Raw genomic sequence first — 68,374 nt, forward strand, 5'->3', positions numbered from 1 at the left:
ATAACAAGGGGCACTACAAAATGAGTTCAGGCTATAAGATCATGAGTATGACTGAGCCACAAAACTCTAACTAGCCATAGAGACAAATTTGGAAAGTTAAGATACCTCTTAAGGTTGCATGCTTTACATGGTTGCTAGCCAAAGAAGCTGTTTCGACACATGAAAACCTGAGAAAGAGAAGGATTATCTTAGTTTCAAATTGTTGCTTATGTGAGGAAGCAGCGGAGACAGTCGGGCATCTGTCTTTACATTGCAGAATTACTGACCAGCTATGGAAGGTTTTTATCAATCTCAGAGGCATATCTTGGACAATGCCTAGCAAGATTGTTGACACCAATGTTATCAAAGGCGCGCTTAAGGTCTGAAGCGAGGCTTAAAACATGTTGAGCGCTTCGCCTCGCTTTATGTGTGCTTCATTGTCGTCATCAAGGCTCTAAAACATACTTTTTCTTGCCAATGAGCCTCTCTTGAGGAGGTGACACTAGATGATTGATATTTCACTTTATCGTAATATTTTTACAATTTCTTTGTCCATATATTTGTTATTCATGCTTATTATTATTAATCTTGGACTAAACACACACACACACACACACACACACACACACACACACACATATATATATATATATTTGTATTTTTGCACCATTGTGTTTTTTTTTCTTTTCCATTAAAGCTCACACTTTATTTGCGCTTTGCGCTTAAAGCCCCAGCTGACCTTAGAGCTTTTTTGCGCTTTTCGCTTTTGATAACACCGGTTGACACTCTTTCTAGCCGGGAGGAGGCTGGGATTGGGGCAAGGAATAGAAGCTACTGAAGGATCATTCCAGCTTGCATATGGTGGACAATCTGGAAAGAAAGGAACTCCAGATGTGTTGAGGATAGAAGTAGCACTCTACAGAAGATCAAGCAAGACTGTATGTTGCTATTTTGTTTTTGGTGTACAAAGAATATGCAGAATCAATCCTAGAAGTTCTTGACTCATGTTAGGATTTTACTTTCTTAGCTTCTTAGTTTTCTTTTTCTTTTGTAAAGGGGTTTTCAGTACTACCTAAGTACTGGTCTATAATACAAAGTTGTTACCTGTTCAAAAAAAAAAAAAAAAAATTATCTTTTCTTTTTTAACAGGATGATGGCACTCCTGTCTCAATATTTGCGCTTACGGGGAGTAATGCAAACGATGGACATTTAGCTGCTGGTCGAAATGGTGTCAAGCGACTTCGCACTGTAAGCTGATTATTGGTTGTAAATTGGGAGCATAATGCGACTTTGCATTGTCTTGTATTTGGAGTACTCTTTTCTCCTTTTCATCGGAGTTCTTCTAAATGCCAGTTGTTTTTCTTTTCAGGTTAGACATCCAAACATTTTGTCATTTCTTTACAGCACCGAAGCAGAAACTTTTGATGGTTCTACTACTAAGGTTACCATCTATATTGTTACTGAACCTGTCATGCCACTCTCGGAGAAGCTCAAGGAATTAGGATTAAAAGGTACCCAGAGGTATGAATGCACTTTATTTCTTTTCATTCTACAATTCAGATGCTTGAGAGCTTCACTCTCGGTGTTTCAATGATAGGGGGACATATGGTAGTTCCATGACAGCAATTTATCCGAATATATGATGCTACATGCTTATTGCCTATAAATGGAACCTATAATCTTTCATTTGGCATCTAGCTCAGATTCATGAGGAATGTAGACCGACGATCACGTATCTAGTGATAATTTCCTGAAAAGTTGTTGCTTCTTCTCTTTGAGCAAGGTTACATTTTCCATGCAAAAGAACGGTTTAGATGTAGACCCACAGGAAAAAAAAAATTGTTGAGATGTCGACCCACTGTATTGTTTATCAAACAATTTTAAAAGTGCTAAAAGTTCTGATTTCCTGGATTTCTTAGGAGGGCTGCAGGTGTGTTTGTTTGTTCTGGGATGTTTTCTTTGTACTTTCCTGTACCATCTTAGTACCTTATTTATAAACTTTTACCTTTTCAAAAAAGAAAAAGGGGGTGCTAAAAGTTCCTTTTGTTTTGGTGTTTAAAAATATCGTACTGGATTTTTATTCGATTTAAGGATGCTAGTGAGTGGGATGGGGTAAGATTTGGGTTCACAAAATTAACTCATTTATGCGAAAGCCGAAAGGAAAGGGAAAGAAGTAGTTTGTCACTTTTTTAACTTGAAAGAGTTGGTTTAAGTGAATTAGGTATCTTCAGACTAAAATGCACAATTGGAAGAAGAAATGCACAAGAAGACTGGTGGCAAGCCATTCCAGCTTGTATTTGGTGGACAATATGGAAGGAGAGAGACTCAAGACAATTTGATGACAAAGAAAATTCTATTCAGATAGTTAAAACAAAATGTATTAGTCTCTTGTATTTTTGGTGTGAACAAGATATGGTGGGGGAGATAGGAGATTTGGTAGGTTTTCTAGGCAATATGTAAATTGTAATTTGACTTTTACCCCCAGGCCACTGCTTGTGGCTTTACTTGTAAAGTACCTTGTGCAGCAGTTGATATGCTGATACTTTTGGATGAAATACAAATGTTACCTTATTCAAAAAAGGTATCTTTAGCCTAAAAAAAGGGTATCTTCCCCAGGGCGTTGGTCTAGTGGTAAGAGGACAAAAGGTGATGCGTCGGTTAAGCGCGCCTCACGGGTTCGAACCTTCTTAGACAAAGAGCTTGGTATTTAAGTGGAGAAGGGTAGAGGGGTAGACTCATTATCCTCCAAGTTTCGGACCTTGCACCATTGGCTCTAGGGAATTTCTTGGTTATAAAAAGTAAACGTATCGGACAAGTTACTTTCTCTTTAATGTGCTTTTGGTTTGAGTTCTTGTAGTTTTGGTGGATTGAGGTTAAATGTTGTTAAACAAATCAATTTTGAAGCATTCATCTCAATGGATATTATTAATCACCATGGTACTGTGGCACTTTTTGTTGGAGTAGCTGTAAGAGACACAATCTATTGATTGGTTGGCTGTTTAGTTGTGTGCTTGTGTGTGCTTATGCCGTCATATTTTGATCTTGGAAATAAGTTGGCGTCTAAGATATCATTTTAATTCCGATGTCTCGTCAACATGCTATTTACTTTTGACAACATCTGTTTAATGCATCATCTTATGTGGCAGAGATGAATATTACGCATGGGGATTGCATCGAATAGCCAAAGCTGTGAGCTTCTTGAATAATGACTGTAAACTTGTAAGTGAATATCTAATGGAATTGATTTTCTTATCATGTTGAAGGATCACACTTAGCTAGGTTGTGTGGAAGGGATTTGGAAGTTTTGACTATTTGGCTAAATAAGATATTGCTCCATAAACGTTTATTGATGCATCTGAAAATTGCAATGATTGAACTGCTGAGCTTTGTGTATAAGATGTTTGGATGCATATGTTGTATCCTTGAGCTTCATAATTTAGTTCTTGGACATGGCAGAACTTGGATTTTGGGAAAGGAAACTTTACAGGAAAATTTTTGGGAGCTAGATTTTTTTTTTTCCAAGGAAAGTTGTAAAAAATGTAGACTTTAGACCACATGTGAAAAGCTGGGTGAGCCATCATCATCCTAATCTCCACCCTTGGTCCTTGGTGTCTCCTGTCTCCAAGAGCCTGTCATCTCCTCTGCCTCCCCCACCCCCCACCCACCCCCCCACCCACACACACACACACACCAAAACCCAAATTCCCCCAACTATAGCAAACTCTACCTGATTACTCTTGTGTTTGGTGGATTGTTGGAATTGTGCTTTACTGTTGCAGGTTCATGGCAATGTTTGCCTGGCTAGTGTTGTCATTACTCAAACTCTAGACTGGAAGTTGCATGCCTTTGATGTTCTTTCTGAGTTTGATGGGAATATTGAGTCTTCTGTCGGACCAATGCTGGTAAACTCTGATTCTGGATTGGATTAGTGGACAATAGTTCGTTTTAGGTTTTCGAACCATAATATGTCAATTTAAATTCTGAATGAATAAAAGGGATCTTTCTAGCTGCTGCCACTTGTTAGCTACTTGCTCTCTTCTGTTCAAGTGAAGTACATAATGATAGTTATCCTTAAATGACTTGAAGTACATAATGATAGTTATCCTTAAATGTGAATATCTTTTTCTATTTTCCTCTTAGCCGAAGAATTGTAATTTCTTTTTATTTTGCAGTTTTCTCCTGTTACATTGATTTTATTGATCAAATTGTGCTGTAACATTGAGTTGTTTTTTTTTTTTTTTGGTCTTATCTATATTTAGTGTTTAAAAAATAGTTGAGTTGTTCTTCTCGAACTGTTACTTAGCCACTGGCCCTCGGGGATTTCATTTTCTTTATGGGTAAAGTAAGTATTTTATAGATGTAAAGCAAAGAAAAAACCAGCATTAAGGAAATGCTGGTGGAGAACTACATCCAAAAGAGAACTTTACTATGTGCGTAAGGAACTGAGGAAGTCAACTGGCCCTCAGAGATTTCTCAGTTATAAACAAAATATATAGCTGGGTTGTTCTTTTCTTCTTCTATTGTTTCGTTTTTGTTGTGTGAACTACATTACTGTCTCATACAATTTGTCACAGGATCATCTATTTTGCAGTGTCTTGGTCACTACCCAGTGTAATCCCACAATAGTGGGGTCTGGGGAGGGTAAGATGTACGCAGCCTTACCCCTACCTGGGTAGGGAGGCTGTTTCCGATTGACCCTCGGCAACCCTCCTCCTTTATCCGGGCTTGGGACCGGCAATGTGAGCGAGCTCACACAGTTTGCAGTGTCTGATAAGTTATTGCTGTTCCCTCTCCTGTTTGCGAGTTCAGCTCCGCGATTGGCCTTTATTTATTTATCTATTATTTACTTACTTTTTATCTTTTGTCTTCAGCAATGTGATTGGCTTATTGGTGCACAGTACAAACCCACGGAGCTGCTCAAATCTGACTGGACGTCAATCAGAAAATCTCCACCTTGGGCCATAGATTCTTGGGGTTTGGGTTAGTTTTTTTATCTGTGGTTTCAGATAGTGCAAGTTGGATATCTTTTTAATTCAATAATGATATCATCATAAGAATAAAACTTTTTTATGTTTCTATATTAGGTTTCACATTTGGGCATCTGAACATTGTTTGTTCTGGTGGCCTTGTCAATGGGCCTTCTCATTTTGTTTGTGTAGACCTAAGTTACTCGGACTCCGCAGTTTGGGCTCTGTACCCGTGTCGACACGACACTGACACGGTTAAGGGTATGGGATCTGTGTCGGATCTGGTCAAACGAGATCGGGTGTGTTGACCAAAATTTTGGGGAAAAAATGAGATTTGATTTCCCAAAGTTAAGATTTGGGGAAGAAGTTTCAGACAGAACGATGGGGAAGAAGTTTTGGGGAAGAAGCTTTGGGGAAGAAGTTTCAGACGGAACGATGGGGAAGAAGTTTCAGACAGAACGACGAAGACGACGACGCAAGAAAGAACGAAGAGGAAGAAGACGCAGAGACCTAAATAGGAATTGACCAATTTGTGAATTAACCCTTTGCTAATATGCTGCCACGTTGGCTTATGAGATAAACATTACGTGTACTATCTCTTCAAGAGTTTTAAGTTTATAAAAAATAGAGTCTTAATTGTACCAATAATAATTAGACATTAATTTTAATTGCCCAATAATAATTAGAGTTTTAATCTAAATAATAAATAATTTTTTAATTGTAAATTAAATATAACTGTATATGCTTTGAAGGCACACATTTTTCATTTAAATAAACTTCACATATATTACAAATAAGTATATGCTCTAAGTAAACAAATTTTATTAATTAACCTAATTATGCTATATACAAAAGTTTTCTTTCTCATAGAAAAGAGGGATAATATCTAAATTAATTATTAACATCTCATAATATCTCATAATTATTTCGACATAATATCTCATAATTATGCATAATCTTATAGCTATATTTTTAGATTTTTAATTTATTTTTTCCGAATCCCTGCACCCGTACCCGTACCTAGATCCGTATCCCCAAATTCTAAAATTTTGACCATGAAGGATCCGACCTTGGGATCCATACCCGTGTCGGACACCCGCACCCGAGTCCGAGTAACTTAGGTGTAGACAACCTAGAAAGCATTCACAATATCAACATTTCGTTAGCTAATGACTAAATTCCATACCCAGTTTAGATCATTGTTGTGATGCGTTTTGAGTTTGTCTTTTTTCTTCTTTCTTTGGGGTTTTGTTGGTGGGGGGGGGGGGGGGGGTGTCACAATATTTGGATGTCAGAGCTTGTTTGGCAAGTATTTGTAATGCTGCATGGGTTCTTAAATTGTCTTCTTCCACCAATAACTAATCTTTTGCTCCTGGGGTATTGTTAGGCTGTCTTATCTACGAACTCTTTTCTTGTACAAAATTGAGCAAAACAGAGGAGGTGCGCAATACTGCTTCCATTCCAAAGGTATTGCTGCTAAGTTTCTGGTGTTTATTTGCTTTCTTTTGACTCTTCTAGTAATATTCTTGTATCCGGTCACAATTGGCTTATGTTCCTGTCTCACAGTCTCTACTTCCAGATTATCAACGTCTCATAAGTGCTACACCTGCTCGCAGATTGAATTCATCAAAACTTCTGGAGAATGGTGGTATTTATCCCTATTTTGATTTGAGTTTGTTGTTTAAATTTCATTCTCTAGCTTTCTGAACTGATTACATGGTATCTTTATTAACTTTTACTTGCTATATTGTCAACTTATTTTTCCAATGAATGTGATGATTGCTAGTGCATCGATATATGTACATGCAATATAATTGCTGTGCTGGTCTGGATTAAGTCTTTTTAACTGTAGATGTTAGCTCTAGATATGTCCGGTACTTTGTTTGGTTTTGCTTCTGAGTTGATGCTATCCATTTAGAGACTCAGAAGTGGGTTTGTTCGTCCTAGAAATGGGCAAATAGCTAGTGATCACTTATCTTTGATCAGTCAATCAAAGTTTTCAGGAGGTGGAATGTAGTATTTGCAGTCTCTTGTGATTTTTTATTTCTTCCTGCCTTCCACTACTTCTTATGAAGAATAGGTCAACTTATTTCCCATAGCTCCCATGAAACCGCCATATTTTTTCATGGGCGCATCTAGGCTGATGGAAGGGGGTCCATCTGGACCCCCTCCGCGGGAAAATTACGCTGTTTATATAGGATCAAATTTTTGTTTTATGTGTATATATTAGATGTTGAATCCCCTTTAACACAAGCCAAAAGCTCAGCTCATTGGTAAAGGAGGTTCAAATTTTTCTGAGAGGACATCAATCCCACTAACCACAGTTTCTAATCTTTTTAGCTTTAGGCATTTTTTTTATTTTTTTGAATCCCCTTGGCAAAGATCCTACCTCCACCACTGTATTTGTTGTGTTGATTTCATGGTTAAAGAGTGGTTTTGGAGATTTTAAGATATGGTAATCATGGTATGCTCCTAACCTTTAATTGATGTCAATCATGAACAAAGTTAATCATATCAACTAATCTTTTTTTTTGCCTCATCAATTTTGGTTTAGCGTATTGACCTTCTCACAGAGTTTTTCATTGTAAAATTTTATAGGCAGTGGATATAGCTAAATGAAAGTGGAATTTCAACTTACACATTTGCATACATATATATCTCTCCTGGTCTGTGTGTACAACTTACCTTCTAAGTATTCTCTATTCCTCCTCGTATTTTTATCTCTTCTCTGAACCCTACTTATTCTCTTTTAGATAATTCTCTGAACTCTATTGTATTTCTTTCTGTACTTCAGTCTAGCTGAATCAGATTAGTTTTATTTTGACTTGTCTTACCTAAGTTCAGCTTATGGTGCTTATGCCTGTGCGATACATCTTAATCAGCTGGTGCTTCAGTTGTTCATTCATCATGTGAACAATATTTTCTATGCCTATTTGGTTATCAAAGAAAAATATTTGCTATGCCTATGTATGCCTCTTAATTTGCTGGTTCTTCAGTTGTTCGTTCAGCAAGTGAACAATATTTGCTTTTGCTCATCTTGTATGCTTTTGTATTTATCCCTCTGGGTTTATCTCAAGTCTTGTTTCTTTTTTTTATTTGTATCTTGCTTGAAGTATTATCATTACTCCTCTCTCTCTAATGTGTCATTCACATGCTGAAATGGATCTTCTCTAAAGTTGTTAATCATTCATTGGCAGAATATTTCCAAAATAAGTTATTGGAGACCATACAGTTCATGGAAATTCTTAATCTCAAAGACAGTGTTGAAAAGGACACTTTCTTCCGTAAGCTTCCAAATCTAGCGGAGCAACTTCCTCGTGAAATTGTGCTAAAGAAGATATTCCGAATTTTTTCTAGCAGGATACATTTCAGTTCAATGCGACTTATGTCTGAAATCAAAGCAAATTAAACAATGTTTGTTGCAGGTGCTTCCTTTGCTAGCTTCTGCATTAGAATTTGGTTCAGCTGCTGCACCTGCTTTAACGGCGTTGTTAAAAATGGGTTCTTGGCTTTCAAATGAAGAGTTTAGTGTCAAGGTTGAACACTTTTCATCTCTCCTATTTCTTCCTGATATGAAGTAATTTATTCTTCCAGCTAAATGATCACATCTTCTATCGGGTTTTCATTAACTTACATATCAATGCTATGCTTCTAATATAGGTGCTGCCAACCATTGTAAAACTCTTTGCCTCCAATGATCGCGCTATCCGAGTCAGTCTACTGCAGCACATTGATCAGTACGGGGAGTCGTTATCTTCACAGATTGTCGATGAGCAGGTATGGGGCTAATGAATGCATCTTTGCCGCTACATTTCGAGCACACAATTACTTTTCTCAAAGCACTTTTCCAAGAACTGAAAAGCCTCTTGGCACTTGGATTGTGGAATGACTGATAATACTTTTGATCAGGTGTATGCTCATGTGGCTACTGGGTTCTCTGACACATCTGCATTTCTTCGGGAGTTGACGCTTAGATCCATGCTTGTATTAGCTCCTAAGGTATATGCATTCTCTAATTAGGTCCTGCACTTACTATTATTTTAAATTGGCAGTATCTTTTCAACTTGTGGGATAAGTTTTACACATGGGTCAGAATTAAATGGTTAACATATAACTGGGTACCTGAACTGAAGCATTTATTTACTTGATAACTTGACCCTTTCATGGAAGTTTGATCCGGGCAATCTGTAATTCTTGATTCTGGCATTCTAAATATCTTTATTTCCTTAATTGGTCATCTAACAGCATTATCTATGCCCCTGGGGATTTGATCTAATGGTGAGAGCTCATCACGTGTGTGTGGGTTAGGCGCATCTCACGGGTTCGAACCTCGGTGCTGCCTAGACAAGCCTGGTATTGTAGTGGAGAAGGGTAAAGGGGTGGATCCATTATCCACCGAGTTTCGTACCGTGCGCCACTGGACCCCGGGGATTTCTTGATTATTAATAAAAAGCACTACCTTTCTGGAGTACCGCAAATAAAACAAGATTTGATGGTCTTGAGAATGCTTATTGGACTGTGTACTACAATTAGTTCTGAATAAAAAAATGAATTCTGGTAATAGATGTGATCTCGGCTTATAACATGGATGTTGCATAATAAAAGATCAACATTGCATTACACACTTCTTCAATCTTTTATCATTGCTTCTTTCTTCTCTAAATTTGTATCCATCTTTTAGAAAACTAAACTTATCACGTACCGAGTCGTCCTTGCATTGAAGAAAAAGTCATTTGTAAAGACAAGCTAATGACAGTAACAACATAAACATATTGGAAGTTGGTCAATGTGTTTCTGGAACATGTCCAACACCTGATCTGTCAGATGGTATCTGACACGGATATATTGGTGTTCTTGAAATCTTCATGCTTTACCAGTTAAGCAGCTGCATCTTATGTCATATCCTAGGATCTTGCGGACTCATGTTGTTCCTTCCAATTTTCATTGCAGCTGTCACATCGCACTATATCTGGGTCTCTGTTGAATTATCTCTCCAAGCTACAGGTATGCATTGAGGTGCAAAATTACTAATTTTTCTTGTGCTAGTCTAATTTCTGTGCTTCACGGTTTTTTGCGCTGCTATTTGTTGTTCATCTAGGTTGATGAAGAATCAGCAATTAGAACGAACACTACCATGTTGCTTGGAAACATTGCCAGTTACCTCAATGAGGGGGTAAGAAGTTGCTCCTCCGATTCTCATACAAGTGCAGAATTCATATAAGTGAATAAACTTTTTCAAATACCTAAGGGCCTTTCTTCATACTGGTAACACTTCTTATATATGTGAAAATGGACAGATTTTATTATAGTTCCTTTGTAATGTTTTTCTGAGGCCTCTTTTCTGTAGAGATGGCAATTGATGGATCTTTTTGTATGTAGACAAGGAAAAGAGTTCTAATAAATGCGTTCACTGTTCGTGCCTTGCATGATACATATCCACTTGCTAGAGGAGCAGGTAGTTGCATATGTTTTCTGCATTTGACTTCATACTGATTAGTTGAATGAATCTTCTTGATTTGATATTTTCCGATAAGAACATTTGTTGGTATTGTGGCGAACTTCTTTAACCGTGATTGCCTTTTCTATTTTTCGTTTTCCTCTCTTCATACTAATGGATGTGAATACTCTTTGTGGCAGGTGTAAAGGCGCTGACCGCTGAGTGCTACCAGTTCTTATTATGACATGACTGAGATTGCAACTAGAATTTTACCTAATATTGTCGTACTTACCATTGATCCAGACAGGTATTATTCTGTTTTAGTAGTTACATTTAGTGTGTTCTTAATCCTCGCCCTTTGCAAAGGAACAGGAAATTTGTGTTTTCATCAGCAATCTGTTTATTGTACAATACTTGAGAACTTCTCTTCCAGATTATTTTAGCACGTATCATTAAGGAAAAATACTTATGAAGAAGCTCTTCCCTTTATCCTGATGGTAGATTTGTTTTTCTGGGTCCAAGTATGATTTCTTCTTTCTTTTAAAAGATGTCAGAGGTTGCTCTCATATATCAAAACATAATTATGCTTAAAAGCAGTTAAATACAACAACTACAACCATATACCCCGTGTAATCTTATAAGTGGGGCCTGGGAGGGTGGTGTGTACGCAGACTTACCTCTACCTTGTGAAAGTAGAGAGGCTGTTTCCTCTAGACCCTCGGCTCAAGTAACGGATATAAAAAATCAAGTATGCAAATAAACTACAGTAGTGAAGAAGCCATACTGAAACAATGGAGAAGAGAACAGTAGCAATAACAAATAATATGATAACTGAAGCAAAGGAAACAACAGGTAATACTAAAACCGACGAATAAGATAGTAGGAGAGTAATAATAAAAATACTGATATACAACTTGCAAGTTATAATATTTACTTTGTGGTGCTGCTTAAGAATATTTGGTTAATGCTTAAAACTTTTTAGGAATGTAAGCTAGCTAGCAGTTTAAAATGGCAATGATACCTGGCTGTCTTCTCTATTGGCATTACTTGCTATAATTAGTGATTTTAATGCTAAAAGTTACTATATATGCCTAAGCTTGAACTCCGTGGATGTGTTTCTGTGGTTTGTGTTCAGTTTTGGTATGTGCTCGTGGAAGTCCTTCGTTTCGGCTTGTTGGTATTGGATTGCTGTAATTGCTTGTATCCTTTTGTGGATGCTTAAGCTTTAGGCTGATTTTGTCAGTTCTCCAATCTAAATTAGTGGCACGATTATGTGCTCCTTGGCTGTCTAGACGTTGTTGTATTGGTAAAATGTTAAGAAAATTAGACATTTGCAGTTAGAGGAGCCGGTATATTATCCACCAAGTTCTGAAGCTGGAAGCGTGGGACAATGGTTTTGTGGTTATCAGAGGGGAAGTTTAGATTTGTTTAGTTTGTGAAACGTCTAGCTTGTGCTACTGTGCTAGTGCCACCAAAGCAAAACTGAATCTGGAGCAACTTCCAATGTGGTACTCCAAAAAATCTTCCATTTTCTCTACTCCCTCTGTTCCATTAGTTTTGACTTCTGTATTATATTAGTGGTAAGTAAAGGCTATTAGGATAATGATTGAAAAGTTAATTTGATCGAGAAAACATTACATTTGAAGGTAACTAGTTCAAGAGTTAAATTAATTTGAATTCTAAAAAGAATTTACTCGATGGAATGCTGTCAACATTTTTGGAATATCCCAGAATCGTAAGTGTTTATAAATTGAGAGGAGGTAGTATTTGTGTGGAATATTTATTTGACTGCCCAGATGGCATGGAAGATTATTTGATGTTTATTTACTTGATCTTACTTTCTGAACTTTTGTTGTGTTTGAGCGAATCACTTATTCTGAACATTTGGACAACTGTTTCTGTGTATGTCTGCACATATACTCCTGTTTTCACTGCTCCCTTTTCCATGAAACAGCGATGTTCGGTCAGAAGCATTCCAAGTGGTTGACCAATTTTTGCAAATAGTCAAGGAGCACCATGATAAGGTATATATTCTTCTTGATTTTTGTTTATGCGCACATGTTTTCCTAACGATAATCTTGAGTTTAAAAGCTTTCTTTCCCTGAAGCTCTGATGAGAGATCAATAGATGGTATTGCCTTGGGGGGTAACTTTTGCATAACCACATAAAGAGCCAAAAAAGGGTCTTTTCCCCCTTTGAAGCCCTGAACTGCTAAGCAGGCATAGATTCCCCTTGTTTTTATCTGTAAGAGCAACAATTTCTTCTTGTTGTTAATCCATGCGATCATAAACTGCTCAGGGGGAAGTATAGTTCTGCCATTTATGGGAGCTTTTCCGGGTTTACCTGGATAAACTTTGAATTTAAGCTGCCTTCAGCTTGAACATTTTCCGAGTTTGTTCACTTGCGTTCAACTTAGGTGTTCATGTTAGTTTATTTCTCTTGAACTCTGACCTTTTACCACATCAGTAGGCATTTCGGCTAAAATCCAACATATATTTCTGCTGTTAAGTTGTATCATGAACTATATTACTTGCTTACATGACTTCTATATATGTATGAATTTTGTTCTTTTCGTGGTAGTCATTTTCTCCTCCTATCAGTGCCCCGTCACTGATTCTGTGTTGCATTTTCGCTTATATGTGAATCTCTTTCTCTTCCTCTCTTCCTCTCTTCCACTGAGCATGCAATTTTTTTGTTTTGGCCATATACAGACAAGCACCAGAGATACCAGCAATACAAGCATGGGAAGTTCATCAGTTCCTGGAAATGTGGGTCTGCTTGGGTATACTTCTGGTCTTATGAGTTATTTTGCTGCTATTTCAACGTTTAACCACCATAACTGATTTGGCAAGTAGCAGAAAGATTCTCATAACTTGTATTTCCGGTATTTTCCTGAGATTATGGCAATTTGCAGGGCATTGATTTTGTGCATCAGAGTTTTTTTTAATTGAGGAATTAATACTGGAATGACAATATAATGAAATTTTATTGAAGCATGTTCAATGTGATGGTTACATAGCTGTGCGGTTTTCCTTTTCCACTAGACAGTTTGCAAATTTCTTTCTTCTTCAATAGTATGCTTTATTGCTTTGATGCAGTTGGGCTATGAGCTCCCTGACTCTTAAAGGAGGCAAATCCTCTGAACCGAGTTCCCATACTCCAGTTATTTCTAGTGTGCTTCTTGCTTCTGCAGTCTCCGGTGCTAGCTCAAGTATGCCTCTTACCAATTTGTTTCCTCTGCATTATGTTACCGCCCTTAGTGGATAACAGAGATTATTGTCACATTGCTTTTTCCAAAAATGAGTTTAATGCTTATGAGGATGCTTTTGTCTCTGGATTTGCTATTGATATTGGTTTCTTCAAATCACGTAGTTGCAGATAGTTCGAGTATAACACCGGTCCATATGAGTTCTGGAGGAGCAGATGTTGCAGATCATCCAGTACCAGTATCCCCAACGTCAACTGATGGCTGGGGAGAACTTGAAAATGGAATTCATGAGGGTCATGACAGTGACAAAGATGGTTGGGATGACATAGAAGAGCCAAAACGATCTCCTTCTCTGGCAAATATTCAAGCCGCTCAAAGACGTCCTGTCTCTCAACCAAAACCACAAGGTAGAATGCCTGGTAAATTCGAGTGTAAGCAAAAGCTCCCATCTAATATATACATCTCTAGGGAAATTGCAATTCATTCGTTCGTGTATAACGAAAGGCAAGTGCATGCATGCACACATATAGTGAGAATCCAAAATCCATGGGATTTCGCTGGTATGACGGGGAGGATTTCAACTGCTGCAATTCGTCGTTGTATGTTGTGTCTGAATGCTCGTGGGAAGCTTACGTTTAACTGATTCTGGCGATGCTCTCCCCTTCCATCCTCTCTTTTCCAACCCCCCCCCCCCCCCCCCGCCCGCGGGGCCCCACCTCCCTCTCCCTGGAAAAGGAGGAGGAGGGAGAAAACATAATGATGGAACTAGAGAAGGAAATAAAAGACAAGAACTGGAAGCAGTCAGGTCAATTTAATTGCTTTTCTGTAATGTATTTTTCAGGTACAGTATTGCGGGGTAAAACCACTCCTAAGATGAGTAAAGATGATGATGAAGATTTGTGGGGCTTTGTAGCTGTTCCTGCTCCAAGAGCAACTTCTCAGCCATCAAGCTCGAGAGCAAACAGAAAGGTTGATGATGACGACCCTTGGCAGCCCCAGCTCCTTCGGCAAAACCTTTGAATGTGAAAAGAAGTGCCCTGGGCTGCTATTGCAGCTCCTGTGCCAAGTACCACATCGAGACCTTCAATTGGGCGAGGCCGAGGAACCAAACCCGCGGCTCCTAGACTGGGTGCGCAAAGAGTTAACCGGACATCATCTGGAATGTAAGTTACAAAAGAAAAACTAGGCTCAGCAGCAAATCTGAGGTAATCATGTACATTTTTTTTTTGCACCCCCAGGCGGCTACAGTTCCAACTAAAATATATAATTGAAAGTTCTATAGATGTGTTGTATTATTAGATTCCTCAAGGACAACGGGATGTGTAGCACTAATTGCTTCCCCTAGTCAAAGCACTCAAAATTTCACCCTGTAAGAAAAGTAATCAATTCTTTGTAGATGATAGATCCCATTGCTTTTCAGCATAAATGTAGAGAGTGGTGGCTTTCTCTTGCCGCTGGCGGCTAAATCTATGTCTCGCTTGTTCGTCATTGTGAAAGCTCTTCAGTATCTTTGTCTTGTTTTTCCTATAAGCTTTATTTTTCAATTTTACCAGTCGCTCAGAAACGACTCACATTATGAAGATTCATTCTTGGCCGGAATGTCATTTCATTACTTCCAATTTCAAGTAAAGGCAGAATGCAATAGATGGCTGACCTTTTTGCCGCGACACGAGTTTTGCTTTTAACTTGTCAATATAATTGTACAAGTCATGAAACTATTATTTGCAAATTGAAGTAAGCGAATTTGTCCACTGTAACAGAAAAATCTAAATTTTACCCACAATATTAGTAAAGCCGCTAAATTTTACCCACAATAATAGGATCTCTAAATAGTTTTTGTCACATTAAAGTAATTTAAGTTTACTTTAAGTTTACCCATTATGACAGTAAAATTACTAAATTTTACTTGCTATAATGACGAAGCCTTTTCATCAAAGGACTTTGTTGTTATAATGAGTAAAATAGTGACTTATATTGTTATAGTGGGTAAATTTAAGTTATTTTACATAAAAATGAAGTTGTGACTGATTAAACAAATAACATATTAGAAATTTAGTTACTCATTTTCACCAGATTATCTGATCGGTGTGCATGTTTTCTTGAGTTAGCATATTTTCCCTCATCCGTCTTATATTTACTTCTATAATGGTTGTGTCTTGATTAATTTGCACGTATCTTGACTATTTCATCGAATATCAGCTATTTGCTCCGCAACGGTCAATATAAAACGAATCAAGAGGGAAAAATCAAACTAAAATGAACATATTTCAGTTCAGTTTGTCTATTTTATTATTCCTTTTCATCGCAAAAGGTTGTGAACTAAAACCCTGAAACAAACTGACCAAACCGACCAAATGCACCTTTATTCAGTCACTGTGGCCAGTGAGATGTTTACATAAGGTTCAAGTTAGAGACCGTGGTGCACCTTCAAATTCTAGATCCCTCCGCCTAGGACAATGATTCTTGTTAAATGAATTACCCTTGAAGATTAATATTAATGTATTGCGTAGTGTAAGCTTGATTAGCCGTCTTGACCATTCAACATGGTTAGTCAACACCGCGAGAGTGAATTTTGAAAATGCATGTTCCCCTCCTATAGCCATGCTGTCAGCATAGACATGTTCATTAACTAGGTATAGGAAAGAGCTAATGGTAAAAAATACACTTGAAATATAATTTTTTTGCGAGTTTCATACCCTAACTATCAACTGTTCCCTTCCCTTTTCCTACCTGAACTATTACCCTCTATGTAGTAAAACACACCTCGAAGCTGATTTAACTATCACCATCTACTCAACTAGATATGTTTTAATACATAGATGGTGATAGTTCAGGTAGGGAAATGTAATAGCAAATAGTTGAAGTGTGCAACTCGCAAAACAGTGATAATTCGGGTGCTTTTTGACCATTATCTCTAAAGGAAAACAGTTCCTGTTCTCATCTCATATTGCCTGAGTCTCATAATCTCCTCCCTTTTTCATAATACTTCTGAGACTTTGGAGTGTCTCATAGATCTCAATTGTCTTGGAGGAGGATGAATCACTTGAGAAGAAAACCTCAAGTTTATTTTTTACCTCAATCCAACTACATCCAGGGTTTTTCTTCAAACCTTTCTTCTTCATCATAGCCCTCAAACTCGCTGCTTCTTCTCTCATCCCAGCTTCTACATAGAGATTCAAAAGTTGAACGTAATTGCTGCCTCTGTTTGGTTCCAACTTCAGAAGTTTATTGGCAGCTATTTCTCCAAGCTTTACGTTTTGATGGACCCGACAGGCTGACAAAAGACATAGCCAGACCCCCCTGTCAGGTTCCACTTCCAAATTTTCTATGAAATTATAAGCATCATTCAAGCGTCCAGCACGACCTAGAAGGTCCACCACATTTATGTAGTGGTCCATTTGAGGTTTGATTCCATACTGTTCCATTAAGTGAAATAGTTTAAAACCTTCATCGACTAAACCAGCATGGTTGCAAGAGGAAATCAAGGAAAGGAAAGTTACACCATCAGGCGTCACTCCAGATTTCCTCATTTCATTGAGAAAGTTGATAGCTTTCGTACACTCACTGTGAGATCCATACCCTGCAATCATCGTATTCCATGTTACTAAGTTCCTTTTGGACATGTACTGGAAGACATACTCTGCGTACTTTAAGCATCCACTTTTTATGTACATATCAATAAGAGCATTTTCCACTTGGCTGTCTTCAAGAATTTGATGCCTTATTTGGTAACAATGAATTGCCTTTCCTTTAATCAGTATCGCTAAGGATGAAACAGCAGCAAGGGCACTAGTAAGCGTAACAGCATCTGGATATAACCCTTGTTGCACAAGTTGAGGAAGAAGATTTAAAGAGAGCTCTGGTAAGTCATTTTTTGAATAACAAGAGATAAGGCAATTCCAAACCACCAAATTCTTATAGGGAACACCCGAGAAAACCTTTTCAGCCATTTCTGGCTGGCCACAATTAGAATACATATCTACGAGAGAACTGCTCACTGAACTATCTAATTCTTCCCCGCTCTTAACAGTGATTCCATGGATACTGCAACCCAATTCTAAGCATTCTAGTCCTGCACTAGCATTTATCACCATTACCATTATATCAGCGTCCGGATTAACATTATGAGTCTCCATTTCCTTATATATTTCCAGCACCAAATTGAATTTCTTATTTTGGCAGAGACCTGAGATCATTGAGCCCCATGCCACCACATCCTTCTCCTCCATTCTACTGAAAACCTCAAGAGCATCCTTTAACATTCCAGATTTCGAGTACATAGTCAGTAGAGCACTCCACAACGCGATGTTATTCTGTATTGGTTTCTTAATTAGTTCACCATGAATTGCCCTACCTAAATCATAAGATTCAGTCATGCAACACGATATAAGAATATTTGACAAGGTGAAAGAATCAGAAGGAATGCCTCTTGATCTCATCTCATTATACACACATAAAGCGTCATCGCCTCTACCATTGCCAACATAAGCTGAAATCATAGAATTCCACACTTCAACCTCTTTATCTAATACCGAATCAAAAGCCCTGTCTACATCTTCCAACATTCCAACCTTTGCATACATGGACAACACCGAAGTACATACATAAGGATCATTCTCAAATCTCATTTTTACAACATCCGAATGGACCTGCCTACCGAAATCTATATCTTCACCCTCAGAACAAGCCTTCAAAGTACTAGAATAAGTCGTCGACATAAGTTTGCAACCCCTACTCTTAGCTAAAGAATAGAGTTCCTTACTGTTTCTCCATAATCCATTCTCAGATAAGCCCCTAATCAACGCATTCCAAATGACAATATTGTCCTTATTTTCGACACCCTCAAAAATACACCACGCATCTTTTGGCCTACAACAATTCGAGTACATATCAATCAATGCAGTAACCACAAAAGGATCATAACCAAATGAGTTTCTAATAACATAACCATGAATTTCTTTCACTTTCGATAACCCCATACCACCATTAAACAATCCAAGAAGAATACTAAGAGAATACTCATCAGACTTAACACCAAATTCTTGCATTTTTCTAAACAAACCCACACACTCCTCATTAAGCTCATTTCTTACATACCCATCTAACATAGCATTCCAAATAGTTACATCTTGACACAAATCTTCCCATTGAGACATAAAGTCAAACACTTGGACTGCATTACGAAATGACCCACATTTTACATACATGCTAATAAGTGAAGTGGTTATAAAAGGATCATATTGAAGGCCCATTTTGATGACTGTTCCATGGATTATTTTTCCAGTTTCAAGATTTGGAAGAAAAGTGCAAGCTTTTAGTATGGCTGGAAAAGTGAATTTGGGTGTATGGAGAGGAAAATAAGGTTGTTTAGAGTAGGTTAATAGAGCTTCAAAATGGTTACCTTGTTGGATAAAGGCTTTGATTTTGGAATTAATGAATGCAAGAGAATTGATTGGATTATTATAAGTGGAAAATTCACGGGGTTTGAAGGAAAGGAAACGCATAGCATCTCATACTACTAAAGTTGCAAATGTCACTTGCAAAAAGAAAAAGCTTGGAGTTGCTCGCTCCCTTTGCACTTACGAGGGGAAACACCAACACCTTGTTTGGACGTTGTTACGTTTCGTAATGTATTGTATATATTGTAGGGCCCTATATAGTATTGTGTCGTATTGTGTGTACCTTATTGTATTGTTTCTGGTCATTATATAATGCCACATATCAGAAATTTGGAGGATGAATCTATAAGAAAAGTAGGATACGGGGTAAAATTATTATAAAAAGGTTGGGTAAACGATAATAGAGAATTATTAAATAATAAGCGAAGACAGAATGAGGGAAAAATATATTGTAATGACGTGATCACACCAAATTAGTCATTATATAAAATGGGATTTTTCACCGTTATATAACGATGAATTTAACGATTCGATATAATAAAAATTAAATAACAATCAAAGCAAATATTGTATTTAAGTTAACACAATACAATAGGTAACAACCATCCAAACAAGCTGTAAGGGCACATCTTTGAACGGGATTCAGATTTTTAGATGGTAATTGGATTTAAGTTATAACAACACAGTTATGATATATTTGCTCGATTTAATAATTATTTGGCTCACATGTACTACAGAAGAATTTACATTTTTACTAATGCTACTACCTCAATGTTGATATTCTCATTCTTCAAGCTCATGGTCAACAAATTATTCTAAATAGTTGTACATGGAAGGATTTCTGATGTTTATATTACTACTATATTAAAGGGAAAACTTAGGGATTTTTCTAGTCCTCACAAGAATTTTCAAATTGTTTTAAAACTTTTTAATTAATTACTTTTAGATCTTAATCTTATTTATTTAAGTCAATTTTTTTTTTTAAAGTCTACTTTTCAAAAGCTATCGAACCTCCTATCTCATTTTTCACGTTCTTTAGTTTTTTATTTGGTGCTTGATATCCGCATTTGAGCCCAATTAATCTAGATAATTCGCATTGTATAGCGTTCCCTCCAAAGATTTTTTCCATATCCATGTTTGAACCCCTGATCCCTAATTAAGGGAGAAGCAGCTCCATTCGCTGTACAAGTTAAATTATGTATTTGTCTTAAAAGTTCATTAATTATGTATAGATTATTTATTTAGAGCTAAATAACTTTAGAAAATTAGGATACATAACTTATAAATGTCAAATTTTAGCTCCGCATTTGATTTGAAGTAAATAATTTCATCAAAATGGAAGCTAAAATATTAAAGGAGTGCAATTAAAATTTTGCTTTCATATATTCAAAGTATATATATATGAAATTTAATTATTACTAACGTAATTACTTACTTGTGGGACTACAATAGGTATATGATTGTTGTTGTTGTTGTACACTTGTGCTAACACAAATTATATTTCTTTAATTAAAATATCTATTTTTATATCTTGAGTTTGGGCCCAGCTTAGCACGGGCCTCACATAACTAGTTACGAAAATAAATAAAAACAAGCTCACTGAGTTTTACATCTATGTTACGGGTTTGGGCAATTCTGCGAATTGCCCTTCTTTTTGAGGTGGTCTTTAAATTTTGCCCCTCATATTTGTAATCTTTACATTTTACCCTTCGGCTAAAACCCATGCATTCCAGGTTCGAACCTCCACTCAATCAAAAATTTTAAAAAAAAATTGCAAGGCAGAGTTTGAATTTCGCTATGCCCCCACCGGCAGAATTTTAGTTATGTATAACCAAAAGTCTGCCGATGGGGGCAGACTTTGCCTTGAGGCATATATATATATATATATATATATATATATATATATATATATATATATATATATATATATATATATTTTAACTTTTCAAGGTAAACTTTTAGTTATGCCTTAACTAAAAGTGTGCCCCATAAGACATAACTAAAAGTATGCCCCATAAGGCGGAACTTTTCCTTAAGGAATAACTAAAGTTATGCCGGACCCGGCATAACTATAAGTTCCGCCTTATAAGGCAAAGTTTATGCCTAAGGAAAAGTTCCGCCTTAGGGGCATACTTTCAGTTATGCCTTAACTAAAAGTCTGCCCCATAAGGCATAACTAAAAGTATGCCCCATAAGGAATTTTTCCTTAAGGCATAACTAAAAGTTTGTCTTATAAGGCAAAGTCTATGTCTTAAGGAAAAGTTATGCCTTATGGGGCATACTTTTAGTTATGCCTTAACTAAAAGTCTGCCCCATAAGGCATAACTAGGAAAAACCTTTTAGTTAAGGCTTAACTAAAAGTCTGCCCATAAGTATGTTGGGTCCGGCATAATTTTGGTTATTCCTTAACAAGTGTATACCGGGTCCGGCATATACACGACCCAAACCTTGCCTTGCGATTTTTTTTAATTTATGCTTGAGCGGGGGTTCGAACCCAGAATCTCACGATTTCTGCGCGAAGCTCAGGATTGAAACGCGAAGGGCAAAAATTAAAGACTAGCAATATGGGGGGCAAAAATTAAAGACCACAAATATACAACAACAACAACAACAACATACCCAGTGAAATCCCACAATGTGGGGTCTGGGGAGGGTAAAGTGTACGCAGACCATACCCCTATCTCGGAAGACAGGGAGGCTATTTCCGAAAGACCCTCGGCTCAAGAGAAATCACAACGAGAAAGGTTAGATAAGCACAAGCAGTTTAAAGCAGAATGCAAATGAAACTAAAAAAAGCGAATAAGTCAAAATAAAGCAGTCTGAAAAAAAAGAGAGCGGTAGCTACCGCAGATAAATAAGATAATCGAAGTACAAGAAACCACATATAGTAGCAAGAAACAAAGGACAATAGACTATAGATCGAAACAACGACTATCTACTAGCCTTCTACCCTAATCCGAGTCCTCCAAAACCTCCTATCTAAGGTCATGTCCTCGGTAAGTTGAACCTGCGCCATGTCCTGTCTCAGCACCTCTCCCCAATACTTTTTCGGCCTACCCCGACCTCTTCTGAAACCATCCATAGCTAACCTCTGACACCTCCGCACTGGGGCATCTATGCCTCTCCTCCTCACATGCCCAAACCATCTCAGCCTCGCTTCCCTCATCTTGTCCTCCACTGATGCTACTCCAACCTTATCCCGGATATCTTCATTCCTAATCCTATATCGCCTGGTGTGCCCACACATCCATTGCAACATTCTCATTTCCATAACTTTCATCTTTTGGACGTGAGAGTTCTTGACTGCCCAACACTCTGTCCCGTACAACAAGGTCGGTCTCACAACCACTTTGTAGAACCTGCCTTTAAGTTTTGGTGGCACCTTCTTATCACACAGCACTCTTGAAGCAGGCCTCCATTTCATCCACCCTGCGCCAATACGATGTGAGACATCATCGTAAATATCCCCATTTTCTTGTATAATAGACCCGAGATATTTGAAACTTCTTTTCTTTGGGATGACCTGGGTACCAAGCCTCACTTCCACGCCAGACTCATGTGTCATGTCACTGAACTTGCACTCCATGTACTCTGTCTTGGTCCTGCTCAACTTGAACCCTTTAGACTCCAGAGTTTGTCTCCAAACCTCCAGCTTAGCGTTCACTCCGCTGTGTGTCTCGTCGATCAAGACTATGTCATCCGCAAATAACATACACCACCTTGAATTCGCCGCGTCAGACAATCCATCACTAGAGCAAATAAAAATGGGCTAAGAGTTGATCCTTGGTGCAACCCCATCTCCACTGGGAAGTGCTCCGAGTCTCCTCCCACTGTCCTTACCCTAGTCTTGGCTTCCTCATACATGTCCTTGATCACCCTAGTGTACGTTACAGGTACACCTCTGGCCTCCAAGCATCTTCATAAAACCTCTCTTGGCACTTTGTCGTAAGCCTTTTCTAGGTCGATGAAAACCATGTGCAGGTCCTTCTTCCTCTCCCTATACTGCTCCACCAGTCTCCTCACAAGATGGATGGCTGCTGTAGTCGAGCGCCCCGACATGAATCCGAACTGGTTCTCTGAAATGGACACACCTTTTCTCACCCTCATCTCTATCACCCTTTCCCACACCTTCATAGTGTGGCTTAAAAATAACATTAAACAATCCAGTCAACCACTCCAAACCTGCCCTGCCCGCACTCTTCCAAAACTCCCCAGGGATCTCGTCAGGACCGATAGCTCTTCCCCTGCGCATCCTGCGAACATCACCCTTAACCTCCTCCACCTTTATACTCCTACAATACCCAAAGTCGCGACGCCTCTCAGAGTACTCCAAATCTCCCAACACAATGTCTCTATCACCTTCCTCGTTCAAGAGTTTATGGAACTATGACTGCCATCTCCGTCTAATGAGAGTTTCCTCTACCAATACTTTGCCATCCTCGTCCTTGACGCACTTTACTAGATCCAGGTCCCGTACCTTTCTCTCCCTCACCTTGGCTATCCTGAATAACTTCTTATCCCCGTCTTTGTCCTCTAGTTCTGCATATAGACGTTCGAAAGCTGCCGTTTTTACCGCCGAAACTACCAACTTCTCTTCCTTTCTCGCAATCTTATACCTTTCCCTAATCGTCTGCTTCTCCTCCTCATCTTTGCTGTCTACCAACCTCGCGTACGCCACTTTCTTTGCTTCCACCTTTCCCTGGACTTCTCCATTCCACCACCAGTCCCCTTGTCGCCTACCACGGCGACCTCTCGAGACTCCCAGGACATCTCTAGTTGTTTCCCTAATGCAGCTCGCCGTCCTATCCCACATACTGCTCGCGTCCCCCCTACTCTCCCAAGCCCCTATAGCCATCAACTTCTCCCCCATCTCCTGGGCACTCGACAAAGTCAGACTCCCCCACCTGATCCTTGGCAGGTCATCCGCGACCCTCTTCCTTTTCTTCATCATAATCCCAAAATCCATCACCAAAAGCTTATGTTGGGTCGTAAGGTTCTCACTCGGAATGACCTTGCAGTCTTTACAAAGACCTTTATCCTCTTTTCTAAGGAGCAAAAAGTCTATCTGCGCCGCAGCCGTCGAACTACGAAAGGTTACCAAGTGTTGCTCCCTCTTCGGGAAACGCGAGTTGGCTACTACCAATCCAAAGGCTTTAGCGAAATCCAGAAGTGAGACTCCTCCTCTATTCTTGACTCTGAAGCCGAAACCTCCATGCTCATCATCATAACTCCCCGAGGTCGAGCCGATGCGTCCATTGAAATCTCCTCCTATGAATAACTTCTCGGTGGGCGGTATACGTCCCACCACTTCATCCAAATCCTCCCAAAAGCGCCTCTTCTCCTCCTCGTCCAAGCCCGCTTGTGGCGCGTAAGCACTAATAATGTTCAAGGTAAACCCTTCCACAACTAACTTAACCGCCATCATCCGGTCATTGACCCTCCTAACCTCTACGACCTGGTCCCTTAGCTCACTATCTACTAAAATTCCTACCCCATTCCTATACATTGACTTACCCGAGAACCATAATTTATACCCGTCCACATCCTTAGCTTTAGATCCTACCCATTTGGTCTCTTGGACGCAAGCTATATTAATCTCCCTCTCCTTAAAAATCTTAACTAGCTCTATGGACTTCCCCGTCAAAGTCCCAATGTTCTAGGACCCTACTCTCAACCTAGACGCTCCCTAACCCCACTTACCCCCTCTAACCCTAGCCCCCGTCCCCGACCGAGAACATGACCCTAGTCTACCATCACTCACTATAGCCACTAAGGGAAATAAAAGCAAATCAAAGATTTATCTAAAAGAAACAAGAATCAATACTAAAGCACAGTTATTAAGAGACTATGTGCAAGTCAGGTTACTATGGCAAGAAAGATAGCACTATAAACTAAAGGAATAAAGGCAAGAATTTAAAGTCAAGAGTCAAGAATGTGTAGCAGGCAAGATTTAACAGGGTTAAAGACACATGAATTAATATGAGCCATCAGAGGTACCAACTCCAGGTGAAAACAATTTCAAAAAAAAAAAAAACTTGCTCGTCGCCGGAGTACTGTTCACCGCCGGAAACCCACTGGCGGAGGTTTCCAAGTGCAGAAACGAGAAGACAAGAGGCAAAAAAACAAAGAAAAGAAAGGAAAAGAGAAGAGAAGAGAAGAGAGAAGGAGATAAAAAGAAGGGGGCCTAGCCGGAAAAGTATACCCGCCGGGGGGTGGGGTGGGGTGGGGAGTTGTTAACTTACCGTTAAGAGAGGAGAGAGAGAGAGAGAGAGAGAGAGAGAGAGAGAGAGAGAGAGAGAGAGAGGAGAGAAAGACAGGATCTCAGTCTGTCATACAAATGGAAAATCAAAAACCTATAGCAGGGAAAATAAAGACCACAAATATGAGAGCAAAATTTAAAGACCACCCCAAAAGAAGGGCAATCCGCGCAAAAAATGGAGTTTGGGTGAGTTGATTTTTTTTGAGAAATATGTTTGGTGTAGGATGGTTGAAATGGAAAAATATAGTCGAAGTGTGATATAATAGAATGATACTTATCTAAGTGAAAGATAGGTTTCTAGAACAGCTGCACCAGTAAAGTTATATGAGAGTGAATTATGGATCTTTAAGTTCGACATTTCATAAAATGAGTGTTGTCGAGATGCAAATATTAAGATGAATGAGCAATCATACAATAATAGATAAGATTGATCAAAACAATGACCACATGTGGCAAAAGGTAAGTATGGCATACTTAATAAAAAATGAGAGAATGTCCCTTGAAACGGCTCGCACATGTTTTATGTCAAGTTGTCGACTTCCAAATGCATTAGATAATACTCCCTCCGGTTCAAAATAAGAGTCTACTTAGTCTTTTTCACACCCCTTAAGAAAACACTAACTCCTAAAAAAAATAGATATTTTGATTAAACTACCCTTAATTAATAAGACTCTTGCTTATTTATTGCATTGAGTAAATAGAGGCAAATTTGAAAAAATAAAATTAATTCCTTCTTGATTTTGAAAGTATACACTTATTTTTAACCAAAATAAGAAAGCTACACGGACACTTATTTTGAACTGGAGGGAGTATGTGTGAAACCATGCGAGTGTTGTTAAAGGAAACAAGATAAACCTAAAATCACAGGTAGAGGTGGATGCAATGTTGCAGCACTTAGTGCATCTGAACGCAATACTTTCGACACGGAACATAAATTTATGTGTAAAATAAAATAAGCATAGCCGTAATGTTTTTACAGTTACACTAACTCATTGTCAAAATACAAAAAGAAAAAGAAAATAAGCTGACAAGAAATGAACACGCTCTTACGCCAAATAATATTGAACTTTAGATCTGGAACTGTAAGTTCCTCTCCACATGTTCATTCGATTGATGACTAATTACAAACTCCAGCTTCGACCGATATTCTCAAAGCATATTTATGCATGTATAACTAATAACGTGGTGAAAAAGAACTGAGACTGATTTCATCACCATAAACTTGGAGAGAGTGAGCACTATGCAGCCAGTAAACAGGCGAAGGTCATGCGCGCTCTTGTTGATTGTGAGCCTCATGCAGCAAACTAAGCAAGTCACAGTTTGTACATATGTTCAGCTTCACCCAGCAACTATTATCATCTTTCCAACACCAGTGAATTCTTTAAATTTCTTCAACCTGCAAAAAAGAATCAAAACAATTGACAGTCAGTAATAGAGCCACACTGAAATGAAAAGGCCCCTTTTGGTAATTGATCATTAAGCATGCAAAGCGTGGAAGCAACCTGAGGGAGATTCATCAATTCAAAAACAGCTTTTGTGGGTGTTAGTTCATTGTCAATAATCCTTGCAACTGCAGTTAAAACTGGCATTTTAACCTTGTATTTCTGTGCTAAAGCAATCACAGCTCCAGCTGTTGCAACACCTTCAGCTACCTAAATATGTAGGTAGTAGTTGTTAAGGAGATAGAATAGACAAAGCCACAAAATGACACCAGCAACTCAATTTATTGAACCTGATTGATCGAACTAAGTATATCGTCAAGTTTTTCCCCTGATCCCAGACGAACTCCAACTGTTCTGTTTCTTGAAAGGCTCACAAAGCATGTAAGCATAACATCTCCAGTTCCCGATAGACCAGTTAATGTTGTTGACTTAGCACCCATCTTTAATGGAAAGAGATTAGTGTCAACCAGTATTGTAAGATAACGATAATCAAGCTGATAGCTCAAAATGACAGATTCTTTAGAAGATATAATCACATGGACTTGATACGCAAAAGATCTCCACAAGAAGTAACGAGAAATCTATATAGCAGTGCCTAATATTTCATACTCGGAGATCAGTCAAATAGCTGCTTGTAAGTCCTGCAGAAGATTAATAAATGGAAATGGAAAATGCAGAAACTTGTAAGGTGTAATGGAGGCCAACTAACCTTTGTTGCCAACCATCGAATTTCAGAGCAACCTTGTGAAACAAGAGCAGCCATGGAATTGTTACCAAGATTTAGTCCTTCCACAATGCCAGCTGCAATTGCCAACACATTTTTCAATGCACCTGCAATTTCAACCCCTGTAACATCACTGTAACATCAGGAGTTACAATCAAGCATTTGGAAGCAAAACCTTTACAAGTTTTAACTTTGTTCTCTCCCCCTCCCTCCCTCCAAAGATGTCAGACGTACTCCAGCCACTTCTACACAGAGTAGGTTACTGGGACTAGGTGCAACCTGACCATCTATCCCCTCTAGAATCCAAAAGAAGAAAATGCTATTAGCTACAGGGTATCTAATTCTGAACAGAGGATGCAGAGGAGAACCCTCTGCACAACTCTTTCCTCCAAAAGAAATAAAGAGCGACAAGATTTAGCATTGCGTCCTGAAGAAAGCAGCCTTCTTTTTCTTTTCTTTTTTTTCCTTTATTGGCAAAACTTCAATATAATCCATAATAGTCTCAAATATATGCTCCTCCTAAACATTGTTTTATTCATTACTCACACCATTTCATTTTATATGGCACTATTTTCTTATTAGTCCGTTCCAACTAGAAAGACACCTTATTTTGAAACTAAAACAATTGAACTTAGACTTTCCATTTTACCCTTAATGACAAGCTTTTATGGCCATGTTTAAGACTACAAGTTCCAAAGGTCTTATAGCCACACAAATGTTAGCATGTTTAAGACCACAAATTTCAAAAATCTTTGTGTCTTATATTTTGTGCCGAATCAAAAACTACATCATATAATTGAAACGGAGGCAGTATATGATTCTGAGATACGATAATGCAACTAACATGATACAAAGGAGATCCAGTCAGACAAAAACGCAGAATTTAACAATTAGAACTTTAATAATTCCCTTCTTAAATAAAAAAAAAAAAATGAACTGCTACAGTTTCATTTTTTCTTCATGACGTTTGTTATAGGATAAAAGAATTACTTTTCCTGCTGATGATCCTTCAAGATCCATGAAACCCACACCAATAATGGAAGGCAGAATAAGCATCAAACAGATCCTAGTAGATCACTACATTATTGTGTTTCTCTTGAAGATATGGAAAGACAGAAAGGGAGTGTCAAAAAGTTCCTAGCCTTAGGGGTAATATTCTATGATAGACTTAGAATCAAAATGTTTCTGCTCTGAGTGCTGATTGAAATACCTTGATGTGTTGATCCTCAGGTTTCTAGAAGCCAGAAGTTGCTGAACGGAATCTGCCATCTTTTTGTCTTTTGAAGCTACTACCAGTGCTGCACAAGCAAAGCAAGCTCACTTTTGAACTTCAAGCAATGACGAAATAAATTCACCAAAACAGTCCAAACAACCTGTTGGCAGTTTATTCATCAGCTCTAGTGCAAAGGAAGGACCAGATAGGACAACATAGGGTTGCCGAGGATTTTTCAGTGCTTGGGGAATTATCTGGGACATCGTTCTTAATGTGTTTAGCTCTAAACCCTTGCTAAGAGATATGAAAGGCAAGCCTGGATCAACATAGTTTGCAATTTCCTCAAGGAATGATGAGCTGTACTGCAATGAGATATAATTGGTAAATGCACTACCTACCTTCAGGTCAAACTAGTTGCAAAATACGAGATCAAGCAAATTAGAATAAATGCAACAAACTTTAGCTGCAAATCCAAGCAAATAAGGACTAGGACATGAGATAGTAATTTTGCTTCCATGGTTCCAACAGAGTTCATCGCACTATAAACAAAGGATGAACTAAGAAAACATAAAATATACCTGAACAGGTACAGCATGGAAGCAAAAATCTGCACCTAGCAGAGCAGCTTTCGCATCAGTAGTTGCAATGACATTTTCTGGTAGCTTGTACTGTGGAAAATATTTACTGGAGCAGAAGAGAAAGCAAAAGGTTACGAAGCACAAAATGGCAAGAAATACCTAAACTGGCAAGCTAGCCTATTAACATGAAAACCCAATACATCAACAACATTCTCTCCCTCTCGCTCTCTCTCTTTCTCTGTGCTCGCCACTCTTTTTCATCGGATGGACCGAGTGGAATTGGCTGGGAGTTTGCGCCCAGGTGATGGCTATGCTAAAAACTTAAAGTATATACAAGACCAGAATTAACAGCAGGAACTCACCAGTTATGGTGTTCCTCATTTATTGTTCGACAAACTTGAGGATCTCTTACAAGCATATTCACTTCCAACTGGGACTTTCTTGTTGCAACATGAGCAGCCATTGCTGTTCCAAAAGATCCACCTCCAAGAACCACTATCTAGGGCCCAAGGATATTAAAAATTGTATCAATCAGCATTAACATTAAATTCACCCAATCCAAGAACCACCAAAAAGGGGAAAAGAAACAAGCCAGTAAACTTAAGAACACAGTATTCAACTTCTTCATTCTTTCTGCAGCGTGCGTGTTTCTGTGTGGGTGGGTGTGGGTGGGTGGATGGGTGTGTGTGTGTTTTGGGGGGGGGGGGGGGGGGGGGGGGGGGGGGGGTTCCATTCCTAGTTACTTGTTGATCAAGGGATTAACTGAAGTTGATAGTAGAAAACCTCCTTTTTTCATGGATTCTCGGGGGCATTTTGAAACCATAAGAGAAAGGAATCTAAAGACCTTTACCATAAGAAAACCTTTCTGGTTTTTAAACTTTGCTTACATATCTAAGCAGAAAAAGTTCAAACTTATTTCTCCCCTCCAGTTAAAATGAGTAGAAAAAAGCTTTCATGCGCTAGACTAAGCATTTTACAATGTGCATAAAATGGGAAAGGAAATTACAACAATGCTGAAGCATAACATAACGAAGTCAAAGTATAATAGGGTACTTGAAGAGAAGAAAAAAAAAAAGGAACACCGGCATGTTTAAAGTTTAAACACAATAAGAAGCAAAGATGTCAATGCTTCTAGAACCCACAGTATTAGCAACAGATACAAGTTCTGTAAGGACGTACAGGACCTAAGCCAAAAAAGTATTTACTATTTAGTTTAAAGAATCAAATCCTATTTGGCTGTAGATTGGGTTTGATAGGGGATATTCTCTAAGGTGGATTGGAAGTCGATCTAAGATATTTTACTGCCATCTTTTCTTGGCTTCAAATTGTTGATAGAGCAGTGCTCATAACAGAAACCTTTGTCTTATGTGTTTTTCTTTTTTGTCGGATTCAATTGTTTTTATTTTCAGAGGGGAAAAGAATAAAAGAAGGAAATGGAAAATAAAGTAAAAATGATAATCGTTTTCAAGGAAATACTACTAGTGAAAATAATTTCCATTCCTTGCTCATCATAGGCAGTGGATAAAAAGATACTCGTGTCTTATATTTCCATTTTCACTTCTTATATATGCAAATCTATTACTAAGGGAATTTTGCTAATTGACACTAGTTTCTGTCCTCATCTTCCCATTGAAAAAAATTTAATAAAAGGGCCGCGGGAAGCAGAAACAAAATTGAAATGATTAACAGCACAAATGATTATCCCTCACAATCACAAACCTCAGCAAATTTACTAGGTGATAGACTATAATATAATTATCCATAAGTTCCCAGTCACTTATAATTTCCCCTATTTAAAGGAAGAAAAGTCCATTGTTCACTCAAGCAAGAATCCTGCACCAGTGTGCCTGTATCTTAAAGTTAAAGCAAATGACAACTAGAAGCTCCACCTTCAAAAGATAATGTCTTTCATACCAACGCTCTTAATCATCAAGAAGTATCACATGTGATTACCCAACATCTTCACTTCATTGTTGATTGTACAATTTATCTACTAACAAAGTAGACTATAAACCAAGATGATGGTGATTTATATTCCTCCATTTAGAAGCAAAAATTCATAGGATAGAAGGTTGATATAAGTCAACAGAATATGTCATCTGTGTTGAAGTGCATGATCATCTCATCTAAAAACTTAAGTTGTTAGAGAGAGCATGCTTCAATTTGCTTAACTATATTCTCAACACACCCCCTCACGTGCGTTCCTGCTTCTTTTCATGGGTCAAGCATGTGGAACTATTTTTTAATAATGGATGGCAATGAGACTCGAACCCAAGACCTCTGTCCGCTCTAATACCATGTGGAAATGTGTGACTCTCTCATCTAAAAGCTTAAGCCATTAGAGAGAGCACAGTTTTATTCTCTTAATTATATTCTCAATAATCTGCATAAATGAGGAGAAGGTAGTCATGCTATCTTCTATACATGGTTAAAATTATTTTTTATGTATATAGAATAGATGTTAGCCGAGGTCTTTCGGAAATAGCCTCCCTACCTTGAAAGGTAGGGGTAAGGTCTGAGTGCACTTTACCCTCCCCAGACCCCACATTGTGGGATTTCACTGGGTATGTTATTGTTGTATACATAGTAGATGTTGAACCCCCTTTGGCTTCTTTTGTTTACTTTTTATATTTTGAACCCCTTTTCTGGGTCCGCCACTGCAACATACCCAGTGAAAACCCATAAATGGGTTCTGAGGAGGGTAAGATGTACGCAGAGCTTATGCCTACTTCTGTAAGTTAGCGAGGTTATTTCTCATAGACCCTCGGCTCAAAGGAAAAGTACCCAACGCAGGCAGGATTGTAAGAAAAGGGACAACAAATAGCAGATACGAAACAAATGCAGGCTATGCAGCAACAAATAGTAATACACATGGAAGAATAACAGCAAAATTGTCATCTAACTTAACAGCAAAATGACACGATGCACTTGGAGTGAAAAATGCAGTAAAGTGAAACCTTATTAGTACGTTCAAGGACATCAGTTTTGGCTTTAGAACGCAAAGAACGAGACCAACGGACCAGCTTCTCCCAAGCAAGTCGGACAATCTTGCGGCGTTCTTTTGGGCCATCATCAACCGACACTATTGCAAGGCTTTCTTTCTCCGTAGGTTGTTGTGCGGCGCAACAGTGGAAACGAGGGGTAGAAAAGGAAATGTTGTGACGGATATGTAGATTTTGAGGATGAGACTGAAATGGTAATGGCGGCTCTAACACCCAAGTCATTCCTTATTTTGCTCTTCTTCACGATTGCTTTCACCTTTTGCTATCTTTTTTCATTTTTCCTCTCTTCTTTTCATCATTTTATCCATTCTTTGTTTTTCACGTGTCACTATTTGGATGCTATGATTTTCTTTCCGGAAAATAGTTATTTAGCCCTTTACAGTTTTATTTTTTAGTTTTATGATATTTCTTCAAGAGATTTTTATTTTTTACACATAAATATATGAAAAAACACATAATAGATCTGAAAGTCATTTCTTCCGTTTAAATTGTAAGTTAGAGAAAAGTTATTTAGGGAGTCACAATGCAAAAATAGTCCTTTACAAACTTTTTTTTAATTTTATGACCTTTTTATAAAAGATTTCATTTTTTTACATATAAAAAATATAAAAATATCATTTTCTTTTATTCAAATCTAAGAGGTCAAGAGATCTCATTTCCTCAAAATTGTAATGTGTGGTTAATAATAATGTAGAAATTGAATTATAACGATGAATAGTGTAGAGACTAGTAGTGTCAGCTCGACTATAACGCCAGCAAAGCAATTTGGTGCCCCAACTCTTTGAGGGCCCCATTTTTCCTAAAGAAATATCCTATATATATATATAATTAAATTCTAATTCCTCGCTTTTACTATTCTTATTATTAAAAATTTTAATATTGTTTAATATGCTTTCTCTTGCGCCGAGGGTCTATGGAAAACAAATTCCCCACCTCCCACGGTAGAAGTAAGGTCTGCGTACACACTATTCTCTCCAAACCCCACTTGTGTGATTACACTGGGTATGTTGTTGTAAATATTCTAATTCCAAAAAGAGAAATTTTTTTGTGAAGAATGAATTAAATCCAAAAAGGAACACTTGATAGTTATATTATCAGTTTAAAATGATTTATTAGAACAAATGAATTATAAAACAGTAATGACTTCACATCTAGAAAAGCTAGAAAGTTGACTTTCAATAAAAAAATATATGATGATCTTTCTTTTCTTTGAAAAAAAAATTAGGACATCTTTATGAAGTTTGGCTTTAGGCCCTCGGTTTTGTTGAGCCGGTCCTGGAGACTAGTAACCTAAGAATTGTATAATAAAGGATTATTTATTTCTAAATATTTAGTTTGATATATCACATATTAATATATGATGTGTAGTTTAATATATTTATTTACGTTTTATGCTAAAATATATTTTTCTTACTATTATGTGAGTTGGTTTTATCATTTTATAATTCCTACTCTATGTATTACTATTACTCACATTATTGTTTTATATTCTATCACGCTTAAAAAAATATTGATTCTCACATAACATATGCAGATAGGAGTATTATTTACGATAAAAAAAGAAACCAAACATTGTAGGTATTCCTTAAGTAATACTGACTTTTATGTGGAGATTAAATCTCTTCGAAACCCAACCAAACGTTGTATTAGCTTATGTTGGTTTTGTATATTGGTATTAGCTCTTCTAAAGCCCAAATTTATTATTAATCCCAGTAGCTTCATCTCAATCTTTGTCATGGTATATGATTGTATATGAGTTTAAAAATTAAAGAAGATTTTTGATATATAAGTCAAATATATGTAATATTTAAAATGAGTGGTGGTGATTCGTGAGGATTTCAATTAGTCATATCATGACAGGTAAAATGAAATGCTAAAATAAATATTTTTCAAAAGGATAAAAGTTTCATTCGTCTTTTGACAAACCTAAAAAAGAAAAGTCTCACATAAATTGAGACTAAGAATAGACTGAAATTCATCAGACATGAGCATGTCTGTTATAAAATAAAGACTACAAAGTAAATACACCAGAGATAAGTATATAGAGAAAGACTGATATATTATTCAACTTTGAACTGAATTAACTTCCTATTTATAGAGGAAAAGAAGTTGTTGCGAGGCTCTTCAGGAAGCTGCTACGAGGCTTTTCAAAAGTTGTTGGGAGGCTGCATGTTAGAGCTACTTGCAAACTATCTGCTTGAGCTACTTGCAAGTTGCCTGCTTGATTGCAAGCCTGAGGAAGCTGAGGTAAGACTTTTCAGGAAGCTGCTGGCAAGCTGCCTGCTTGAGCTACTTGCAAGCTATCTGCTTGAGCTACTTGCAAGTTATCTGCTTAATTGTAAGTTTATCCAGTTGACTGTATAATTGAATGGACATCCACAATACGGTGTATTTATAACACTCCCCCTTGGATGTTCATTAATAGATTTGTGCCTCGTTAAAACGTTACTAGGAAAAATCCAAGTGAAGGAAAAAGAGTACACATCTAGTAATGTGCATACAAGCTGCCTCATTAAAAACCTTACCAAGAAAACCCAATAGGACAAAAACTTGGTTAATGGGAAAAGTGTACAGCGCATGGTTTACTCCCCTTGATGAAGACCACAATTCAGATGTCTAAGTTTTGGCATTCCAATCTTGTTTACCATCTTCTCAAAAGTTGAAGTCGACAAAGATTTAGTGAACAAATTTGCAGGATTATCACTTGAACGAATTTGTTGTACATCAATATCACCATTCTTTTATCATGTGTGAAAAATAACTTTGGTGAAATGTGTTTCATTCTGTCTCCCTTTAGTAATCCTCCCTTTAATTGGGCTATGGATGCAGCATTGTATTCATATCAGATTGTGGATATTTTGGTGTCACACTTCAGGCCACATCTTCCTCTGATGAGATGTATCACTGATCTCAACCACACACATTCTCTACTTGCTTCATGAATAGCTATTATCTCAGCATGATTTGAAGAAGTAGCAACAATGGACTGCTATGTAGATCGCCATGACATAGCAGTACCTCCGCATGCAAACAAATAGCCTGTTTGAGATCGAGATTTATATGGATCTGATAAATAACCTGCATTTGCATAACCAACAAGATCTGTACTAACTTTGTTAGCATAAAACAAACCTATGTCAATAGTACCTTTTAGATATCGCAGTATATGGTTAATTCCGTTCAATATCTCCATGTATGAGAAGAGTTATATCTTGCTAGCAAATTAACAGAAAACGCTATATCAAGTCTTGTAGCATTAGCAAGATACATAAGTGCACCAATGACACTAAGATATGGTACTTCAGGACCAAGTAGCTCTTCATTCTCTTCTTGAGGTCGGAATGGATCTTTACTCACTTCAAGTGAACGAATAACCATAGGAGTACTTAATGGATGCACATTGTCCATGTAAAATCGTTTTAAAAATTTCTCAGTAGAGACAGATTGATGGATAAAGACTCCGTTTGCTAAATGTTCAATTTGCATACCAAGATAAAGTTTTGTATTTCCAAGATCTTTCATCTCAAATTCTTTCTTTAACTATTCAATTGCCTTTTGGAGCTCTTCTGGAGTTCTAATGAGATTTATGTCATCAACATAAACAACAAGTATAACAAACTCTGATTTTATTTTCTTAATAAAAACACATGGACAAAAGGCATCATTTATATAACCTTCATTTATCAAGTACTCACTAAGACGATTGTACCACATGCTCCCTGATTGTTTTAAACCATATAATGATCTTTGTAATCTAATTGAATACATCTCCCAACACTTTGAACTAAATGCTTCAGGCATTTTAAATTCTTCTGGAATTTTCATATAAATTTCATTATCAAGTGAGCCATAAATATATGCTGTAACCACATCCATTAGATGTATTTCAAGATTTTCATGTACAGCTAAACTAATGAGATATTGAAATGTTATGCCATTCTACGGGTGAATATGTTTCTTCATAATCAACACCTGGTAGTTAAGAGAATCCTTATGCAACAAGGCGTCCCTTGTATCTCACAATTTCATTTCTCTCATTTCTTTTTCGCACAAAGACCCATTTGTGGCCAACTGGTTTTATATCACCGGGCGGTTGGACTACCGGTCCAAAAACCTCTCGTTTAGAAAGTGACTTCAATTCTGATTGAACTGCCTCTTGCCATTTTGGTCACATCTTCGTCGACATTCTTCGATAGATTGAGGTTCCTGATCCTCATTATCTTTCATAATATTCAATGCAACATTATATGCAAAAACATTATCCACCATAATTTTCTATCGATTCAAACTATCTCATCACCAGTAGAACTTAATGATAGTTCTTTATTCACTTGAGTCTCAGGTTCATTGATATCTTCAGAAATATCAGGATTAATTAGATCTTGAATCTCACCGTGAGATCTCTTTCTAGTGTCATTTCGATCATTTTTTATGCTTCTTTTTCTAGGATTTTTATCCTTGGAACCCAATGGTCTTCCACCCTTCAAACGTGTACGGGATTCAGAAGTTATGGCACTAGAATACTATCCTTTTGGGACATCAATTTGGATAGGTGCATTTTCTGCAGGAATATGCGACTTAGTTATTCTTTTCAAATCAGTAAATGCATCCGACATCTGATTTTCTATTTTCTGCAAATGGATAATCTTCTGGACCTCCATTTCACAAACAGGGGAATGTGGATCAAAATGAGAGCGCGATGAAACTTTCCATGCAATTTCTCTGTTGATTTCCATTTTCTCTCCCCTTAATTGTGGGAAATTCGTTTCATCAAACCGACAATCCGCAAATCGAGCAGTGAATAAATCTCCCATCAAAGGTTCAAGGTAGCGAATGATAGAGGGTGATTCAAACTTAACTTATATTCCTAACCTTATTTGGGGGGCCCATCTTACTGCGTTGTGGTGGTGTAAATGGCACATATACAACACAACCAAAGATTCGGAGATGAGCAGTATTTGGCCATGGTTCATGGCCAAATACTAATTGTGACAAATAGTATTTATTATAATGAGTCTATCTGAGATGAATTCATTATAATGAGTCGGTATGAGATGAATAAGCGACACTACATGTAAGATAGCATGACCCCAGACGATAGTGGGCAACCTTGTTTTCATAAGTAATGGTCTTGCTATTAATTGCAGGAGCTTAATAAATGACTCAGCAAGGCCATTTTGAGTATGAATATGAGCCACATGATGTTCAACTTTTATCCCAACTGATAAACAATAATCATCAAAAGCTTAGGATGTAAATTTTCCATCATTATCGAGGTGTATAGACTTAATGGGATAATTTGGGAACTGTGCCCTTAAGCATATTATTTGTGCCAATAATTTCACAAACGTCAGGTTGCGAGATGATAAGAGGCACACATGAGACCATCGTAAAGATGCGTGTATTAGGACCACAAAATACCTAAATGACCCACAAGATGGGTGAATAGGTCCATATATTTCCCTATGTATACATTCTAGAAAGGCAGGAGATTCGATACCAACTTTCATTGGCGATGGTCTTGTTATCAATTTGCCTTGACAACAAGCAGCACATGAAAATTCACCACTTTCAAGAATCTTCAGGTTCTTAAGTGGATGCCCATTTGAATTTTCAATGATTCGCCTCATCATTATTGATCCAGGATGACCCATCCGGTCACGCCAAAGCACAAAAGTATTTGAATCAGTAAACTTCTGGTTTACGATAGAGTGTGCTTCAATTGTACTAATTTCTGCATAATACAGGCTAAAAGACTAAGTTGGTAAGTTCTCCAAAATATATTTCTGGCCAGAGACATTCTTGGTAATACGAAGATATTCAACATTCATTTCATTTAATATCTCAACATGATACCCATTCCGGCAGATATCTTTGAAACTCAACAAGTTTCTTGGGGACTTAGAAGAGAACAATGCATCTTTTATAACAAGTTTCGTCCCTTTAGGCAGAAATATAGTAGCTCTTCCAGAGCCTTCAATCAATTTTGAATTACCAGAAATTGTAGCAACCTTCGCCTTTTTTCTAAGGAAGTAAGCAAAATATTTTTCGTCTTTGAATATGGCATGTGTTGTTCCACTATCACTCAAGCAAATATCTTCAATCATTGATCCAAACAATATTTGAGGAACATCCATATTTTCTTCAAAAAGAAAATATATACACAAAGTGAACATTGTAGTAAATATTATTACCAAAACATGATTTACACTTTATTTACAAGACTCATAACCGTACAAACCATATTACTAAAATAAAACATGACTTATCTCATGACCGTTGTTACACCTCGTAGGTTTATACGTTGAGATTCGTCATATGTTAATTGCCCTAGTCTTGGACACCGAGGCTGTCTTTGAGGTTAAACGAGGTTGGGTATACTTATCTTATGTTTATAAGGGTTTAAGTTCTTGTTTGGTAAGTAAGGGAAGGATTTGAGAATAAGCGAATTGAAGAAAATACGTTTCGACAAAGTTTGGCTCTGGAATTGCTTTATACGGACCATATTTTTGAGACATGGACTGTATCTTGAAATACTAGCTGTATTTAAGGATCTAAAAATTTAATAGAGCATACAGATTTTTGGGTTGCAAAATACAAACCACTATATGGTCCGTATAAAATTATACGGCCAGTGAGTTGGCTGTATTATTTTATACAGATCGTATTTCCTGAGGCGGTGGGATTTTTGTGATTTTATATATCACAAACCCACTTCATTTTTAAGTCATTTTAACATAAACCCAAGTTCATGAAAGCTCTAGAAACCTCCTTTAACATATTCAATCACTCTTCCAAGTGAAAATCAAAGATCAAAGTGAGAATTGAATGCCTAGGGTTCTCAAAGTATTGTTGAAACTTGTCTCTTCTTCTTGTAGGAGATTTGGAGGATATTTCAAAGTGAATTGGTTTTGGAATTGAAGTTTTCTTGAGTTCTTGAGAAAAGATTTCATCTTATTTCCATGATTAAGAGTTTATATGATAGTTATACTAAGTTTTTGGGGAAAGAAATTGGAGGAAAGGTTCAAACATGAATTTGATGTTATTTTGAGTTGTAACCTAACTTGAGCTATGATTGTTTGTGTGCTTTGAGTCAAATCTTGTTATGAAAGATAATGGTTAATGTTGAGAATGTTTTGGAGTAGTTAAACTTGGGGTATTTGGAATAAGGAAAGTATTGTATCCAATTGTATATGGGGCTGCTCAATTGTATATTTTTAAATATTGTGGATATGAGTTTAAAGAAGATCATATGAGGTTGTTGTGTTAATTGTGGGTTGTGGACTCTGTGTTAATGATTAAGGAATAAGGGAAATGCTGCCCGTTTCACTTTTGAATTGAGTTATCATTGATATCCGTTATATACTAGCGTCATCTAAGTTGTACATGTATTCCTTTGTTATAGGATTGGCGCTCTAGAGGTTATACGCTTGTTGTTGGGTTACTTGGACGGTGTTAAGTTTAACTTTCCTTCTTTTTGGCATGATCCTTACGAACAAGACGTACACATAACGTTAATCCATAATGATTCTATTCTTAGAAGCTAGGGATGATCCATTTTGATTCATGTTCTATAATGTTGTCTTCAGAAAGTCTTTCTTATATGGTCTCTATAGTTACTCGTTGATGAAAATGACATCCCATAATGATGTTCGGAGGTATACCGACCTTACGTCACTCCGACAGATTCAGAATGTACTCTTATCATGTTTATGCATTGCGTTTCATTTATATATGCATTGCATTTCATTTATATATGCATGTACAGACCTGTGACCCCTCAGGCGTTATGTACGCATATCTTATGTATTATATATATGTATGGGGGTATGGGAAAGGTGACGACGTTATATATGCACTACCACCTGATCAACTGGTGATATGAGAATAACGATGATGATGATGATTATGCCCACAGAGACCGATATGATATGATGGGATGCCCATAGAGGTTTGATAGGCGTTATATACATATATATATATATATATATATATATATATATTCATGCACAGTGTTTATGTACATCATTAGGCCACAGAGGCAGTTCAGACTTGCAGGTTGCATTTATTTCATCCTATGTTTTCTTATGTCTCTTTCATGTTACTTTTATGCCTTACATACTCAGTACTTTGTCCGTATTGATGTCCCTTTTTGGGGGCGCTGCGCTTCATGCCTGCAGGTGCAGATAGATAGCTTGGTGATCCGCCCCCGTAGGTTGCCGTTCAACTGACATTGGAGCACTACTCTTGTTCCGGAGTTGCCGTTGTACTTTTGGTATGTTATTATTTTGTGCACACATGGGTATGTCGGGGCCCTATCCCTACCTCTTTATGTTGGATACACTAGTAGAGGCTTGTAGACAGTCATGGTTTTGGTTAGGCTTAGCATAGCCTCTTCGGTCTATATTTTGATGTATAGTTTTTCATGACAGCCTAGTTGGCTTGTATAGTTGTCTAGTATAGTTGTATAGTATAGTTGTCTAGCATATTTCCTATATGATTTAGCAGATTTACACTTAGTGACCCTCGAGGTCCATTCTTGTATATGCTCATGGTAGGAAAGCATGTTTAGTAGTACTCGATAGGTAGGGCCTGGGTGCCCGTTATGGTTCCTTTAGTTTGGGTAGTGACAAACTTGGTATCAGAGCAGTTGCATCTTAGGGTTTTTTCTACAAGTCGTGTCTAGAAGAGTCTTGTTTATGGTGTGTTGTGCACCACACTTATAAACAGGAGGTTGCAGGGCATTTTGGAAGATTTCCTTTCTTTCTCATCTTAGATCGTGTGATAGAGCCGTACCATCAGGATTTCTTTTCTAATAACGTATTGTGGTTCAGTGATGCTTGTGATGAGGAGAGCTTTAGCCAGCCAGAGAGGCAAGGCTACGACAGATGAGGGTACCAGTAAGGTGCCATCAGTAGTTGCAGGCTAGGGCGAGTCTCAGAGTGAGGCCCCATCCCAGTCTTCACGGAGCCCTTCTGTTCCAGCAGATCCTAGAAAAGTTGCAGCTACAGTACCCCTAGTTCCTCCACCAGATGTATTAGGCTAGGAGATGCGAGAGGCTATTGAGTTGTTGACTCAGTTAGTAACCGCTCAGGCCCAGCGTCAGGGTACTGGTCATGGTGACCGGGCTGTGAGTGCTAGGGTTTGAGATTTTATTAATTTGGACCCTCCAGAATTCTTTGGGTCGAAACCAGATAAGGACCCGCATGATTTTATAGATCGGATGTTGAAGACGTTGCGGGTAATGCATGCTTCAGACACTGAGTCAGTAAAATTGACTTCGTACCAGTTGCGAGATATCGTTGTTCAGTGGTATGAGACCAGGGTGTCGTCTAGAGCAGCAAATGCACCCCCACTCGTATGGCAGAAGTTCACAGAGGCCTTTATCCTTCACTATTTGCCGCCAGAGATCTGACGGGCCCGAGCTGATAGATTCCTGAACCTTAAACAGGGGAGCATGAGTGTTTGGGAGTACAATCTTGCCTTAACTCATTGGCTAGATATGCTCTAGCTGTCGGGTTTACCGCTTCGTGAGCGGTTTGGGACCATACTTAATTGATGACTGCATGACAGCATCACTTCAGACAGGTATGGACATTTCCCGCATCCAGACGCACGCTCAGAACCTTGAGGAACGTAAGCAGCAGCGGAGGGCCGAGCATGAGCATGATAGCGGTTAGCGTAAGAGAGCTAGATCTTCAGGTTCCGTCAATGAGTTCAGAGGTGGTCAGAGGCAGCAGTTCTCTAGGCGTTCAGCCTATTCAGCGGCTAGCGTGCCTTCACAGTTCCTGGGACCCAGTTTTGATAGACCCATTCATTTTGAGCTGGGCCAGAGTTCCAGGGCTTCCAATTCCCAGTTCAGGGGTGGTTCTAGTTAGATAAGGCTATCTCCACCGCGATGCATTCAGTGTGGGAAGTTACATGCTGGCCAGTGCCGCTTGGGTTCAGATGTTTGTTATACCTGTGGTCAACCAGGCGACATTATGCGAGATTCTCCATCGAGAGATGGTAGAGGTGTAGTTCAACCGACAGGATCTGCAGTTGGTTCTTCGTCATTTGTACGCCCTCTTGGGCAGGGTTCTCATACACCAGCCGGTCGTGGTAGAGGCAGAGGTGGAGCGTCTAGTTCAAGCGGTCCTCAGAACCGCATATATGCATTGGCTGATCGACAGGATCTTGAGTCATCACCTGATGGTGTCACAGGTATATTATAAGTCTCCTCCCATGATGTATATGCGTTGATAGATCCTGGTTCTACGTTGTCATATGTTACTCCTTTTATTGCTAGTGAGCTTGGAGTAAAACCCGAGTCAATTAGACCTTTTGAGGTGTCTACACCTGCTGGTGATCCCGTAATAGCTAGAAGAGTATACAGAGGTTGTGTAGTTATAATGTGTAATCGTCATACCGTAGCGGATTTGATTGAGTTAGATATGGTGGACTTTGATGTCATTATGGGAATGGACTGGTGTGCCTCTTGTTATGCTAATGTTGATTGCAGAATAAAGATGGTCCGGTTTCAGTTTTCAGGTTAGCCAGTGTTGGAATAGAAAGGTAATACAGCTTCGCCCATGTTACGGTCCGCTTTTATGCTCGCGTATCAAAGGTTCTCATAACTTTGGCTCGTTGTCGTGAACAAACCAAGTCGCCGCCTAATTATTGAATAGGAATTAGAAAACCAATTTAAAGTTTAATTTTTGAAAACCTTTAAAAAAATATCCAAAGAACGGGTAAGGGTTCTGGTGATCCCCCGAGGAAGGTGTTAAACACCTCGGTATTATCGATCCACCCAATGCGATTTACGTACGGATCTAACGTTTTATGGCTAAAAATTTGTATAACGTGTTTGTAAAAATGTAATTAAGATTCATATGTATAAGGTTTGAAAGAGGCATATTCATGGTTAAATTAATTTAGAAAAGAAAGTATTTTATTTGAAAAATGAGCTTTAGAGGCATTTTACTTTTGAAAATTATTTTTAGCGTTTCAATTATATCTTCAATTTAATTAATGAATTAATTCGATAATTGAGCTAATTATGAAGGAATGAATCTCTTCAAAATGTGTACGATTTATTCAGACTTTGAATTATAATTATAACTCAACTTCTTAATTCGCTAATAAACTCATTTGTTTTTAACTCAAAAGATATGAAAATCTTCTAAGTAATTTAACGTTGTGTGTTTGGACCTTTGGCCCATTTTGAAAAAAAAAAAATGTATTTGAGACTAAATTTAAAAATGGGTTTATTTCATAAAGCCTTAACTAACCGGACTTGACTTAAAAAGGAGATCTGGACCATCTCTTTTCTGGAATATCCTACTTGACGCTTGAAAGTGTTGCACCGCATTAACTCAGGATGCTGCCTTTTAGTTTTTTTTAAAAAAAGAATTAGCCCCTTGATTTGAATATTGAAAATGTGCTTCTCTTTTGAAATTTGAACAGGCACAATTATCACTTAACCCGAAATGTCACCATTTGATGATTTAAAAATCTTTGTACTCAAAGTAAACGATTTAGCGACTTTGGTTCACATTTCCGCTGGGATTTCATCTGGTTTAGAAAGTAAAGCAAAGTAAAATATATATATATGTTGGTCAATTAACACAAATCAACAATTCTGCAGATAAGTAACATAATACAAATGAAGAAGAAAATTCAAACATATGGGCTCACGGCCCATTTCCGCCTTTGAACTGCTGCTGTCCATCTGGGCTGACTCGATGAAAACTCAAAACATTTTTTGTTGGGCAATAAAGGCAAGCTAATTTAGCTAGGTAACCCGAACAACATAAGCTAATCTACACGAAAAAATAAGGAACTGAACACAGAAAATGGTAAGACAGAGAGGAAATTTAGTAAGAGCCCGTTTGGATTGGCTTATAAATTGCTTATAAGTTGCTTATAAACTGTTTTCAGCTTTTTTGAGTGTTTGGTTGGCCAGCTTAAAGTCATTTTGTGCTTAAAATAAGCTCAAAAAAATAATTGAGTCCATTTGACTTAGCTTATCTAAAGCAGCTTATAAGCTGTTTGCAGCTTATAAGCCTAAGCCCATCCAAACAGGCTCTAAAACATATGAACTAATCTACTTATGATAAGAAGCTAATCCCCCAAGCTAATACAAAATCATAATGGACAGAAATAAAAATAAGCAAAATAAAAATACGGAAGTGATAAGAAGATTACCTGTTGCGGAGCAACGAACTGCGGTGACAAGCGTCGAGGAACAATTTCACCACGCGAACCCAAACGCAAAGAGAACAAGGATTAAAATTGGAACTATTCTGAAAATTCAAGGAAAACGCAAGTTTTAAGTTGAGAAAACCGAATATTCAGAATTTATGGGTATTCAACCATTGTTGAGAAATGAAGAATGTGGTTCTATTTATAGAACCCCAAATGGATGGGTTTTGAACAATGCCCTCGATGTGGGACTTGTAGAGATTCGGATTTGAAACCATTTCTTTGGAATCTGGGTCCAAAAGTTGAAATTTTGTACTGGAAATTGAAAGAAAATCAAAACAAAAAGAAAAGGAAGAAGATTACCGTTGCTATTAGCTGGGGAGAATACAAAGCATTGAAAGCTTTGCCCAAAATGGGCGGGCAAGGTCTGGAATGGCAAAAAGGGATTAGAATCTTAGCCGAAAATGGCATTTTTGTGAGCTGGGTCAAGCTGGAGGAATAAGGCGGCTAGAGAGCTTAGGGTTTTGCTTGTTGTGTGTTTTGTGGAAATGTTTTACTGAACAGGGCTATTCCCTCTTAAACACTAATGGGCTGGGTTATGGGGCTGGATCGCCTTTCATTTGGGTTAGCCATTTAGGAAATAAAAAGGGATAATTACATGACATAACAAACCTATAGTGGGTGTTGACATTTAATAGCTATAGTTTAATTTAATTACTTCTCATAACAAATAGTTGTGTATTAATGATATTTAGTAACTATATATATATATATATATATATATATATATACACACACACAAAATAGAATACCCATCACACTATTCACTTCCAACCCAACCCTCCCATCTCTCTCCCCCATCTTCTCCCCACTGCTCCGCCGCCGGCCACCACCGACCGCCGGAGCTCCGGTGAAATCAAACAAGCGTTGCGTTTACTCGTATAATCTCTATTACCTCTAATTTACTACAAAACAGTATGGCTATGTCTTTCTGCCTATTTAAGCAATTACATTGAGAGCATAATTTACGGTTTAGGTTCTTAATCAACTTCTAATCCTTGTAATTGGAGATAACCCACTGATCCAAATTTGATGGATTATCTGCAATGGCTTGAAAATATGGAAATTAACTTGCGCCTCTACAGCTCTTATGGGATGGCCATAGTGAGATACAAGGGCTCTGTTTCAGCGTTTAATACGCCGGAAAAGAGCCAATACCGACGGATCTGAGCATTGTTGGAAGCAAAAAGAAAAAAAAGCTCAGATCTACGACGGATCTGAGCAGTGCATACAGTGCTTTTCCAGTGAGATCTGAAGGTGACGGTGATGATGACGGAGAAAAGAAGGTGAAGGAGAAGAAGGTGTACACAGATCTGATCGAAATTTTTGACCGGATTTTTTTTCTAGATCTGTGTATACGTACACTGTATACATATTTTTTAGATGTTTTATTTTTCAGATCTGTGTATACATACACTGTATACAATATTTTTTGCGTTTTTCGAAGAAATCTTTTTGTATACAAATGAATAGAGTGAAGTTACGCCTGTATACAAATGAATACAATCAAATTTATTTTTTGTATTCAATTTCTGAGTGTATTCATTATTTTTTTGGTGTACATATGTTGTATACGGTATTTTTCGTCAGTTTTTGTTAATTTTTTTGGTGTATCTATATTGTATACACTTGTGTTTGTTGTATACATACCGAAAAATATGGTGTTTGTTAATTTTTGGTGAATATATGTTTTTATGTATTATTTTTTACTCGCTGTATTTATTAATACAGCAAGCCAATTTGTGAATACAGAGAGTCATTTTCATGAATACAGTGAAAAAATAGGGGAAAAAATTGTTGTATTCATGAATACAGCGAAAATAAAAAATGAATACAGTGAAAAAAACGTATACAACTGTTTGGCAGCTTGGTAGTTGCTACTAAATGTAAATATTGAAACATTTGTTATGTGGCTTGAGTTAAGCCCAGAACTTTGTCATTTATGTAGTTGCCCCCTATAAAAATGATAGAAAATGGGTATTGTGAGAGAAGATTCATTTATGATTTAAATCCTAGCCATTTTCCTTAAAATAAATTCTTCTAAATCGATCCAATCTTTAAAATTGAGACAAATTGATGATTCAATCAATCAATTAAGCTTCTTGACTTTAACAAAGTAAAATACTTATTTGACAAACTAATTATAATAATTAAGTCGTAAATGACTTTTAATTTGACAAATATAAATAAGTAATAAATTAGATGTTTATTTTAATCATATTTAATACTTAAAACTGGTTGTAAAATCTATATAAATATATGTTGTGATATTTTTCCAAATGAAATGGCAAAATGTCACCAAAATAGTTTAAAAAATATTTTTTTACTTTTATGAATATGTATTTTACCGTGTTCGAAATTCAAGAAACTTGACTAGTTAATTAAAATGTGGAGGGCCGAAATTGAGTGTCAACAGTCGAGAGGTAGGTTTATTTCCTATCTCAAGGCCAAGAAGATGATCGCAAAAGGTTGTATTTATCATATAGTTCGAGTTCGAAATGTAAAAGCAGAGGTTCTTCAGTCTGTTCCAGTGGTTCATAAGTTCCCAGAGGTATTTCCAGACGAGCTTCCAGGTCTTTCGCTAGAACGGGAAATTGACTTCGTTGTCGATGTTTTACCAGATACTAAACTGATATCCATTCCTCCTTATAGGATGACATCTGCTGAGTTGAAGAAGTTGAAGGAGCAGTTGAACGACTTGCTCGAGAAAGGCTTTATCAGGCCTAGTACATCGCCGTGGGTAGCGCCTGTGTTGACTACAAGCAGCTGAATAAAGTCACAATAAAGAATAAGTACCCGCTTCCGAGGATTGATGATTTATTTGACCATTTACAAGGTGGCAGATGTTTTTCGAAGATAGATCTAAGGTCAGGGTACCATCAACTTAGGGTCAAAGAGAAGGACATTCCGAAGACAGCTTTCAGAACCAGATATGGCCACTTCAAGTTTCGTGTGATGTCATTCGGCTTGACTAACGCACCAGCAGTATTTATGGATTTGATGTATTTAGACCTTTCTTGGATCAGTTTGTGAGTGTATTCATTGACGATATTCTAGTCTACTCTCGATCAAAGGCTGAACATGCCGATTATTTGCGTGCGGTACTCAGAGTTCTTCAGGATTGGAAGTTGTATGCAAGGTTATCTAAATGTTAGTTTTGGTTGAACTCTGTGGCTTTCTTGGGGCAAATTATATCAGAAGAAGGAATCAGGGTTGATACACAGAAAATAGAAGCTGTAAAGAATTGGCCTAGACCCACGAACACCGACAGAGGTTCATAGTTTTCTGGGTTTGGCTGGTTATTACAGGAGGTTTGTAGAGGGTTTCTCTTCTCTTTCAACGCCACTAAAAAAGTTGACTCAGAAGGCAACTAAGTTTCAGTGGACAGACGCTTGTGAGCGAAGTTTCCAAGCATTGAAGGATAAATTGATTTCGACACCAGTTCTGACACTTCCAGAAAGATCTGAGGGCAATGTTATTTATTGTGACGCTTCGGGCATCGGACTGAGTTGTGTGTTGACGTAACACGGTAAGGTTAGCGCCTATGCCTCAAGGCAGTTGAGGAAGCACGAGAAGAATTACCCGACCCATGATCTAGAGTTAGCCGCAGTGATTCATGCGCTAAAAATGTGGAGGCATTATTTATATAGTGTTAATGTTGATATATATATATATATATATATATATATATATATATATATATATATATATATATATATATATATACAGATCATAAGAGTCTTCAGTATATTTTCAAGAAGAAGCAGTTGAATTTGCGCCAGAGGTGATGGTTAGAGCTATTGAAAGATTATGATGTCGACATTCTGTACCACCCAGGGAAGGCAAATGTAGTGGCTGATGCCCTTAGCCGCAGCTCCATGGGTGGCCTATCTTATTTGCAGCCAGAGAAACGGGGATTAGCCTATGAGCTTCACTAGTTATCTAGCCATAATTATTAGACTCAAGGCACAAGAGTTACCATTCAGGATTCAACGACTTCATCGTTAATTGCCGAGGTTAAGGAGTGCCAGTACGAGGACCCCATGTTAGTCCATTATAGAGATACTGCTCCACAGAAGGAGAAGTCTCCATTTGAGATTACTGGAGACGGGGTCCTCAGATATCGAGGTAGATTGTGTGTTCTAGATGTTGCAGGGCTACGCCGACAGATTATGGGAGAAGCTCATCATTCTCGTTACTCTATTCATACAAGGACGACGAAAATATAGCATGATATTAATGAAGTTTACTAGTGGGATGGGATGTAAAAGGATATAGCTAAATTTGTAGCTCAGTGTCCTAATTGTCAGTAGGTTAAGGTTGAGCACCAGAAGCCCAGTGAGCTGTTACAGAATATAGAGACTCCAACTTGGAAATGGGAGGCGATCAATATGAATTTCATTACAGGCTTACCCCATTCTCAGCGTAAGTTTGATTCGATATGGGGTGATTGTTGATAGGCTTACAAAGTATCACGACCCAATTTGGGACCGTGCGGGCACCTACCCTTCCCACCTTGGTAGGCGAACCCTCTCATTTAATAACACATCAATTAAGCAACAAATCATTTAAAGCATTGGATAATTAGAAATACAGCGGAATTCCATAATATATTCGATAAACTCAAATGTTTATATGATTACAACAATACATGATCATAGACTCGATACAAACTCCCATGACCTGGTCTAGACTAGTACAAGAGCGACTAAGGACTTCAAAATTCTACTACATTCTAAGACTCAACCTCCATCCCGGAATGAAGTGGGAGGAGGCCTTCCAGATAGGCTCCACACATTTTCGCCTCGTATTGAATCATATACCTGAAACAATCTACACCCAAAAAGAGAGTGTAGCAAGTGCTGTATCAGTACAAACCACGCGTACTGAGTAAGTATCATAGGCCGACAATGGTTAGTAACACATATTGGTAAAAGAATTCACAAACAACCATAACAATCACTAATTCAAGTCATACGTCTTTCTACCGCACGTCATAGCATTAATATCCTTAGAACAAAACTACTTGCTAATAACTACGAGTCAAATGTCACTGGTGCCATTTCCCAATACATAAATCCTCACGTCACTCAAGTAAAAGAGTTTTATCAATATCACTTCCATTCAATCAACGATTCCGAGATGAACATCAGACATCAGCCATCTCACGTCACTCAAGTAAAACTGAGCCTAGCTCATCAAGTATTTCATCAAATATCATTAATATCTCAACAATGCATCATGAAAATGAAAGTGCGTGCAATGCAGGATTCACATCAATAATCATGCTCAATATCACGAATATCAACAATGGGTATGCCAACAGTTTATCTGAATCACAACAACCAACAATGGGCATACTGATAATATAACCGAATCACAAGTACTATGGTGGGTACGCCAACTATATAATCACGCACAATTTCCAACAATGGGTATGCCAACTATATCAAAATCGAGATGATAAACAGAATCCAATATCTATCAATTACTCATGGTGTCAAGTCGACACAATAGAACAGTTAATTCATACATAACGAGGTGGCTAGCCCCAACAACACAACATGACAATCAATCGGTACATATTTTACCCTTCCATTTATGAACTAGGTTCGTCATTAATGATATAATACAATTAACCACATTTTACGGAGTTCCTATTGTAAGGCATAAACAATTACGTACCATTCACTACCTCCCAAGTCACATAAATCCATCCATAATCAAGAAACCAATCAAGCAACCTAAGGAGTCTACATGCCACAAGCCTAAACACACAAATCACATATTAATACCGTCCTATAGTTCCCTCCCAAATCTCCATCTCCTAGTCATGCATTCTCCGTTTCTTCTAATACACGAATATATGAAACTAACCAGAGTCTACCAAAAGGAAAGCCATAACCTACCTCATGGTCGAGCGGGTGCCACGAACATCCATTGATTCTTTCAATCGATCGCCACATCGTAATCCGCACAAAATAGTTTGGAGACAACCATGTTGCCCAAGATTAACAATTTCTATTGGAATCCCTCATAAGGGATTAGGATTAATAAGGAGGTGTGGGGGTCTTAACCCACTTCTAGCTTCCCTCTATAACAATGTTAAGTGATTTATCCATTCTCAAGCTTATATTGGGAAGAACCCATTTCCAAGATCCAGGCTAGAATTCATTTTAAAGGGGAAGGGAGTGTAGGGATCTAGGTTACTAGCTTATTTTAGGTGAAGAACATGGGAGATGGCTTAGAGAGAATTTAGGGGAAAATGTTGCCACCCGATCACTCCTCCAACTCTAGATTACTTACAACACCCACTTGATGATTCTGGAGGTGAATATGTTTAGGAGTAATTTTTAGGTGGAAGGAGGGTTGGAGGGTGTTAGAAGGATTTATTAGGACTAAAAATCTCATTTTTAGGCTTTCCCACCAAACTGGGCAGTTGGGATTTAGGGTTATGAAAAAATGGGACAATTCCCGAAATGATTCTTTAAATAGGGAAATTCACTGTGCGATACCGCCCCAGTAGTAATTTTACCGCTACAGCGGTACTGCTAGGGTTGCTAAGATGCTGCTATGGTGGCTGTGTGGCCATGTGCTCTTACCGCTATGGCAGTTATTACGCTATAGCGGCAATACAATCGTTGTGGCTGTACCAATCAGATGGTTTGAGGTTGGGGAATCTAATCTTATAGGACCAGAGCTGATCCAGCAGCCAGTTGATAAAGTCAAGCTTATTTAGAAAAGGCTATTGGCTGCTCAGAGTCGTAAGAAGTCTTATGCTGATAATCGACGACGAGATTTGGAGTTTCAAATAGACAACTGGGTATTCCTAATGGTATCGCCAATTAAAGGTGTTATGAGATTTGGTAAGAAGGGAAAACTTAACCTTAGATAGATTGAAGCTTACAGGATTATGCGAAAGGTGGGCCACGTGGCCTATGAGTTAGATCTTCCTTACACCTGGAGTCTGTACATCCGATTTTCCATGTATCTATGCTTTATAAGTGTATTAGAGATCCTTTCAAAGTCGTACCTATTGATTATATTCAGATTACAGAGAAGTTATCATATGAGGAAGTCCCTATTGCTATCTTGGATCGACAAGTTCGTAGTTTGATGACCAAAGATGTGGCATCAGTGAAGGTACTTTGGAGAAATGAGAATGTTGAGAAGATGACTTGGGAAGCCAAGGAAGATATGAAGTCTAGATATCCTCATTTGTTTCCGGCTTCAGAGCAGATACAAACTACAGCACAATCGTCTTCAGGTATGTATTATTTATCAGCTAATTTTATTAGTCGTGCGGCGCCATTATTGTTATTGATTGTTCTGGCCCTGTATGGCATTGTATAGTTTGGGTTGCTATGTGATAGGTTGGTAGTGGTACAGTTACAGGGGAAAATCTACCAAAATTTCTAGAAATTCCTGAGAGTCTAACATTTGAGGACGAATGTTTTTAAGGGGGGGAAGGATATTACACCTCATAGTTTTATACGTTGAGATTCGTCATATGTTAATGACCCTAGTCTTGGACACCGGGGCTGTCTCCAATGTTATACGAGGTTGGGCATGCTTATCTTATGTTTATAAAGGTTTAAATTCATGTTTGGTAAGTAAGGGAAGGATTTGAGAATAAAAGAATTGAAGAAAATACTTTTCGACAAAGCTTGATTCTGGAATTGCTTTATACAGACCGAATTTCTGAGATACAGACCGTATCTTGAAATACTGTCCATATTTAAGGATCTAAAAATTTACCAGAGAAGGCAGATATTTGGGTTGGAAAATACGGACCACTATACTATCTGTATAAAATTATATGGCTAGTGAGTTGGCCATAAAATTTTAGACGACCAGTATTACGGACCGTATTTCCTAAGGCGATGGAATTTTTCTGATTTTAGATATCACGATACCATTTCATTTGTATGTCACTTTAACATAAACCCAAGCTCATGAAAGCTCTAGAAATCTCCTTCAACATACTCAATCACTCTTCCAAGTGAAAACCAAAGATCAAAGTGAGAATTGAGTGCCCAGGGTTCTCAAAGTATTGTTGAAACTTGTCTCTTCTTCTTGTAGAAGATTTGAAGGATATTTCAAAGTGAACTGGTTTTGGAATTGAAGTGTTCTTGAGTTTTTGAGGTAAGATTTCATCTTATTTCCATGATTAAGAGTTTATATGATAGTTATACTAAGATTTGAGGGAAAGAAATTGGAGGAAAGGTTCAAACATAAATTTGATGTTATTTTGAGTTGTAACCTAACTTGAGCTATGATTTTTAGTGTGTTTTGAGTAAAATCTTTTTATGAAAGATAATGGTTAATGTTGACAATGCGTTGGGGTTGTTAAACTTGGTGTGTTTGGAAGAAGGAAAGTATTGTATCCAGTTGTATATGGGGCTGCTCAATTGTATATTTTTAAATGTTGGGGATATGAGTTTAAAGAAGATCATATGAGGTTGTTGTGTTAATTGTGGGTTGTGGACTCTGTGGTAATGATTAAGGAATAAGGGAAATGCTGCCCGTTTCACTTTTGAATCGAGTTATCATTGATAGACGTGATATACTAGCGCCATCTAAGTTGTATATGTATTCCTTTGTTATAGGATTTGCGCTCTAGAGGTGATAAGCTTGTTGTTGGGTTACTTGGACGATGCTAAGGTTAACTTTCCTTCTTTTTGGCATGATCCTTACGAACAAGATGTACACGTAATGTTAATCCATCATGATTCTATTCTTAGAAGCTAGGGATTATCCATTTTGATTCATGTTCTATAATGTTGTCTTCAGAAAGTCTTGCTTTAGATCCAGTATGGTCTCAAGAGTTACTCGTTGATGAAAATGCTATCCATAATGATGTTCGGAGGTATACCGACCTTACGTCACTCCGACAGATTCAGAATGTACTCATATCATGTTTATGCATTTCATTTAATTTATCTCATATCATGTTTATGCATTTCATTTAATTTATATATGCATGTACAGACCTGCGAAACCTCAGGCCTTATATACGCATATATTATGTATTATATATATGCATAGGGTATGGGAAAGGTGACGACGTTATATATGCACTACCACCTGATCAACTGGTGATATGAGGATAACGATGATGATGATTATGCCCACATAGACCGATATGATACGATGGGATGCCCACAGAGGCTTGATAGGCATTATATACGCATATATATATATATATATGACCTCATGCATTCATGCACAGTGTTTATGTACATCATTAGGCCATAGAGGCAGTTCAGACATTCAGGTTGCATTTATTTCATCCTATGTTTTCTTATGTCTCTTTAATGTTACTTTCATGCCTTACATACTCAGGACTTTGTCCGTATTGACGTCCCTCTCTGAGGGCGCCGCGCTTCATGCCTGCAAGTGCAGATAGATAGCTTGGTGATCTGCCCCCGTAGGTTGCCGTTCAATTGACATTGGAGCACTCCTCTTGTTCTAGAGTTGCCGTTGTACTTTTGGTATGTTATTCTTTTGTGTACATATGGGTATGTCGGGGCCTTGTCCCTATCTCTTTATGTTGGATACGCCAATAGAGGCTTGTAGACAGTCATGGTTTTGGTTAGGCTTAGCATAGCCCCTTCGGTCTATATTTTGATGTATAGTTTTTCATGACGGCCTAGTTGGCTTGTATAGTTGTCTAGCATAGTTGTCTCGTATATCTTCTTGGGCTCATTCCTTTTCAGCATATTTCCTATATGATTTAGCAGATTTACACCTAGTGAGCCTCGAGATCCATTCTTGTCTATGGTCATGGTAGGAAAGCATGTTCAGTGGTGCTCGGTAGGTAGGGCCGGGGTGCCCTTCATGGCCCCTTTAGTTTGGGTCATGACAACCGTACAAACCAGATTGCTAAAACAAAACATGACCTAACTTTAAGTATTAACATGATTATACTAGATAATACAAACAACATGAATTAAAACATTTAAGTTTCTACAGATCCATCTCTTATTACATGATCTATTTCTGGGAGTGCAAAGTAATCAGCTACATCCAAATGCATGAAGTCATCATTATCTTCAGAAATAAAATTTGCTTTAGCATTCTTTTCTGCCCTTTTTAGGGAGGCTTGATAAAGCTCAACCAAGTGCCTTGGCATATGACAAGCACGTGCCCAATGCCCTTTAGCACCACATCTGTGGCATTTATCTTCTGGGTTTCTCCTTTGCACTGCTTTATGATTTTCATCATTCTTTTGAAGGGATATGTTTGGTGCAAGGCGATCATTATGATTATAGCTTTTCACTCAACCACGGTCATGACCACTGCTAGGGCCACGACGAGGATTGGGACCACGACCTTTTCCACGCTTAGCTTGGTGAAAGTTAGTCTCATTCACTTCTGGGAATGGACTAGAACCAGTAGGTCGACTTTCATGATGTTTCATTAGTAACCCATTATTTTGTTCGGCTACAAGAAGATGCGAAATTAGTACAGAATACTTTTTAAACCCCATCTCTCGATATTGCTGCAGGAGCACATTCAAGACATGGAAAGTGGTGAAAGTTTTCTCCAGCATATTATCAGTGATATTTTCATCACATAATTTCAGCTGAGATATAATTATAAACATTGAGGAATTATACTCACAGAAAGATTTAAAATCTTGTACCCTCAAATGGATCCAATCAAAACGTGCTTGTGGAAGAATGACCATCTTCATGTGGTCATATCTATCTTTTAAAATCTTTAGGTGGTCATATCTATCTTTTAAATTATTCCACAGCATAAGAGGATCTTTAATAGTGAGATATTCCAATTTCAAGCCCTCATCAAGGTGATGGCGGAGAAATATCATTGCCTTGGCACATTCTTGATTTGATGCTTGATTTTTTATTTTGGATAGTGTCTGTCAGCCCATCGCATCAAGATGAATTTCAGCATCAAGTACCCATGACAGGTAGCTTTTGCCCGATATATCCAGGGCAACAAATTCACGTTTAGAAAGATTTGCCATTAATTAAGAAAGAGAAAGACTATACCTTCGAAGCTTTTAAAGTATTTGCTCGAGATGGTAGAGTCTTATGCTGATAACGTACTATAATATAAAGACCATAAAGTAAATACACCAGAGACAAGTATATAGAGAGAGACTAATATATTATTCAACTTTGAACTGATATACAAATGAATTGAATTAACTTCCTATTTATAGAGGAAAAGAAGTTGTTGTGAGGATTTTCAGGAAGCTGCTGCGAGGCTTTTCAAAAGCTGCTGACAAGTTGTCTGCTTGATTGCAAGTCTGAGGAAGCTGCTGCAAGGCTTTTCAGGAAGCTGTTGGCAAGCTGGCTGCTTAAGCTACTTGCAAGTTATCTGCTTGAGCTACTTGCAAGTTGTCTGCTTGAGCTACTTGCAAGTTGTCTGCTTAATTGTACGCTTATCCAGTTGTATATTTGAATGGACATCCACAATACGGTGTATTTATAACAATGTCATGTTTTTGTTCTTAAACTACCCTTTCGCACCAAGAATAGCCACTTTTAGTATTTCTATTTCAAGTCAAGATATTTCCTATACTTAGAGCCCATTTGGATTGACTTATAAGCTGTTTTAAGCTTTTTTGAGTGTTTGGCTGACCAGCTTAAAGTTATTTTGTGCTTAAAATAAGCTCAAAAAAATAATTGGGCCCATTTGACTTAGCTTATCAAAAGCTTATAAGCCAAAAAAAAATTAGTTGGGCTACCTAATTTTTTTTTTTTTTTTAGCTTATAAGCTGTTTGCAGCTTATAAACTGCTTAAAATAAGCCCATCCAAATAGGCTCTTAATCTGAAATGAAAATACCTACACAGCTGCCAAAACATAAAAAAGTGTCTGTTAGCCATTCAAGTTGGCCTTGCTAGTTACAGCTACAGCTAGATCTACTTGCTTAGAATACCAAAAGATTATATGAAAGTGTTATTTATAGTACTAGTACATAGCTCATCAACATGAGGTGGACTAGTTTTGTTAAAAAACCCAATGGAATGAGACAGAAAGGTTAAGCATGCACCTGGCAAATAACATCTCGTATTTTCCAGACTCAGCCTTGACTTGTTACAACTTACAATTCAGTTGGTTAGCAAAATACAAAAAATATAAGTCATACCACAAATATCTAAATAGATCAGTCTATATGCCCTTAAGCTGGTACCAACATTGTCATTTTTGTAAACATTATTGCTTCGTAGGAATGTGGGATATGTAGGACTTTAAGGGGCTATTGAAAGTTGGATGAAATCTCCGATAAGAACTCTATTTCACCAATTTAAATGAAACATTCCTACTCTTCATCTTTATCTTCTCCCCATGAATTTACACATTACTTTCTCCTGCACAACCAACAGTAGCAGAGGAAGCATATGATTAATGCGTTCAACTGAACTCAAGAACCCAAAATTTTAAAAATAAGAGTGCAAAAGTATTAAGGTATCAAAAATATATTACCTTTCAAAACCCATAATTTAAAAAGTTTAATGAAATGAATTTAGTAGTAATAATCTAAAAATTGAACCCATCGAATTAAAATCTTGTATCCGTGACAACAAATGCCTTCTCTAACTCTTATCCATATATATATATATATATATATATATATATATATATATATATTGATCTTCCCAACTTTATCTTTTAGTAAGTCCGTCCTCTTCTACAATAATACAACTCTTCATCCCGATGTCCAACATTCACTTGTGTCATCTCCTTAATCATAAATTATTATGAGAACTAACTTAGAGTGGTTAAACTACTTAAAAGTTATCTACGTATCATAATTTTATTTTGGCTTTCATCAAAGTTTACATTTTTAGAAGACGGAATTAAGTTAGGATGACAAGATTTAGAGAATCTAAGTTTAAAGATTTGGTGTGAAACTAAGAAAAATAATAACCACAATAATAAAAAAAAGGCTAAATTAAAGAAGTTGTGACAGGCTCAAACATCATCATTAGGGGTGGCAAATGGGCGGGTAGAGTCGGATATGGGTCGGGTCGAAAATGGGTTGACAAAAAATGGATCAATTACCCGACCCGCCCATATTTAACACAGTTAAAACATGAGTTACCCGACGGATAATATGAATATCCATATTATCCAAAGCTACTTTAAAGATGTTGGCTTCATGTAGCCAATATGGAGAAGATTAATTTACCATTTTGTCCACAAATCCAATCCCTAGTACATAGTTGCGCCTCAACATTTGTGGGAAGAATAGAACTTCGAATCTTTTCAATGACACGACCTCAAAGAAAATCTTTTTGGAAACTATTCACCCAACCCCACCCCCCACCACCCACTCCCCAACCAAATCCCAACCCCACCCAACGACCACCCTCGAACGCACTTCATCTTCACCTACCCACTCTAACTCCACCCCATCCCACACCACCGCTCCACCCAACCCTCACCTACCCCCCTCCCAAAGAGTCTATTTCATATATTACTACTTTGCACTTTGAAGACAACCTCAAACAGTGACTATGTTTGTAAACTAGCCATTTTTTAAAAGTGACACCAAAAAATGGCTATTTTTGTAAATTGACCATTTTTGAAAAGTGACATAAAAATGGTTATTTCTTGCAAAATGACCGAAAATGAAAATTTGCAAAAATAGCAACTTTTTTTGTCATTTTTAAAAAAATGGCCACTTTACAAAAGTAACCATTTTTGTGTCACTTTGAAAAATGGCTACTTTACGAAAGTGACCACTATCTTAGAAATGGCACATTGTAAAAATGGTTATTTTAATACATTCACAAAGAAGCTATTTTAAAAAATGGCTACTTTTGCAAAGTAATTAGTTTTTAACTACACAAAAGAAGTAATTATAAATATATGATTAGAAAAAAAGTCTAAGAGGAAGTCGTGGCCCCTTCCTTTCCCCACACAAGCACAAATTCCTCTTTAATTCAGATAGAGACTTTCCCTTACCTAAAGTTTTGATTTTACAAATATATATATACTAGTGTCGTTTGGCCCGTGCTAAGCCCGGGCCCAAACTACATTAAAATTTATATTTACAACCTTTTTTTGTGTGTTTTTTTTGCTACTCTTGCTTTTTATTTTGCTTTTGTAACATTATATTAGTTGTAAAAATAGTTCGACACTTTCTCAATGTTTCTAATATTGAATCATATAGAAGTTTTTGTAAGTTAGAAAATAATATTTTTCTTAGAGTATATCTAGACTTCCTTTTTATTTTCAAACAAATGCATGCACTTTCCAAAGTTTCTTAAAATTTGCCAAAATGTACAATGACAAATAATATGAAAGGTAATCTAATAGTCGACTCAGTCTATATTAGCTTGGGCACACCCCTTAAGAAATCACTTATCCTTAGAAAGTAAAAAACATTTTTACTAAATCATCTTAATTAAAGAGTGCTCATTTAATATGATTTTTTAGTTGTGTATAAATTCACTTATCTAAATAATGATAAATTTGATATATAAAACTATCAATATCTTCTTAATATATAAAAAATATTTATTTGGACTAAATATAAAAGCTAAAAGTACCATATAAAAAAGATTCACAAAAAGTATTATAACTATTAATATACACCAATTTTAGGAACTCACATAGAAATGGACAAGAAAATAGAGTAGAAAATGATAATAGGCTAAGAAAGTCAAAAGGAAAGTCTAACCATTAGTTAGAATTTAACTAAATGACTACAAAATCTTTAGATTCCCCCTTATTACAAATAAATAATAAATATATATAAATAATATAAAACACTGAAGTAATAAAATGGAAAGCAAAGGGTCAAAGCACTAAAGTAATAAAATGGAAAGCAAAGGGTCATAAATAGCAAGTGGACTTGAACGTGGCCCCACTGCAAACAAGAGATTAGCAAATGCAAGGAACTTAAATTACAGCAGCCACGTGTTTAGTTAGCAAATCTAGCCAAATACAAATCCTTGTAGTTAGCAAATAACCCAACCAAATGGTTGAGATGTAATCAGGGACGACAAAACCCATTTGATTCTCCCTTATTATATATAGTAATTAGTGTGAGCCGGTTTGTGGGGGAAGTGGCTCCCCTCCATTAATAATTTTTTTTAATTTCACCATCAAGGCTTCTAATCTAGTAATATCGGTAAAAATATGCAGCTGCTATAAAATAAAACTATGAAGTAAATACACAGAAGAAATATGTAGAGAGAATATGTAGAGAGATATCAGATTATATTACTTCTGCTCTTTCAACATTGCATCTGTGCATCCTATTTATAGGAGCAACAGGACATGGGATATTTTGGGATATTTTGGGATATTTATAACTTAATGGATATCCACTATTTGGGATATTTATAACACTCCCCCTTGGATGTCCATTAATAGATGATGTACCTCGTTAAAACCTTATTAAAAAAAAAACCTGTGGGAAAAAGTCCTAATAAAGGAAAAAAGTGCACATATCTAGAAATACGCTTTGAGAGCTGCCTCATTAAAAACCTTACCAAGAAAACCCAATGGGACAAAACTTGGTTAAGGAAAAAAGAGTACAACACGTATTTCACTCCCCCTGACAAAGACCAAGATTCAGATGTCGGAGTCTTCGCATTCCAATCTTGAATATCATCTTCTCAAGAGTTGAAGTTGGCAAAGATTTAGTGAACAAATCTGCAGGATTGTCACTTGAACGGATTTGTTGCACATCAATATCACCATTCTTCTGGAGATCATGTGTGAAAAATAACTTTGGTGAAATGTGCTTTGTTCTATCTCCTTTTATGAAACCTCCTTTTAATTGAGCTATGCATGCAGCATTATCTTCATATAATACTGTGGGTATTTTTGTATCACACTTCAAGCCACATCTTTCTCTGATGAAATGTATCACTGATCTCAACCACACACATTCTCTACTTGCTTCATGAATAGCGATTATCTCAGCATGATTTGCAGAAGTAGCAACAATGGACTGCTTGGTCGATCGCCATGATATAGCAGTACCTCCGCATGTAAACAGATAGCCCGTTTGAGATCGAGCTTTATGTGGATCAGATAAATAACCTGCATCTGCATAACCAACAAGATCTGTACTACCTTTGTTAGTATAAAACAGACCTATATCGCTAGTTCCCTTCAGATATCGCAATATATGCTTAATCCCGTTCCAATGCCTCCGTGTAGGAGAAGAGTTATATCTTGCTAGCAAATTAACAGAAAATGCTATGTCAGGTCTTGTAGCATTAGCAAGATACATAAGTGCACCTATTGCACTAAGATATGGTACTTCAGGACCAAGTAGCTCTTCGTTTTCTTCCTGAGGTCGGAACGGATCTTTGCTCACTTCAGGTGAGCGAACAACCATAGGAGTACTTAAAGGATGTGAATTGTCCATGTAAAACCGATTTAAAACTTTCTCACTATAGGCAGATTTATGGATAAAGATCCCTTTTGCGAAATGTTCAATTTGCAGACCAAGACAAAGTTTTGTCTTTCCGAGATCTTTCATCTCAAATTCTTTCTTCAAATATTCAATCGCCTTTTGGAGCTCTTCTGGAGTTCCAATGAGGTTTATGTCATCAACATAAACAGCAAGTATAATGAACCCTGATTTTGTTTTCTTAATAAAAACACATGGACAAATGGCATCATTTATATATCCTTCATTTATCAAGTACTCACTTAGGCGATTATACCACATACGCCCTGATTGTTTTAAACCATATAATGATCTTTGTAATCTGATTGAATACTTTTCCCGAGACTTTAAACCAAATGCTTCAGGCATTTTATATCCTTCAGGAATTTTCATATAAATTTCATTATCAAGTGAACCATAAAGATAAGCTGTAACCACATCCATAAGATGTATTTCAAGGGTTTCATAGACAGCTAAACCTATGAGGTATCGAAATGTTATAGCATCCATAACTGGTGAATATGTTTCTTCATAGTCGACGCCGGGTCTTTGAGAGAATCCTTGTGCAACAAGGCGTGCCTTGTATCACACAATTTCATTTCTCTCATTTATTTTCCGTACAAAGACCCATTTGTGACCAACTGGTTTTACACCATTAGGCGTTTGGACTACAGGTCCAAAAACCTCACGTTTAGCAAGTGAATTCAATTCTGATTGAATTGCTTCTTGCCATTTTGGCCAATCATATCTTCGTCGACATTCTCCGACAGATTGAGGCTCCTGATCCTCACTGCCTTTTATAATATTTAGTGCAACATTATATGCAAAAACACTATTCACCACAATTTTCGAACGATTCAAGTTGTCCTCATCACCAGTAAAACTTAATGATAGTTCTTCACTCACTGAAGTCTCGGGTTTGCTGATTTCTTCAGGAATATCAGAATTAATCAGATTTTGAATCTCTTCATGAGATCCTTTCATAGTGTCATTCTGATCATTGTTTATATTTCTTTTTCTTGGATTTTTATCCTTGGAGCCCAATGGCCTACCACGCTTCAGGCGTGGATGAGATTCAGAGGCTATGACACTAGTAGATTGTCCCTTTGGAACATCAACTCGAATAGGCACATTCTCTGCAGGGATATGCGACTTAGTTATTCTTTTCAAATCAGTAAATCCGTCTGGCATTTGATTTGCTATTTTCTGTAAGTGGATGATCTTCTGGATCTCCTGCTCACATATAGGGGTACGTGGATCAAAATGAGATAGTGATGGAACTCTCCACGCAATTTCTCTTTTGATTTCTTTTCTCTCTCCCCCTAATTGTGGAAAATTTGTTTCATCAAATCGACAATCTGCAAATCGGGCAGTGAATAAATCTCCCGTCAATGGCTCAAGATAGCGAATAATGAAGGGTTATTCAAACCCAACATATATTCCTAACCTTCTTTGGGGGCCCATCTTAGTGCGTTGTGGTGGTGCTACAGGCACATATACAGCACAGCCAAAGATTCGGAGATGAGCAATATTTGGTTCATGACCAAATACTAATTGTGACGGGGAGTATTTATTATAATGAGTTGGTCTAAGACGAACAAGAGATGCTGCATGTAAAATAGCATGACCCCAGACGGTTGTAGGCAACCGTGTTTTCATAAGTAATGGTCTTGCTATCAATTGCACACACTTAATAAATGATTCAGCAAGACCATTTTGGGTATGAACATGTGCTACAGGATGTTCAACCTTTATCCCAACTGATAAACAATAATCATCAAAAGCTTGGGATGTAAATTCTCCAGCATTATCAAGACGTATAGCCTTTATAGGATAATCTGGGAAGTGTGCCCTTAAACGTATTATTTGTGCCAATAATTTCGCAAACGCCAGGTTGCGAGACGATATGAGGCACACATGAGACCATCTTGAAGACGCATCTATTAGAACCATAAAATATCTGAATGACCCACAAGATGGGTGAATAGGTCCACATATATCCCCATGTATACGATCTAGAAAAGCAGGGGATTCAATGTCAACTTTCATTGGTGATGGCCTGGTTATCAATTTTCCCTGATGACAAGCGACACATGAAAATTCACTACTTTCAAGAATCTTCAGGTTCTTAAGTGGATGCCCTTTTGAATTTTCAATAATTCGTCTCATCATTATTGATCCAGGATGACCCATTCGGTCATGCCAAAGCACAAAAGTTCCTGAATCGTTAAACTTCTGGTTTACGATTGAGTGTGCTTCCACTGTACTAATTTCTGCATAGTACAGGCCAGAAGACAAAGTTGGTAATTTCTCCAAAACATATTTCTGGCCGGAGACATTCTTTGTAATGATAAGATATTCATCATTTGTTTCATTTAATGTCTCGACGTGATACCCATTACGACGGATATCTTTGAAACTCAACAAGTTTCTTGGGGATCTAGAAGAGAATAATGCATCTTCTATAACAAGTTTCGTCCCCTTAGGTAGAAATACAGTAGCTCTTCCGGAGCCTTCAATTAATTTCAAATTGCCAGAAATTGTATAAATATTTTCCCTTTTTCTACGCAAGTGAGAAAAGTATTTCTCATCTTTGAATATAGCATGCGTTGTTCCACTATCAATCACACAAATATCTTCATGATTGGTCATTGATCCAAATAATATTTGAGGATTTTCCATATATTCTTCAAAACGAAAGAATAGGCAAAGTAAACATCGAAGTAGATATTTTGATTAGACAAAGTATTACACACACTTTATTACTTATATATGGAAACATAACCACATTAGCTAATACAAACGACATGTATGAAATATCTAAGTTAATACAGATCCATCACCGATCAGATGATCTATTTTTCCTTCAGGGATTTCAAAGAAATCTGTCACATCTAGATGCATGGGCTCAACATTATCTTCAGAAATAAAATTTACTTCGGCATCCTTTTCTGCCTTTTTGAGGGAGGCTTGATATAGCTCAACAAGGTGCTTTGGCGTACGACAGGTACGTGACCAGTGCCCTTTTCCTCCACATCGGAAGCAATTATTTTCTGAATTTTTCTTTTGCACAACTTCATGCTTTTCATCCTTCCTTTTACACTGCTGGTGGTGAAGGGTATTATATGGTGCAAAACGAGAATCATGATTAAAATTCCTTCCTCGACCACGACCATGACCACGACTGGGGCCACGACCTCTTCCACGCCTAGAATGGCGAAAATTTGCCTCATTCACTTCAGGGAATGGGGCAGTACCAGTGGGTTGACTTTCATGATTTTTCATCAGTAATTCATTATGTTGTTCAGCCACTAGAAGATGTGAGATTAGATCAGCATATTTCTTAAACTTCATCTCTCGGTATTGCTGCTGCAGGAGCATACTCGAGGCAGGAAAAGTGGAGAATATTTTCTCTAGCATATCATTATCAGTAATATTTTCACCACATAATTTCAATTGAGAAATAATTTTAAACATTGCAGAATTATATGCCTTAACAGATTTAAAGTCTTGGAACCTTAAATGGAGCCAATCAAAACGTGCTTGTGGAAATATGACCATCTTCAGGTGATCATATCTATCTTTCAGATCATTCCACAGCGTAAGAGGATCTTTAACCGTGAGATATTTCATTTTCAAATTCTCATCAAGATGACGGCGGAGGAATATCATTGCCTTAGCACGGTTTTGGTTTGATGCCTCATTTTTATCTTTGATGGTGTCTTCCAGACCCATCGCATTAAGGTGAATCTCGGCATCAAGAATCCAAGACATATAGCTATTACCGGATATATCTAAGGCTACAAATTCACATTTAGTAAGATTCGCCATTAGTAAAGGAAAACGAAGAAATCAATACCTTCGAGGTTTTGAAGTATTTGCTCTAGATAACAGAGTCTCGTGCTGATAACGTGTTATAAACAGCTTGTAGATATTGTCCGCTTTGAAGCCTCAGCCCCTCACGGCTTTAAAACGCGTCTACAAGTAAAGGCTTCAGACCCTGCTTATAAGCACGCACACAATCCCGTGTGCGAGCGATGTGGGAACTTCCAGTTCACAACACACCCTCCCATCGCGAGCATCGTGCTGATAACGTGTTATAAAATAAAACTATGAAGTAAATACACAGAAGAAATATGTAGAGAGAATATGTAGAGAGATATCAGATTATATTACTTCTGCTCTTTCAACATTGCATCTGTGCATCCTATTTATAGGAGCAACAGGACATGGGATATTTTGGGATATTTATAACTTAATGGATATCCACTATTTGGGATATTTATAACAGCAGCATAATAGACGTGTCTATTCTCACTTATCCCTTCTCAATTTCCTCCCCTAGGCCCTAATCCTCAATGTAATAAGAAAAAGAATTTAAAAAGAAAGATCTCCAATTTCCTTTAGTGCTTATATCATGTCGTCTCATAAAAATAAAATTTGGCAGCTGTAATTTATTTATTACTACTTAAAACTAAATAATGCCGTTAATTTTTTCTAAAAATTGGGAATTTGCCAAATTCAAAGCCAAGTGGGTGAAACGAGTATGTTTTATGGTTGCGAACAAAGAGTTTATGCTAAATAAAATTCCCTTTTTCCTTAAGTTAAACACCGAGAAGCTAAGCTAGATTAGCCAAACATTTCGAGTTTAATACTACAACATAGCTTTATAGCCTGTTTGGTCAAGCTTATAAAAACAGTTTATTTTAAAAAATACTTTTTTTAAAAGCACTTTTCAAAAAAGTACTCTTGGCTAAAAGTAGTTTGTGTTTGGCCAATTAATTTAAAAAGTACTTTTGAGAAGCAATTAGTGTTTGACCAAGCTTTTAAAAAGTGCTTCTAAGTGTATTTTTCTCAAAAATACTTTTCAAAAAAGTGTTTTTGGGCAAAAGCTATTTTTTTAACTTCTGAAAAACTGTTTCTGCTACTCCCCAAAAGCACTTATTTTCTCCCAAAAGCTTGGCCAAACACTTCGTTTTTTTTTTTTAAAATAAGCACTTATTGAAAAAATAAGTACTTTTGGGGAAAAAATAAGCTTGACCAAACAAGCTATTAATACCATGAACAAGTGGCAAAGGAAAACATTAAGAGGATCAAACATCTAAACTTAACGGGTGATTGTTCTCATCTCTTTTCAAACATATTAATACACTAGTGAATTAATCCGCACTTCGCGCGGTATTGGAAAACCTAACAGCATTTTGCATAATTTTTTTTTTATAATACTCAAATATTAAAATGTGGGGAAAAAATTAGGTATTGTAAATCATCAAATTCAAATGGATTAGAACTTGTAATCAATTTACTATTCACGCTTAGTTGTATATACTTTTCTAACTTTTATTTTCTTATAATCAATATATAGATAAAGTTTAATTCCTTTATTCTTCTTAAAAAGCAGGTAATCAACAAAAAAAAATTCAAGAAAAATTAATTCGTTTTGTAAGTTTGTGTATTAAAAACACGGTCTTCCCTTTTACAAACAATAAATGTTTATTGGTATCTAACTCTAACTTTTTACTTCATTGTAAAGTTGAATTCTAGTGGTTTTATAATTTTCTTCTTGATTAAAATCTAAAAAAGGTAAATAAATAGGGAAATATGAACCTGAAAAAAATACAAAACTAATTCCATCCGGCCCAAATCAAGTATCAAATTGTATGAATTTTTTTTCTTTTTAATTTTGGCTTTTTTTTTTTCTCCTTTCCTTCTCCCTTCTTTTTATATATCTTTTTTTTCCTTTTCCTTTTCTTACTTCCATTTCTTCTACTCTAACTCGTTTCTTTTGAAAGTTTCTTCAAAATTCAACATACTGCATTAAATAGAGAGATTATTCACAAGAACTTAAACCAAAATTTCAAGCTTCAGTCTCTTTCAGAAATTAAAAAAATTGAAAAAAAACTATAAAAGTGGATATTTCCTTTCAAATAAGAATACCAGTGTTATTTTAAAAAATTATATGGGTTGACGGAGGGGAAGATGCTTGTTCCCATGGCGAGTGAATTTTATGAAAGACCTCGTGATTAATAAAAAATTATAAAAGTATATTTTCCCCCCCATCATATTGACATGAAGAGAGTTGCAACTTATGATACTTTTTATCTAATTTATGGATATCTAAATTTAGATTTCAAAATATTGATTTATTTATGATAATTTGTCAAATTGACTATCAATAAGCGAAAACTATCACATAAATTGAGATGAAGGGAGTAAATTTTTTTTGGTTCCTAAATATTTGAAAAAAAAGTAGTATCAAAGTATACAACCATTTGCATTATCATTCAAACACAAGGGAAATAATAATAATAATAATAATAATAATAATAATAATAATAATAATAATAATAATAATAATAATAATAATAACAATAACAACAACAATTCTGTCATCAACATACTCCTATTGTAGCCTATAAACAGAAAAGGATCAAAATAATTTGGTCTCAATTGAAACAGTAAAGAGTGCACAAATAAGAACCAAACCTCTCTCTCAATTATTCTTACAAAGTAATTTTAGTTTTCTCACCGAACTATTCACAAAAATATCACAAACTTATCAAATGAACCAAATTAGTTACAAAAACTAAGATAGAAACAGAAATATATACATTAAAAATACATACTACTGTAACATTTCCTCTTACAGTTTATAACATCATAGATGAAATAGCCGCATTATACAAATATCTCTTCATTATGCAGTCGTCCAATTATAATCATCTATAACTGTTCTTGATTTGTAGGTAATTCTTGTAAGCAAGCTGATAATCTTAAATCCATATTGAAGATTATATTTGTTTCCCTAACTCTATATTGGAGTGCATACATTAGAGGCTCAAAGTATGAGATGTGAAAATAAATTGAGAAGGGAAATAGAACGGAGAAAGGAAGGTTCTTTCTTACTTTTTGTAAATGGTGCATATTCTGTTTTGGTGGAGTAAAGTAAAACCTTGATCAAATTCCATTATATAGCTATTTTCTTGTGGGAAAGAGGGGAATGTCAAGTGTTTTTTTCTATTATTTCTTTTTTCTATTATTATTATTATTAATAATAATTAATAATTCTAGTGCACTATTGATAAGTAAGAAAGTTAATTGGAAGTTAATTGGTATTTAATGAGTTTGAAGGTTACTGAGGAAGTAAATACGGGAGTTTAATATAAAAATAAATACCACAAATGGGAGAGAGAAAGAAGTGAGTAATGGAAATTTAATAACCACGTAACTACTACAAAGTGGAGAGACAAACGGACTCAAAATGCTATACTGACATTAATTAGGCCAAAATACTCTACCTAAATAGTGTGTCACCTACATGGCCTCTACGTTAGAAAACATATTAATTAGAAGGAAATTAATAAGTCACTTTTGAACTTTTTAATATAGCACATAAATGGTGAAAAAAAGTCAAAAAAAGAGAAAAAAAATAAATACCATTGGTGACCATAAAGAGGTGCCACATCATCTTTCTATTGCCTAGCTTTATATTATATATAGATTATTGTCAAAGCTACAATTGTAGTTAATGA

At 37.0% G+C, this 68,374-nt stretch overlaps 4 protein-coding genes across 10 annotated transcripts; 1 reads left to right on the top strand and 3 right to left on the bottom strand.

Annotated features, from left to right (window-relative positions):
• Window positions 1-752: 752 nt before the first annotated feature.
• On the top strand, window positions 753-15,079 carry LOC132611858 (uncharacterized; the record flags this gene model as incomplete). The annotated part of the gene is given in 23 exon segments (XM_060326222.1): window positions 753-917; window positions 1,129-1,227; window positions 1,349-1,500; window positions 3,126-3,198; window positions 3,759-3,881; window positions 4,851-4,959; window positions 6,334-6,413; window positions 6,513-6,594; window positions 8,144-8,284; window positions 8,373-8,482; window positions 8,607-8,723; window positions 8,856-8,945; window positions 9,897-9,950; window positions 10,045-10,119; window positions 10,326-10,410; window positions 10,600-10,690; window positions 12,338-12,407; window positions 13,095-13,165; window positions 13,482-13,594; window positions 13,756-13,998; window positions 14,433-14,579; window positions 14,582-14,624; window positions 14,626-15,079. Coding segments are annotated over 23 exon segments (2,466 nt in total), but the record flags the coding sequence as incomplete, so codon positions are not given.
• A 761-nt stretch (window positions 15,080-15,840) lies between these two features.
• On the bottom strand, window positions 15,841-19,256 carry LOC132611235 (pentatricopeptide repeat-containing protein At2g40720). The gene has a single exon (XM_060325654.1). The coding sequence runs from the start codon at window positions 19,093-19,095 to the stop codon at window positions 16,534-16,536; it is 2,562 nt and encodes an 853-aa protein (XP_060181637.1). The 5' UTR covers window positions 19,096-19,256; the 3' UTR covers window positions 15,841-16,533.
• A 6,909-nt stretch (window positions 19,257-26,165) lies between these two features.
• Window positions 26,166-44,963, bottom strand: LOC132611236 (glycerol-3-phosphate dehydrogenase [NAD(+)] 2, chloroplastic). 7 transcript variants are annotated; one of them, XM_060325656.1, is made up of 10 exons: window positions 44,755-44,963; window positions 44,395-44,412; window positions 29,569-29,705; window positions 29,207-29,312; window positions 28,789-28,990; window positions 28,626-28,713; window positions 27,401-27,548; window positions 26,982-27,131; window positions 26,752-26,901; window positions 26,166-26,645 (listed from the first exon to the last, which is right to left on the bottom strand). In XM_060325656.1, exons 1-10 carry the CDS (start codon window positions 44,860-44,862, stop codon window positions 26,631-26,633), a joined length of 1,122 nt encoding a protein of 373 aa, XP_060181639.1. In that variant the 5' UTR covers window positions 44,863-44,963; the 3' UTR covers window positions 26,166-26,630. The 7 variants fall into 7 exon arrangements, with proteins under 7 accessions (XP_060181639.1, XP_060181641.1, XP_060181640.1 ...); XM_060325658.1 differs by having other exon boundaries at window positions 29,569-29,701; window positions 44,395-44,492; window positions 44,755-44,914; XM_060325657.1 differs by having other exon boundaries at window positions 44,395-44,492; window positions 44,755-44,914.
• A 9,449-nt stretch (window positions 44,964-54,412) lies between these two features.
• On the bottom strand, window positions 54,413-55,444 carry LOC132611859 (uncharacterized). The gene is made up of 3 exons (XM_060326223.1): window positions 55,379-55,444; window positions 54,739-55,039; window positions 54,413-54,657 (listed from the first exon to the last, which is right to left on the bottom strand). Exons 1-3 carry the CDS (start codon window positions 55,442-55,444, stop codon window positions 54,413-54,415), a joined length of 612 nt encoding a protein of 203 aa, XP_060182206.1.
• Between the last annotated feature and the right edge of the window lie 12,930 nt (window positions 55,445-68,374).

Source organism: Lycium barbarum, chromosome 9, assembly GCF_019175385.1.
Source record: "Lycium barbarum isolate Lr01 chromosome 9, ASM1917538v2, whole genome shotgun sequence".
NCBI classification, from domain to species: domain Eukaryota; kingdom Viridiplantae; phylum Streptophyta; class Magnoliopsida; order Solanales; family Solanaceae; genus Lycium; species Lycium barbarum.

Coding starts and splice junctions, on each gene's coding strand:
- LOC132611235 (XM_060325654.1), bottom strand. CDS start 19,095: ATGCGTTTCCTTTCCTTCAAACCCCGTGAATTTTCCACTTATAATAAT.
- LOC132611236 (XM_060325655.1), bottom strand. CDS start 32,430: ATGACTTGGGTGTTAGAGCCGCCATTACCATTTCAGTCTCATCCTCAA. Junction 27,132..27,400: donor TTCGATGGTTGGCAACAAAG/GTTAGTTGGCCT, acceptor TTTCCATTAAAG/ATGGGTGCTAAGTCAACAAC. Junction 26,902..26,981: donor TACTTAGTTCGATCAATCAG/GTTCAATAAATT, acceptor CTACATATTTAG/GTAGCTGAAGGTGTTGCAAC.
- LOC132611859 (XM_060326223.1), bottom strand. CDS start 55,444: ATGGCAAATCTTTCTAAACGTGAATTTGTTGCCCTGGATATATCGGGC. Junction 55,040..55,378: donor GCAAAAGCTACCTGTCATGG/GTACTTGATGCT, acceptor ATTATATCTCAG/CTGAAATTATGTGATGAAAA. Junction 54,658..54,738: donor TAGCAGTGGTCATGACCGTG/GTTGAGTGAAAA, acceptor ATCATAAAGCAG/TGCAAAGGAGAAACCCAGAA.